The sequence below is a fragment of the Helicoverpa zea genome, chromosome 20, assembly GCF_022581195.2.
Source record: "Helicoverpa zea isolate HzStark_Cry1AcR chromosome 20, ilHelZeax1.1, whole genome shotgun sequence".
Classification (NCBI taxonomy): domain Eukaryota; kingdom Metazoa; phylum Arthropoda; class Insecta; order Lepidoptera; family Noctuidae; genus Helicoverpa; species Helicoverpa zea.
Genome location: NC_061471.1, coordinates 3,583,741 through 3,644,861, shown reverse-complemented (window position 1 = coordinate 3,644,861; position 61,121 = coordinate 3,583,741). Strand labels below are relative to the sequence as shown.

The 61,121-nt window shown below is 36.9% G+C and overlaps 3 protein-coding genes and 1 long non-coding RNA gene across 6 annotated transcripts; 2 read left to right on the top strand and 2 right to left on the bottom strand.

Moving 5' to 3' along the window:
- Window positions 1–30,613: 30,613 nt before the first annotated feature.
- On the bottom strand, window positions 30,614–32,572 carry LOC124640306. The gene has a single exon (XM_047178020.1). It carries the CDS (start codon window positions 32,570–32,572, stop codon window positions 30,614–30,616), a length of 1,959 nt encoding a protein of 652 aa, XP_047033976.1.
- Window positions 32,573–33,561: 989 nt separating this feature from the next.
- Window positions 33,562–37,097, top strand: LOC124640481. 2 transcript variants are annotated; one of them, XM_047178267.1, is made up of 4 exons: window positions 33,562–33,890; window positions 34,466–34,605; window positions 35,230–35,350; window positions 36,982–37,097. In XM_047178267.1, exons 1-3 carry the CDS (start codon window positions 33,710–33,712, stop codon window positions 35,326–35,328), a joined length of 420 nt encoding a protein of 139 aa, XP_047034223.1. In that variant the 5' UTR covers window positions 33,562–33,709; the 3' UTR covers window positions 35,329–35,350; window positions 36,982–37,097. The 2 variants fall into 2 exon arrangements, with proteins under 2 accessions (XP_047034223.1, XP_047034222.1); XM_047178266.1 differs by having other exon boundaries at window positions 33,568–33,890; window positions 34,463–34,605.
- A 1,576-nt stretch (window positions 37,098–38,673) lies between these two features.
- LOC124640203 lies at window positions 38,674–39,356 on the bottom strand. Its single transcript, XR_006985540.1, has 2 exons — window positions 39,165–39,356; window positions 38,674–38,901 (listed from the first exon to the last, which is right to left on the bottom strand). It is a non-coding gene; the product is annotated as an uncharacterized LOC124640203 (long non-coding RNA).
- A 524-nt stretch (window positions 39,357–39,880) lies between these two features.
- On the top strand, window positions 39,881–42,593 carry LOC124640402 (lipopolysaccharide-induced tumor necrosis factor-alpha factor homolog). 2 transcript variants are annotated; one of them, XM_047178163.1, is made up of 3 exons: window positions 39,881–40,076; window positions 41,003–41,357; window positions 41,805–42,593. In XM_047178163.1, exons 1-3 carry the CDS (start codon window positions 40,037–40,039, stop codon window positions 41,908–41,910), a joined length of 501 nt encoding a protein of 166 aa, XP_047034119.1. In that variant the 5' UTR covers window positions 39,881–40,036; the 3' UTR covers window positions 41,911–42,593. The 2 variants fall into 2 exon arrangements, with proteins under 2 accessions (XP_047034119.1, XP_047034120.1); XM_047178164.1 differs by lacking the exon at window positions 39,881–40,076 and adding an exon at window positions 40,582–40,799.
- The last annotated feature ends 18,528 nt before the right edge of the window (window positions 42,594–61,121 follow it).

Here is a 61,121-nt window from a genome sequence, read left to right as displayed (position 1 = left end):
GCCGACAGGTAGGTAGGTAGGGGTCCAAATAAAGTACACAATTTGGTAGAAATTGAGACTTTATTTAAGCCAACTTCTGTTGCCCTAACCACGAATAGATCTTGAGGTAGAAGGTACACTGGGAACACTGGCCTGAACCGTGGTGTAGCTCCGACGGCGGCCCAGCTCCTTCCCAGGTTGCACTTTCAGGTCTCCAGCAGGACCCAGGTAGTTCCAGACAGGATCAGGTCTGGTCTTTCACTCGCCGCCAGGTAGAAGGTTGCGTAGCGAGGGTTTAAAGTGGAACGTGCATGGAAACTTACCCCAGCGGGATTTCCGATTATAATTTGTCTAGCACAAATAAGTAGAAATTAGGCAGGTACGCAATAATTGAAGGTCAACTAAAAAAAACATGTGACACAGCCGTCACGTCTGATGCAATTTGGTCGTCTGCCTGCGTCTCCGGCCCGAATGCACTCGAGGCACCACCGTCGCGCGCGGCGAAACCAGTTCACCCGTTTAGAGATGTGATTTGTGAAAATAATTAATTTTGGGTTCCGTATATGAATTACGTAAATTTGAATATATTATAATGAATTTTTGAATTAAAAGTGATTAGTTGTATTTATTTTAGTTTAATTTAGGTGTTTTATTATTAATTTTAGAATAATTCTATTGTAATTATTTGTACTTTATTTAATTTCTAACCTATTCTTAGAGCAAAGTACAACGTTACAAGGTTACTTAACTGTTATCCCTTCTCTTTGTAGTTGAATATCTGTAACGTATCATAAACTGTATTCACAGATAAGCGCGGTATCTTGGGTTTCCTTATCCGTGTGTGTCCCGGGGGCGCCATACACTAACACAGCACATGTGCCGAATACCACAACGTGGTACATACATTATTGAGAGCTTTAGATATATTTGAAGTAACTCAGTCATATAGTAGAATTGTTTAAGTACCTACTACCTACGTTAACGCTCCAGGAAAAGTTTAGTTAAGTTCAGTAATCTTGAAACCAAAAAATTAAATAGTTTTTATCAACAGACACATACAAATACTCCTATCATAAAAAGTAAAATTTTAATGCTGAAAACTGTACTGGGATTCTATAAAACTCGATCAACAACTCGCATTTCACTTCGATTCGTAATGTCATTTCATACTTTAGGGGAGGTAGGGGAGGGATGGGCACTTTTTCACAATTTATTGCATAAAAAATCAGATTTTTAACCGACTTCAAAAAAGGAGGTTCTCAATTCGAACGTATTTTTTTTTTTTTTTTTTTTTTTTTGTATGTTTGTTACGCGATTACTCCGCCAGTTATTAATCGATTTTGATGATTCTTTTTTTGTTTGATAGGATATACTCCCGAGGTGGTCCCATAGACATCAGGTCAGGATCTGATGATGGGAACCCTGAGAAATCGAGGGCAACTTTCGAAAGTTGTAGGCATAATAGGGTAAAAACTTGACACTCAGGTGTACGCCTAAAAGCACTATTCAACTGTGAAGATTTGGAGCTGATCTGATGATGGAAACCAGAGAGGGTCGAGGGAACTCGACAACTGAATATATAAACTACCTCGTGTTTGGGCTTAAATTATTTGTATTGACAAGACCTTTGCAACAGTGAAGGTTTGGAGCTGACCTGATGATGGAGACCAGAGAAAGTAAGTCGAGGGAACTCGACAACTGAATATGTAAAATACCTCGTATTTGGACTTATATTCTTTGTATTGATGAGAACTTCTCACTTGTATGGATAGTGACAACTATTCGTATCACTGAAAAGCTTTAAATAAAAAACTTTTTTACAAAAAAATTAAACCGACTTCCCAAAACACTAAAAAGCAAAAAAAAAAACTATTTTTAGGTGCATCGGCCTAGAAGTCGGTGGCAAAATTAACTTAGTAACATCCATTAGACACCGACTTCTAGGCCGATGCACCTAAAAATAGTTTTTTTTTTTGCTTTTTAGTGTTTTGGGAAGTCGGTTTAATTTTTTTGTAAAAAAGTTTTTTTACAGATCATTATCAACTTTTATTGCCATTTCTTATATTCGGCTAGATATAATGAAAGAGCTTTCCTAAAAATTACAATCAGTTTCAACATTACGAGATATTTAAACGGTTTTATTTAGCTCACCCCGTTTGTTTTATTATTTATTCTTGGATCAAATTTAGTAATTCAAATTTCACCCTCTTCCTGTCAACCGATTGGTCTGAAATTTTGTATACACCTTTAATTAAATCCAATATGGCCGCCGGCACAAAATGGCACAGCCCCCTCAATATGGGTATCAAATGAAAGGGCTACACAAGTAGAATACTGTCAGCAACCCCAGCGGGGCGCAACAGGGCCAAGGCCTGCCTGCACGTCGATTCTATAAAATTCGAACAACAACTCGCATTTCACTTCGCTATTCACTCTCACTTCGCATTCGATTCAGAACGACCTTGATTTTGCATTCTGTAAACATCACCTAATCACTTGCGAAGTGAAGTGAGCTCGACATCGACCAATGCTGTGCTAGTGACTTCCCCACTCGACAAAATGTCAACCGAGATTAATCAGTTTTTAATTTTATCAGTTTTGACACAGAATTTTAGCTAAATATGATGTTTTAGTTATAATTTGTTATTGTAAGGAATTTGAGGCAGCTTTTAAGTATAAAATAAACAGAAATCTCTAAATTCGTGCTGTGAATATAATCTATGCTTACCCTACGAAAAAAAATACTGACAGCGCCAATACCATTATTAATCTGTGGACAATATTTTCTTCTCTTCTGTCATAGAGGAAAGTAATATATCGGGTATCTTCTGTCTTCATATTGTGTTTAAGCTTGTTTGTTTTCGCCGGTTTTCGCCGTAATTGTGATAAAATCATGAAGTAATTTTATATTTCTTGTTATAAAGTTAAAAATAATATTAATTAAAGAAGTGTTTATTTTATTAATCCAACAATAATTTCAGTCCAAATGACAGGTCGTCTCACCCTTCGTCGGCTCAGGTTGAAACTCTGGTTGAGTTTATGGAGCAAACCCTGGCCTGGCGAAGGATGAACACCGTTACCAGTCGGTAACGTAAACTACCCAATTAAAAAAAAACAAAACTATGATCAGAAATCAGAATAAAAGGACCCCCCTTTTATTCTGATTTGATCATGTCTCCCAACTGCCCATCTCTCCCCTACCTCCCCTATAGATAGACAGATTTTGACAAATCTGTCAAAATCTCGACTTTGATTTAGTTCAACTTGTCAACACGCTCGATAGTGAAGCGCTAGTGTAGTTTGACAATGTCAATCACGAAACTTTAAGGTAGAATTCCGTGGGTCGCGATTGTCGCAGCCGCGCGCGACAAAAGTCAACCTATGAAAATGTATGGCACCGCTGCCGAGGGCTGCGACAGTCGCGCGCGGACGACGAATTTCGTGAGCCGCTCGCGGCCGTACGCTTCTCAACATGGTCTAGCGCTTAATAACATCTATAGAATTTTAGTAAAACCAGAATTAAATTTTTGACAATGCCGCGAGCAGCTTACGAAATTCGTCGGCCGCGCGCGACTGTCACGGGCCTCGACAACGGTGCCATACATTTTCAAAGGTTGACTATTGTCGCGTCCACGGAATTCTACCTTTAGATCGAAGTCGAAGTGAGAGTGATGTCGAAGTGAGTTGTGATATTTTATAGAATCGACATGCTGCACCAAATCTAATATAATTTCTGCCCACGACTTTAGGTCATTTTCTGAAAATCTCTTCTGACACAAAGGGCTATTCAAAACATTTGATGTCAGATGCTTATCGTCGTGGAACGGAACGATGCCTTCAACTGACCCTTTTCTCAGTAATGTGAGCTAGTTCAATGGTTTCACACAAAAGCTTCGGAAAATATTGTAGGAATATAATTATAACGGATAAACACTCGCGTTATCGTTGAGATAATTTTGGGCTTTTGAAATTTTCGTTGGATAATACCTACCTACTGACGTGCGACAATAAGTAGTTTAATTTGAATTCACACAGAAGTAAGATTATTTAATGAACATGATAATATACGGCTGGTATCAGATCGACAAAAAATTTGATTAAATTCGCGATTTCGTACTTTTAAAATAATCTGTTAGAAAACCATCGGGTCAGCTATCAACAGACAATTAAGTTAGCAGTGTTCTCATATTCAAATTCGTAGATGACAGATGTGCAAATTCTGTGGTTTGCTACAAATTGTAGTTTTTTACTAATTGTAGTTTTTTAACTTTAGGCGCAAGTAGCGCCTAAAGTTGTGCGTCTATCTAGTTCACTGTACCGACTCTAGTAGGTAACAACATTTACATGTAATGTGTCTGTATAATTATATTAAAAAATTAATGAACTATGTGCATTTATGCAGAAAGCTTTAATAACAAAGCTTGTGACTAACATAGACTACTGAAAAAAACTGATTAGGCAAGTTCCTCGTTACGAACAAAATGGTGTGCGCACCGCGCGCACTGGACAAGTTTGGTTTCTAAATAAATACATGATCAGATCATACTACCTACCAGAGGCAGCACAGGTTTAGACTAGGTGCCCAAACTAGTGCCGCCTCTTGCACATGTTAAGCCTTTCAAAGAAATAACAACCTTATGTGCTTAATGTTAAGGTTCATGTTCTACCTTAAGAAACTAGACTTATGTCATTCCTAAAATGTGGTTCACATTTTTTTCTCTTTCTTCTCACATATATTTATCTCCTTCATTTCGTGCGTGACGTCATTGACATGTCTTTTGTTTTGGTTTAAACATTTGTTTACTCTTTCTGACATAATCTACCTTTCTCTTTCATTTCGTGTATGACGTCATTGACGTGTCATTTGTTTTGTATTTTTTTTTATCATTTATTCAAATTATGAACGATGATTGGTTTTTCTTTTTTTGCAGAATTTAAATTTCGAACCATATTTAGCGAGCTGTCGACAGCAACTGGAGTGCGGTAAGCTGCATCTAGGAATAGTGTTTCACAACAACAGAGCGATCCAACTTTGTAGTTTTGGTTTGGCAACGATAAATGTTGTGGGGACTACGAACGTAGGTAGGTTTTATTGCAATGTATGGGCTAGTTCAGCGCCTGCCAACTACTGACCACTGACTAGTTTCACAAGCTATAACTCCCTCAACATTAACATCGGGTTTAGCTTGAATTCTTCAAACATTAGGTAATACAGTGTCCGTCACCCGGGACTGCTCCCGAGGCTTGATAAACATTCTTCTTTCTAACACTTCGATCTTGAATCTCGCTTGTGCCGTAAGTAGGTATTTTACAAAATGCGCCCCTATTTTGTCTAAGTAACGTGATTCTTGAATTTTTCACGAGATTTCCCTTCCTTTGCAAAGTAAATAAGCTTATTTACTTCAGAGCTTCCTTAAGCGGAGATGCTCGAAATGTTTGAGTCTGTAATTATAAGTCCAACATGAATACGGGGTTGTCCTTCTAACACAGATACAAAGCATTACGAGGATACACGTTTGGGTCACTATATAGAAAACGTTTGGAAACGCTTCAGTAGGTACCTACTACCATCAAAGTATTTAAACATAACCTATATTTTCATACGTGTATTTGAATGCAATAAAATTACCTAACTTATACATAAGCATCAAACTAGTTATCTGGCTTAGTGGACAGGATAACACTATGCCATACATTACGGTAGTTTTGTGGTACAAAGCTAATTTACATAACTGGCAGCTTTACAACAAATATCTAATTATTGTTAAAAGTTTATCTGAACGCCAATTTTACTCACAATGTCATATTTTCACGGTATTCACCATGGGAGTAGCCAGCTTTGGGCTCAGGGTGGGGCAGCAGTCAACCTATCCCCGGGGGAGGGCGGGAGCTCTCCGATTTTTTGTATCTTGAGCCGTTAATCTCTTAATTTGAGAAGTTTATGACAAAAGCCAAAGTAAGGGCATATAGTTTCTGAATACGCGAGCGAAGCGAGCGCGAAATTTTTATCGGACTTAAACCAAATATTACGTAAAACTTAGCCCAAACGTACTTAACTTTTTGTTTGTTGACAAATGCAAAAATAAGGGTACATAGTTTCTGAATACGCGAGCGAAGCGAGCGCGTAATTTTTATCGGACTTAAACCAAATATTACGTAAAATTTTGCCCAAACGTACCTACTTAACTTTTTGTTTGTTGACAAATGCTAAAATAAGGGTATATAGTTTCTGAATACGCGAGCGAAGCGAGCGTGAAATTTTTATCGGACTTGAACCAAATATTTGTTGCGTTCTGTTGCTTGATGCATTGCAACATTCATAGGCATCTCCAGCTCTTTAGTTACTTGGTCAGACCACCGTATGGGACTTCGGCCTCTCGGTCTCCTAAACAACACGCAATAAATGGCGACATCTAGTGGACAAGATCAGAAGGAGTCACGATCCTCAGCAGTGAGGGAAACGACTAAGAAGAGAGAGAGAACCAAATATTACGTAAAATTTTGCCCAGACGTACTTAACTTTTTGTTTCTTGACAAATACAAGTATATAGTTTTTGAATATGCGAGCGAAGCGAGCGCGAAATTTTAATTATTTTTTAAGACTCAAAACCAAAAACTACGTAAAATGTCGCCCAAATATACATTTTCATGAATACGTATACGTCCATGCGAAAACCTCCTCGCTAGCATAGATAAGTCGATAAAAATAAAGTTAGATAACGTATAGCAACGTCGCGCAGCTAAGCTTCGCGGACCACTTGGAATGCCTCCAGGGACCACCAGTGGTCCGCGGACCACCGGTTAAGAACCACTGTGCTAAACGATCGTTCTATTGTACAGGTCGTACATGGCTGGGCAAGCAAAATAGCGAGCGCGGTTTTTACACTAGGATAAAATTGCATTTCCGAAATTTTGATCACATCTACCAGTTCTTTCCATCTCCTTCAATGCATTATTTTTTGGATTAGATGGACGGCTCGGCTCGCTACGCCACATAGCACCTATTATTTTAGGGAATACGGCTCGCTTTCAAATAACGCGCGCACCGCGTTCGGGAACTCGATTTTTGTTTTGATCGCGCTCTTTTCAAAGTCGACATTTTTTTTTGTGTAATAACTTAAGGATAGTACATAATATATGATTGTTGATGTTGTTAGTTAGAGTTAGTAAAAAAAACAATGTTTAATCAGACACCAGGGCCCAGGGTGGGGCAAGTGCCCCAGCTTGCCCCAGTGTGGCTACGCCCATGGTATTCACGTTTGTTTGCAAAATTAACTCAAATCAAAATGGAATGGTAGGTACTTAGCTACAAATGATCAATATTTCTACTGAGTTGGAAAACATTTTAGTTAACAATAACCTAAATTCGTTTACAAAACCATTTCGTCCATTTAATACCTACAATAAAAATGATAAAAATAAAAGCGATGATTTTTCATCTGAATAACTTCAACGTTTATCTCGGTAAAACTTTGATCACTTCACATTGACTTAAAACACAACTCTATTTTCAGATAATGTCGCGCTATACATCAACTTTCATTTGTTCAAGTATTTTAAAAGCCTTTAATCTGTTCCTGAAAAATTGTGCCTGAAAACAGTTTTATCTTTGTTCCGAAGTTGTGTCGTTCTCATAAATCAAGTTTGTTGAAAAAAGTATTAAGTTTTCGTCTCGGTCTAATTAGATTACAGAATTATTAAGTACTGGTACCAAACTTTTTGTAATTGGAGGATTAACTGTGTCTTGCTATTAACCCATTTTTTTATTTAATTTTTTGGAACAGTTTACGTCGCACGTAATAAACATTTTTGCGTTTGTTCGTTTGCCTCGTGCCGCAAACAAACTGATCTAAACTACTTACACATCCGCAGCAATAGGGGCGAAACTAACTAACTACGCAGTTGCTGTAATAACTACGAGGACCTAGATAATGTTTTGTGAAATATCTACATCATTATAACTTTAGTTTCAAATACATGAAGTTGTAGAAAGTTGTAAACTGCCAGTACTGACGTTAATTTGTAAAGTTGTCATCATTCTCAACTTAATTGAGGAACTCGTTATATGAATTTTGCTTACACAATAGGTATTACTATGTTTTTGTTTTGTGTTCAGTAAAGTTGATATATTTTCTCTATCTATGTTTCAAAACGAAATACATAGACAATGTGAGAAAAACTATAGTTTACAGTTTTGTGGATCTAAATGACTCAAAACTTTGTATGCTCAAACTCGTGCTCGATGTTCCGCCGAACACAAATGAATACAGAACTTGTACGTACCTACTGCAGAACACAACCTACGAGTAAGTTTGAAGCGCTCACTTTTGTTATTGCCAAACTGCAATTGCAAAGTTCAAGCCAATGTCAACATGTCAAAAGAATTTAGAGGTTTCAGTAGATGCTACATCCAGATAAAAAAGCATCTCTCAGTCCATCCAATCTACGGGATTTCGATCTTTAAATAGAATTAAGGATTCTATTATCAAGTAGATACAAAACATTGCTTTCAATAAATAAATTTTAACTCTTAAACTTTCATTGAAAGTCTGCTCACAAGAAGACGTTTTAAATAGAGTCTAATAGATCGAGGCCCGGAGCTATACTTGGGACTTAATTACACAGTTCAGAATTAAGTTGCAGTACGATTGCCTGATGTAGGTACTTACCTACCCTACTTTGTAAGAAGGACAAACTCTACGCTGGTTTTCTTTGAGTTTATCAATATTATTGAATTTTGCTTTATTTCTGTGCTTAGGATACACTGTAGAATCAGTTTTGATGTACAATGTAATGGTTAAATATTTTTATAAAAAGTACACACTTATTACTAACTATACTTATATTTACTAAATATGTAAGTAGGTGCACAGTGACTAAACACTGATGTTACAAATAAAACTGTCTGGCACAATACACTTAGATCTCTGGCACTATTGTCTGTGGTGGGTATCGCGCGACACGCACGACACACAATGGCGATACGCGTGTGTATCTGTGCCTGTCTTATTATTTGTTTGGTAGGTATTGTCGCGCGACACATTATGTGCGCTAGTTCCTTTGTTTCTTTCAGCTTCATTGAACTCACTCACTTTACCAGCTACTTAGTTGTCACTATTGTGCAGAGCTTTGCAGGCATGTATATCTTTACATTGCAGGTAAGTTAACCCAAAATAACCTCTCTTTGGATATAGATACTTACCTAAAATAGTTTAAATAAGTAATTGACTTTCAAAAGTGAAGTTAATTTCAAAAGTAAATTTCGATTGAGTTTTCCCAGGGCAGATGACAGGCGTGGTCAGCTGTAATCCCTACAATATATAGTTAAAACTTCCTGTAGAGACCCGGACGGTAATCTTTACAAATAAAGGCCGTACCCACTTGTGACCAATGACGGTCATAACGGTAAGAAGCGGAGGGTTGTGAGGGTTGAAAGTTTCTTTGAATAAGGTTTTTTTTTACTCTGCAAAGGAAGGTTTCGTTATTTTAAGTTTTTTTTTTTTATAGGTAATATGATTTGGGTACTTTTAATGCCAAAAAATACTGTTTGTTATTGATAATGTATAAATAATAATTTAGTATAAATAAAAATTTATTTAGCTTGAAATACGATTTACGCCAGTTTGTACCAGCTATCTCATCAAATCACTCTTTCACTCTAAAGTTGGCTGGAAGAGAACCCAACACCGGTTTAAGCTCGCCATTGTACATTATCTCTCTGTTTTCAGTGTGTCAAATGTAGGTATTTATGTGTGCTGTAAAGAAAGAATAGTAGTATCTCTAACTCCAATGTTAACTCGTAGCTATAATAAATCGTTGACATTAACGTGCAGATAACAAATTCACAAGTCACGCGCTTATCTCGCGACAGTTGAGTGCAGTTCGCAGTGAGCACTCTCTACATCATCCTCCTAACTCTCGTCTCCGATTAGTTCACGTACCTGTTACTGAGCAAGAACAAACCGACTCACCGACTTACTGCAGATTTCTATAACCTATCTATCCAGTATTTTACGATTAGAGATTCAATTTATATGAAGCTAATTTCAAAATTCAATCTCTTACCACATAACAAATGATGCGAACGTCGTGGTGGCCTAGTGGGTAAAGGGCCAACCTCAAGTATGAGGGCGCAGGTTCGATCCCAGGTCAGGCAAGTACCAATGCAACTTTTCTAAGTTTGTATGTACTTTCTAAGTATATCTTAGACACCAATGACTGTGTTTCGGATGGCACGTTAAACTGTAGGTCCCGGCTGTCATTGAACATCCTTGGCAGTCGTTACGGGTAGTCGGAAGCCAGTAAGTCTGACACCAGTCTAACCAAGGGGTATCGGGTTGCCCGAGTAACTGGGTTGAGGAGGTCAGATAGGCAGTCGCTTTTTGTAAAGCACTGGTACTCAGCTGAATCCGGTTAGACTGGAAGCCGACCCCAACATAGTTGGGAAAAAAAGCTCGGAGGATGATGACCACATAACAAATGATATATAGTGAAACCACAGATATTATGTAGGAGAACTTGACCGGAGTCCAGCTAACTTGAGACATTTCATACATATTTGATAAGTTAACTGCAGGCAGGTATAACGTCTAGATACATCACGAACTGAGCTGGAACTACAAGATTAGATGCTCTGTAACTTTGTGTGCATGGAGTTAGGAAATATTACCTATATGTGTCCGTAGAATATTGATAACTAGTACCTAGCTGTCGAAATTCCGATAGGTACCTACTTTTCATACCTACCTGGTCAAAGATCAGGACATGAGTGAGAGTAACATAGGTATACCTAGCCAACCATTTACTCTTGTGTGCAAAGTTGTTCCCAGTTTTACATACACTATTAACTCAACATGTTGCAACTTAGTAAATACTTAATTAAAAAATCTTACTCTAATTTAATGATAATCCCTTTTAAAGTTTTACATGGCGGTGAGGTTTGTGTCAAACAAACAACATCTCATTACCATAATGAGGTTCTATTTGTACAAACGTATTAACATCAATTATAAACTTAACAACAAACATTAATATTTAATTTATACAAACCATTACCCGCTATTATTTTACACAAATGTAGGGTTCAATTTGATCTAATTGCTTATTTATAGTAGGTTTAAGTTTACCACACATGTAATACCGTACAGTATGTATTTCGTTCACATATAAAAACTTAAAACAAACCCAGAGAAAGCCAATGAACTGGAGAATTATTAACATTTGACATCTTAAATATTGAAAAGTCCCGATTGGTTATGGGTACTAGGTACCTATCATTAATCGTATTCTACACAGCATTAAGTAGGTATATTATTATGGGCACCAAAACCTTCCGAAGCCAGAAACACCAGATATTAATCTTTAATACCGAATCAAGAAACGATTAATTCAATTAATTCAGGAACCTATTACAGTGTATAATTGGTTAAACAATATACAATCAGTTTGAGCAGTGATTGTCTAATCAAATTGAAGACAATAACTGTATTACGATCTACGTAAGTAATTACATCTGATTGAATCAAGTGTAGGTATGTTTGGCTGAAATACTGTAAACTATGTTAAAGCGCTTTCTAGTAGTCAATTAAATTGCGGAATGATTTTTAGCAACAAACATGTTAATTGCACAATATGTATTTTTATTGTAATATGCATCGGTTATTGTAAGTATACCTTCCTTATTAATTACCTAACCTATAGAAACCTTTTTAATTAAGCAAAAAAACAAAATATATTACGTAGCTGAAAAATCTAAAAGTAACGTATAAAGCGGTTAACGCCGAAACCCGTATACCACGGGGTTTACAAATGACTTTCGCAAAAACTTTTCCATTTAACTTTTACCGAAAACGGCTTTTTGGATACTGAATTCTGCAAACCGCTGCAACCGCTAAGTACGTTGTCACGCACATTGTCCGCAGCTCTGCACAAAGAATGAGGGTGTTGTCGAACAATTGTTTTAAATTCCTTTTTAATAAAGAGAATATCAAATTATCTCCGTTTCCACATCTGTCGCGTATCGCGCACAATTGCCTAATTTAATAGAGCAGGATCGACCCTTATTTGAATAATTTCCATTAGCTAAGGTTCAGTTTAATATCCACGTGATTTACATAATATACAGCTCCGTATGTTTACGTATTCTCAACTGAAAAACGTCCATTACTGGACAAAGGCCTCTGCTAAGGATCACATTGCTCGGTCTTCAGCAACCCGCATCCACCGCTTCCCGACGAAATTAGCTTCATCATCCGTCCATCCAGTGAGGGACGACGACTTACGTATTGTGAAATATCTTTTTGTGACCGAGTGAAACCGCTGGACACAACTGCACAGTTATTTCTTAATGAAGCACTCCACACCATCACCGCCAGTTAATGAACCACAAATAATTTAATGTAGAGAGCGGTCACCTACATAAAATACAATAAATTATTTAATTCACCATTTTGCTGATAAAAATTAACGAGTAGGTATCTAATATTCTGAACGTTAAAAGCCAACAACTGAAATATTAAATAATAGTGTTTCGGTTCTCATCATCAGATTAGGAATACACGCATCTTTTATATTATCATTATTGCTACCATTGTTTAGTCACTGTAACACCACACACGATTTAACTAATTAAGTGTACACATTATCATAATGAGGTTTAGTTACATAATATATTAATACCAAATTTCTGTTGTGGTGAACAAACAGTTCGCTACAACTAGTGTAGTCGCGACAACTGAAGCCAGCTGACAGCTGTACACACAGAACTACATAGAAACTGAACAAAACATGTTGTAGTCTAACTATAGAACCGAGACAAAACAAATGATGAACGGTTACAAAATTCCTAGCAGTGAAAATTAATGTTGATGATATCAGAAATACGGCGGCACATACTTACTTATAATTAACCAATATTATAAACCTTTCGTTCTTGTAATAAAATCATAATAGGAGTAAAAATACTTAGTTTTAAATCTTCCTAAACGGTCAGTTAGGGAAGGTCTGATTAATTATAGATTCATCCGCAGTAGGTATTAATAAAGGTCCATCCGCGCGGTCTAGCTTGTGTTTGTGTATAATCTCCGGTTCGGCTAATTGTCTACAAGTTGCGGGAACTCGTTAAATACGAGAGTGATTCATGGCGCATTAAATGTTGTGGCAGTTTCGGCTTACTATCAGACTTGGTGGCTAGTATCTACTGATTAAATCCGGAACTTCAGTATCATAAAAGCTAATTCTGCGGTTAAGATGACGAAAATATGCCACCTCTTACCTCTGTTCCTGATAATCGAGATAAAATCAATGCTGTGTTGCGGTGTGGTGTAATCAATTTTACTGGTCGGTATATCTCGCTTCACATGTAAAGCCAAATTGATCGCCGTCCTTTTAACATTTTTAACTCGCTGTTGATGAGTTTTATTTTTTTACTATGGACCACGTTGACTGGGTACTTGAAAAACATGAACTAAAATATTATACCTCTACCAATGTAGTTGCGGAAGCAAACTTTTCGTTCAGAGGCATATTGCTGCTGAAAATACAAAGAACCTCTACGCGTGTGTCGCTCTCGAAAATATAGATAATAAGTGACAGAAATGTTACTCCATACATATAAATTCCAAGACATCCACGATTCGCATGAAGGTGCCAATTGCCAACCATCGAGTAAGTACTTACATCAAAAGCAGGCGGTACAATGTACATACAACAAATAATATTTCTACATAAATCACTCTCAGCATAATTTCCTTCAGCGAATGTGTCTCATTTCCATACTTTACATAAACCTCTTTGCCTCAGGACAGACATTTCATATTAAGATAGACACCAATCAGCATCTCAAGAGTACAATACAAACACAGGGCTCTGTTTGGAAAGAGCTGATAATACCGTCTCCTCACAGTGTGTGAGACACGGGACGTGTGACGTCATACAGCAATATACCACATCGCTGTACTCACAAGTGGCAATAACAACTCTGTGCAGTCGGTTAGCGCGGGGGAAAGTTTCAGCACACGAGTACTGTACGCTGGAGATGTGTTCACAACTTGTTCAAACATTTAAGTTTTAGATGTTTGGTAATGAATTCTATTACAACTATTTTGTAGTTGTTTTTGCGAGTGTTATAGCTAGATAACAAGTACCTACCGGAAACTATGTGGGTCATTATTAATAGGTGAATACAACGTAAGCTTTTATAAAAGTGTACTCAAATAAAACCTACATAAGTACCTACTTACTTACCTAACTTTCTTTGCTATAATAATTTAACAAAATGTTTACATAATATCGATTCCTATCTAAAAGTTGAGATCTTGTTATCCCGGCGGGAAATCAGTGTAACCGATAACATCAGACAATTTATTCTAAAGTCTTTCCCAAGATAATTAAATTGGTAAGATTCAGTCAGTCAATTGAGAAAATCCTGCACGTAAAATCGCTTGTGGGTTTGACATATAAATCGGTTTACAACTCACATGCTTTGCTTAAGTGGAGCTTTGACTCATGTTGTGATTCCCTCACAAGTTCACATCTTGCTCGACTTCACTTCACTCTTGACGAACTAATTACAGAAACTAAGTTGTTTGTAGGTACCTACTGTAAACAAGAGCCAAGCCTCAGTGTGAGTAATGCAGTTCATGACAACAATGCAGAGCAAAGCAACAATGCAGTCTTGTTAGAACGCTTCGAACTACGAGTAGGTTCCAACTCTGAGAAACATGTTAAAGGAAAAAACACAAATATGGTGCTATTCATGGAATTGTAATACTCAGTTCAGTAAAATCTGATGAAATTAGTATGAACACCGTCGATGTATGGTGGAACATTCTCAAAGCAGTGTCACGTGCAGCGCATTGCGTATTGTTTGCTGAGTCGCTTCAAGCGATGTTACGCAGCGCTGCAGCCGCTGATTGTACTAATTCAGTGCTTTGTGGCGTTACTGGTAATCGCATGAAGTATGATCTCATTAGCGTATACAAAGCTAATATTTGAAGCATTGTTTCAAACAGTTGAAATAGAGAATACGTGCCACAATTATTCGCAATCATATATTGATAATTTTGCATTATAAATATTATCAACACAATATTGTGTTTAGATGTGACACTAACACTAATAGTGTAATACAGTCGCGTACAGTTGCGTATAGTCGCGACCACTGCATGTAGACACGGAGTATGTGTTGTGTATATGTAAATAGGGTCATTACCAAGTACGATACAATTTTGCTATTGTCAATGGAAACTTAGCTTGTGAGTTTTCAATTAGTTCCAGTCTACCTATCTTTCCCTGCTGCATGGTAACAGAAAATGATTTCAGTATACACTATTTAGAAATGTTTGAGTTAAAATATAAATTGAAATTTCATATTCGAATCTATCTATTTATTTAATTAACTCAGTCAATTGCTAAAATCAAAATTAATTGAAAGCTCAATCAGTGCAAATAGAACTATTCATCATATCATCAGTATACTTCATTAAATTCACCATTTCCGTACCGTAAATAAATAGGTACCGAATTTATAAGTTTACATGTCAATAATTACAAAAATAGTCCCCGAATAATAAGTCACATTTTATTATAGTTTAATAGTTTTTTCTTCCGTGGTTATGTAGTAGAAGAACATTAATGATAATTCTCGCAGCAGTTTGAGGAGATCCTCGTGTTGTCGGACAAGATAGATCGCCGTGACTCAGATATATTTACACCACGGACGCGCATGCCCATCCCATACGTCAATTTACATTCATAAGCTACAAGGATAAGAAAAATTATAAAAATAAAATCAGCTCTCAGAAGTCGGTGGCAAAATGAGCACAGTGTTTCTGACTTTTTGAAATTACATGTCATAGAGAAAATGCTGTTCAGTGTCTTGGTAAATTTCAGTAAATGTCTCATTAACTCTATGAATGCTGATTATTAATATCAGTCCATCTCTGCGTATTAAAATTAGCTCATGAAGGTCCTTTACCAGAATATTGTCAGTAGTTATATATAATATTCTATTGATTAACAATTACAACTTTAACGCCTTTAATTGAAGATATCTTTTGTATTCATATGATATCTGTAAAAGGTCTTCTTGTCTGTTTTTAATTACCAACATAACCGTGTATTAATATAAATACGACTTTAATTAAATTAGGTATGTTAGTTAATTATTACCAGGAATTCTATTCAGCAAAAATGTTGCCATTAGAGGCTTCGTAACTTTGTTACAGGTGGTTATTAATTAATCTTTTGGTCGCGGTATTGTTCGTTATTTGTAATTACATGCAAAACACAATTTGAACCTCATGGGCTTCGTATTGGTGCTTTAATTAGGTCCCACTCTGGTTTATCTGCTAATTAAAGCTATATTATCTACATACAGTTTTGTTAATCAGTATGAATCACATAAATTACTTTTCTAGCACTGTTACAAATGCTTGGTTTTTGATTAGAAATGCTAACAATATTAGTGCTTCAGTAGTATCTCATAACATGTGACATGCTCCGTGGTGCACGCACACAGAGACAGCGGCGCGTGCGACGGATATCGCAAGTTTCCGCACACATGCATATGTCATTCTAATTACTGCTTATTGCCTGATAGACTTACAGACTGCTGCGTGACTGGTGTCTTCATGCTTATTCATTGTTATACGCAGGTACCATTGTAGAGAAATTATTACAGCTTCTATGCAGTATTGAGTAAAAGCTCATACTACGCAAGCATTTTCATATTTTTTTCGCAACTTATACTTACCAACTTCAGATAAGTATGAACAATATGTGACGGAGCTTGCCGCAGGCATATTCGTCAGTTTTATTAACGTAAAGAAATATATGGTATAGGCATATGTGTATGTAATGCTAGTAAATTCTTATTTTTGAAGCGGCTTTTTGCCAGAATGCTCAGGTTTTTCTTTTGTGTTTGGCGGAAAGGCTCATCGCAGTAACCTGCAGGCGGATGTTCATTGTGATGCATCCTGTTCAGCCTCATGCGCCAAGTTAAGAATATACAATATGAAAATGTATTTTATTTTCCATTTTTTCTAGAGAAGTCGTAGGCCTTTATTTTTCGTACGAGAATAATATTTTATATTGGTTTAATTTTTATTCCAATTCAAGATAATTTCATCGTATCTTATCTTAGAATTCAGTTAGCTGGTAACAAAGGCAACCATTGTGGACGAGTTAAATCAATAGGACGCGAGCCTTGGTTTTTTATTGAAATTCTCCTCGGGGTTTTATAACAAGGCTACTTATGTATATCAGCCTACAATTTTATTTCACAGTGAAAATGTAAGTTTTGTATTGTTGTGAATATAATAGAAGTACTAAATCCTCTATAACAAGGATTGTACTACATTTTTTATTGTTACCTTTTATACACTTATGAAAACAAGATTTAAAAATATTCTTATGTAGGTACCTACTAAATTCCACGACAATATAAAATCACGGAGAAAAATCATTTTATTCTATCTACCTATAGGTTCTTGGAATTGATAATTGTAATCATAACGATATAATTTTCTGCCTACTATACTTATAATTGTAAGTATACCTTAATAATGAAAAATATTAAGTAAGCTTGCAAATATTCTAACTTATAAACCCAAACACAAAACTGGTCATTGACCTCATGCTGAACATCTACAATATTCGACATTCAAAATTCGAGCTGGCGTTCCAATTTTAAAATTTATTAAAAGACATTTCACTGATTTAACGCTATAATAGGTACTTAACTTACTGGAATTAAAATAATATTTGTTAAATATTTAGTAAATAAAAATGAATAATAAAATATTTAAAAATTCGACAGACTCAAAATGTTAAGAGATTTTTGCAAAACATGGTACTAATCAAATGTTTAAATCGAAACAAAACACACGCCAATGACGTCATGCACGATATGAAAAAGATAGCTTGATTATGTAAGAAAGAGTAAGCAAATGTTTAATGAAACAAATGACACGTCAATGACGTCACGCACGAAATGAGCGGGATAGATATATACATGAGACAGAGATAAATAGATATTTAAAGCGATTTTCAAGAAAGGCATAAGTTCAGTTCCTTTTGATGCGAAAGGAATTCTAATTTTGAAGTGTATAAGGTCGATAATTCCTAGAAAGGCTGTTAAAGGCGGCATTAGTTTGGATAGTGTAAGTCTAAGCTAATGCTGCCTCTGGTATGCTCATTAAGTTTAGTATTTTAGAATTCTAGATTTAGAAACTAGCGAGCTAGATGAGGCGCGGGAAGTTTCTCCTTGCGTGTGTGTCTTTGAATTTATTTTCCCAGGATTTTTTTTGCATTTGATGGAATTGTTTTTGTTTTTAAGTAGGGTAAACTCGTTAGAGATGGCCATAGTTTTATCTAGACATAATAAAAAAAGAAAAAGTGTTGTTATAATCATTATTTTATTCTTATCATAATTAACAGTTATTACTCTTGTAAAAATCAACGAAAAATATTTTTTTACAATTCAGAAACATATTAAAAAACAATTTCTAAAAAAAAATAGAATTGGCCATCTCTCCCGGGGCTTCAGGGTAAGTTGGCCATAGCTATACGGGATAGATGACCAGTACTTGACTTCCCTTTTCCCTTTCCCTTCCCCTGAAATTCGGCTCGTGTAGCTTCTTTTTTCTTCTTCTGTCCACATTTGGAGCACATATCATCAAACTCGGTACAGTTTTCATGCACCTGTCACAAATAGGTAAGACACTGGAGCCACTCTTCCACAAGACGAGTCTTATGATAATTTTCTCCGGATCCAGCGCAGTTTTCTTTATCTTCTTCGTCAGATCGTAAAAGTCGTGATGGCCTAGTGGGTAAAGTACCAACCTCTCAAATATGAGGGCGCGGGTTCAATCCCAGGTCAGGCAAGTACCAATGCAACTTTTCTAAGTTTTTATGTACTTTCTAAGTACATCTTAGACACCAATGACTGTGTTTCAGATGGCACGTTAAACTGTAGGCCCCGGCTGCCATTGAACATCCTTGGCAGTCGTTACGGGTAGTCAGAAGCCAGTAAGTCTGACACCAGTCTAACCAAGGGGTATCGGGTTGCCCGTGTAACTGGGTTGAGGAGTTCAGATAGGCAGTCGCTTCTTGTAAAGCACTGGTACTCAGCTGAATCCGGTTAGACTGGAAGCCGACCCCAACATGATTGGGAAAAGGCTTGGAGGATGATGATCTTCTTCGTCAGATGTATCACACTGGTTCACTGAGATCAGAACTGCTTTCGCTATTACGCTTTACAGCTTTCCGTTTTCTATTCTTATTGGTATCAGTCTTCTTATCTTGGGATTTTTAGTGAATCTTCATTCCAACAACCACGAGTGGCTATGGCTTTTCTCTGATACTTATTTGGCATCTGTAACAAAACATTAAACGCATTAATATCACTTCAAATAACAAAAAATAATATGGCTATCTCAACCTGAATTTATGTGGCCATCTCTCCTTTTTGTGCGGGTGAGATGGCCATATCAAATTTTTGATTTAGTTAAACATTAGCAGGCGCCATTTTGAGGTTAGAATAGACGTTAACATTTGATAAACATAATAAACTAAGCAAACATTTAAAAAATGCAATAAGAAGTGGTACTACATGATAATATATGACCACACTATACAATTTTTGCAATACCCTGTAAAATAAAAGTTTATTTACTTACTTTTTAACATAAATACGCGCAGCAGCGTCGTCGCACTGTGTTCCCGAGCGTGGCTTGCGGTGTACTGACTGCATTGTAGCGTCATCTAGCTATGCACGCCAAAAATAATTCGATTGGCCATCTCTCCCGTATGGCCATCTCTAACGAGTTTACCCTAATACAAACCGCAAAAAATACATAAAATGCGTACGGTATATAGATGTTTCTGATACGGTATGGTAATGATCTAATGTAAATTATTTGATCATTTATCAATAGCAATAATAACATTATAATGTCAGTTGCAAATAGTCGTGTAGGAGTCACGTCTCATTAACATGTTCACTCATCGCTGATGATATCAACACGCGTGCAACTGACAGATATGCTCACAGCTTTCAACATGTTTTTGATTTCACATTTTCCGCAGCAAGGTTAGGTACCCTACATTAGAAATACTCTTTGATGCTTTGAAGTCCTGGTAGAATGGGCGTTCAAAGGTAGATTCGCGAAAAGGAAGCTCTAAAACGTTATTTACTTTTACCAGGAATGTCAGCAAATATGCGAACGATTGATATATTGATTACATTAAAAGAATATCAGCTATCGTCCAATTACGTTGTACCTAATTATAAACAACCCTTCAAATAAACTGACTCAATTGACAGTTTCTTATAAAACGCCTAATATCTTGTTCCAGTTCTCGTTTCACCGGCTCTCTCGTCACGTCTTATTGAACAGCTGAGTGACGTGACGTCACGAGCGCACCCTGCGGCACATCGGCGGATATTGTGTAATTTACATGATATTGAGGAGGCTTTCACCTTGAACAATATTTAAATAATTGAATATGTCATGTGCTAGGTAAGGGAATAATAACGCTTAGTAACGATTGTTATTACCATAAAGTTATTTATTACCGACCTGTATACCTAAAACCATTTGAACTTATGACCTTGAGAGGCAATTTAAATTTTAAAATGCTAGCAATGTAATTTACTCCACATACATACCCAGCGGGTCCCCCATTCATTACAGGGTTTTCCCACATTTGTTTGCAAGTTTCATGAAGACACGTTATTTATTGCGCGCCGTCACGACATTCTGCGGCAAACCTTTATCTTCTCACTTCAGCTACAATTTAGGAGGATTTGAATCCACCAAGTCCTAGTTATTCATACTGCACCATTTATCCTGAGGTAGTTCTGTCTCTTTGGAACTTAACTAGTTAAATATAACTATTTCAGTGGTGCACTCTTGCACGGTTTTCATACAAATTGAGAAACCTAATTTATATACTTACTTACATAGATATACATAACACCGCAAAATGCTTGTGTGTGTGTGTACATGCTTCAAACTAACTCCATTTCCAAATGTTTGTATCCGAATGTTTTAGAGAATATACGCAAGTTTCAAATTATGCAAACAAAGAAACAACGTGCTCAGTCCCTGCCGTACAATTTACTTCAAAGTTTAATTTTAACAACTTTCAGAACAAATCCGTACAAATACAGCTGCTGATGGTGCGTTCTGTCGTGTAAACAGATTTCTGAAAAGTCTCAAGTTTATTTGTCCCTGACACAAATGTTCTCAAGTTTCCACATCAAATTCTTTGTGACTGGAGCTTTCTTATTTGGGAACTGGCTTGGAATGTTGAGAAAAAGCTAATCAAAAGGTTACAAGGATTTATTGCTGGTCGTTTTTTCCTCGATTTTTTATGTCTATTTGAAGATCCAGAATTCACAAACATCTTTAGTCGGAAAAGCTCAAAAATATACTAGCACAAGATCTGTATTTGAGATTGCCAAAAGGTACCTACGGAATATCAATGACATCGAACTGTGTGAGCTGAGTGCGAGGCAAGAGGAATACATAACATGCTGGAGAGTGGAGTATGTTCGTCATGCGATACATACCTACTGTCAGAACTGCTGCTGCATTCAGTATATTGGATCAACAAACACACCTTACGCATACGATACGTACCTAATAAAGCCTTGTTTGAAATAACCACAAGGACACACATTTTTTTTCTTAAAAATGATGTGTCATTTAAGAGAAATAGTGGTACATTTTTATTATACAGGGATTAAAGGGAAACAGTAGCAGTAGTCACATTACTGTAGTTGTTCTGCGTAACGAGATTGTCGACTGTACCGCGACTGCAATGAGACAATAATGTTGTTGCCTTTTCGATTTGTTTGAAATAATAATAAAGGAAGAGCTTGGTTTCATTTTTTCTTGAGTATCTTGCAGTAAAATAGTTTACATTTTGATACATAGACATATTGGAAATCACACAGTGGAATACTCAATTATAGTGTATTTCATACTTGACATTTAGACTAATTGAATTTGTACTCGAAACCTGAAATCCGCAGCAACCAGCAGCTGTGAGCGCGAGTTGTGACGTCACGCTATTAACATACACGACCGATAATATTGAGCATTCTACAGAAGCAATCGCCGTGATTGATACTGAAGTGTTGCTTTATGGAGGCCACACAGATTTTATTGATTAATCGATTCATGTGGTTTCCCGAGGGAACTACTTACATTCATACATTAATGGCCTATTTGTAAAATAATTCCCATTTCACTGGCATAGCAAAACCAGAAATGATTATCTACCATAGCCTACAGCTTCACAAACTATTTGTAAACAAAAGCTTGAGTCCGGAACACGATGGAGCAGGTTTACCTGTTTCGTTCGGTTATTTCACGGCTTTTAATATCGACTTCACTTGGTCTTATTGCCTTGTTTATACAGGAACTGCTGAATATTTTCTTTATCGTAAGCTTTTGCAGAATATTCGCCTAGATATTATAAAAAAATTGCAATTTCATTAAAATTCTTATTCATTATCACGTTTGGAAATTCTGATGAAAACTTTATGATACAAACGAAAATTAAAATCACCTCAACGTTTATTTTACAGAGGTCTGTAATACACGAGATGTACAGAGATAATTCTGTGTAATCTGTGTGTACCTACATGTGTGTGTGTGTGTGTACTCCATGTGTGTGTAGGTATGTGTACAGTCGCGTGCTGAAGTTGTGTAAACATAGGTGCGCACGTGACGCGGGTAGAATTTCAACCGCGTGATATATTGTGAGAATTTACTAATCGGCTTTTGTTATTTATGGTGTTTTAGCTGTTAACGTTTCTAACTGCGTATCTACCTATTTATTCCCTAGCGATGGTTCACGTAGCTGCCTATAGTATTAGTTAACATAGGTAACTGAGGTAACGGACCGTGACATCGGCACATAGCTGTTGTTGATGATACAGGTGTCGTGATGGATACTCAGAATATAGGTGTTCATTAAACCAGCGACGGCGAGTGATGCATTGTGTATCTTTCTATCCTGTACCTACCTACTAGTAGGTACTTAGTTCGTAAAAGTATTCTACAGAATGGCAAGGAAGTTGATATCATCGGATACTATGATAGCATGATACCCAATTTTATTTCTATACCTCATCTCAACATAATGCTTATGGAGTTCTGAAAGAATTAGAAAAAAAATAATTGGACTTATACAATCTAGCCAGGGTTACAGAGAAGCAATTGAATGCTGGTACTGAAAAGCGCGAAAACCTTGTCCAACGGTTGACATCTTTCAGCCAAAACGACGAGAAATGTAGTCATGGAAAGCCTAGTCGTTTATGGTATTATCATCAATTAAAGCTCATCTACTTTCGGAATCCTGTGAAATATTGTCCTGTATTCCAAATGAAGCTGTTTTGTATCACTTGTCACATGCACACATACATAACCTGGTGATAAGCAGCTCTCTGCGTGACGAGGGTGCGCCGATATAAATGTTATTCTTATTGTTTGACATATTGACACATTTGAATAAAATTGTTGTTTCAAATACCTATGTAGGTACCTATCAGTCTTGGTTATGTCTTCTGATGTACCTAAATAACGTGGTGGTAACGAGGAACGTTTGTATGTAATGAAATGGAATATAAATACATTATCTTTGTGCCTACTATCGCGGGCACTTTCACCTGGTCACCATGTCTTCCAAGCAATCAGTGGGTAAAGACCTCGATAGAATTTATATTGTTGTGTGTGCGTCATGTCCTAACATAAATTCCTCCAAGTTGTGTTCACAAAGTTCGTTCAATCTGACATTGAAACCTTCATTACGCTGGAAGTTTGAACTACTTGCTATAAAGTACAAACTTACACAAACTCATTCAAAGGCGAATGGTAATCTGCAATATTCCTTATTAGCTATTTGTTCCGGATGTGACCCTTCTCGGGTTCAAGTCAATTATGCATTACTAATGAATTGGATATTGCGTGGTTTCGACATCCTGGAAAGACGATTTCAAGCATTGCGTCATGTTCTAATAAAAGGAACCCCATCGTCGGATTTCTGGATATTTAGATATTTCTGGATATATATCAACGGCAAAAAAAAATAAAAACCTCGTAACATCAACACGGTTTCATATTTTGTGTTCATTTACATTAAAGTTCTTATAAACACATTTGGTGCTGAATCAAAACCATACTGAGTCAATTCACAAGCCCATGATAATCCGCCTCACGCTATCCTCCTCAGATTAGATGGTTATTTATCAAATAAGCTTGATTTTCTATGTTTAGCGACAGATGTTAAGCAGCTTACAATAATCCGCTCTAATGAACGTGCTATACCTACATAGTTGTATATATTTAGAGTTTAATTACCTCTCGAGTTACAATCCGACCAGTCCTGAATGCAATGAGCATGTACACATACTAACTGCTAACTCATCAGACAGCTAAATACGTTATTCACCTGAAAGATCGTGACGTCTAATTCCAGTCTAATCAATTTGTCTAATTCACTGAAGATGGAAAGTGCAATTAAACATCAAAAACTATTGACCACAATATAATGGATGATAGATTGGCTTAGCTTAGATACGTATGTGAAATGTCTGCTACTTATAAAGAAATTGTCTTTGAAGATGAATACTTAATGTCTTTTGAGATAAATAATGGCTCTCGTGGGACTCACAGGTTTCTTTGGTAAAAAAATTCGGTATTGATCATAAAAGAAGGAAATAAATAATAAGAGAAATAATGAGATTTCAATGTGTACGTAGTAAACTTATCTAATAATACAACACAGGCACCTACATCCTAATTGATAAACCCCGTCTTTTTGTAAATTAGCCTAAAAATTCAGAGAAAAATATCTCGTCAGTCCACAAGATGTCACCTTCTCCTTCCCACTTGTCGCACTCAGAAATACGTCGTCAATAGGATATACAAATACAGGGCAGAAGGATGACCAGACAACACTGTCGCTCGTGTGCTCGCTCCATCAGTCGAGCCAATGTGAATCAGCGTAGCTAGTTCAAGTGCTACGAATTACTACGCTACGAGCGCTACGCCCAGCTACGTAGCTGTCGGTAAGCAGTCATGAGGAATAAACTCCAATGTTAAAATACTAAAGTCATCATCACGCAGGTATGCGTTATTTCGGTACGAATCTATACAGTAATGGACGTAAATAATTGAAACCGTACCATAGGTTTCAATAATTATTTTTTGTAATAACAAGAACTCAGGCTGGCTCATATTGACACAGGGCTCCATATTTTCAATTCGTTTTATTAACATTCGTCAATTCCTCGATTGCTTCGGTTTTATGTCAGCTGTCTCCCTGGGTTTATTTTTAGAAATTAAACTGTAATGAAGTCAAGATCTTTTATTATATTTTTGATAAATTTTCTTCCAATGGAATATTTTCTGCAATCTCGTCGTTTTAAAGGTCTAATTGATTTTGCTCATACTAAGCAAAGAAACTACTTTCAATAATTCATTCGAGTTCAGCCAATCTAGTTTCACTCAATGAACATCAAATTAATTGCACGACTCAGGAGCTTACAATCACAAACAGCTGTTGAGACAAACAGACAAACAGACCGCGGCTCGCGATCTCTAATCTGAATGTCACAACAGTAATATCGAGTGCAACACGCGAGATGAGGACACGGATCGAGTCGCAAACGATTATCTGCTGAATGCGAGAGTGGATTTTAATCGAGAGCAAAAAGAGCGCGGTAATTGGGATTTTAATTCAGCTACGGTCGGAATTCGACCGTTTATCTCTTGACCGACAGGCACTAGGTAGGGCTTAATTAGAATCATGAAAAAGTTAATTTGTTTGTTAATATATAAAGAGTTTATGAACGTTAAATTTGTCTTTAGGTATCGTTTCACAATATTCACGGTCAATATTATTGAGCAGAAAATTGTTATTTTAACAACCCACACAAAACTACGTGGGTAGATCCTATCTCTCAGGTATTGAAGTTTGTTTATTTATCCTTAAAATAGTCTTGTATTACCTTCCAAACAAGAATGTGAAAATACACAGAAAATATATTCTACTAGATGTAGTCAAAACTATGATTCAAATATTCAGATAATCACTAACGTCATCCCATTTATAAACATGACCTATCAGGTACTTTATCTGATTTTGAATAGAACAATAATTATGACATGCCGCAAATAGTTCTTACTACATCAACTTCTATAAAACAATGTAACTAAAGCAGAACACGCAATAGCACAAACTTGTGGACACAACAGAGATATAGAGAGCAGCCGCGAGTTGAATGAGAATATTCGCGTGAGTAAACTGATGCACAGCTGTGGGAGATAAGTACCCTCCACGGGGCTGACAAAGGTACCTACACGATAACTGATTATAGTATTTTTACTGAGAGTAGTTTGCGAAAATTAATTTGCTAAATAATCTTCAAAAATAATGAAAAATGTGCCATGAGTTAAAAAATAACAAGTAGGTATAATCAACTATAACGATATAGGAATATTGCACCGCAATAGCTAATAGCACACAAAAATCTTGTTATACATTCAAAGATACACTTAGATCTTTATTTTTTTTTTATGTAACTGAGCCTAAGCTCTTATAAAAAAAATACTATAACAGGTAATATACAAACTCAAATGGTAGGTAGGTAATGTCATACTGAAAATTTTGATGCAGTTATTTAATGACCTTTCAGTACAAACCTCTCCATTTACTGAGCTCCTAGTAGTCTGCGGTCTGATCTCTGCGGTCTGTGAAAATGTTCCCGAAGGCCTAAATGTTACATTTGATTTATTGGATACGCTTTCGTTATCAAAGCTTAGGGTTTATTTTTTTGGACCACTATAGGTAGGTACTCATTGATAATAACTGAAACTTTTATTTGCATAATTCAGCTAATGTTTTACAATTAAGGAGGTCGTAAAAATATGCTAAAGTACTTAATAACCATCAAATACGTAGAAGAATGATGAAATAATAAACCTTCACGTTGACCAAAGTTAAACCACTTTCGTTGTATTACCCAACGACTATGTATTGTACGCGCGTCCCCCGCGGCGTGAGTCGTGTACCCTCGTCACGGCAGACACAGCCCACACTTAGTTGTGCTGTAATTGAGGAGGACAGCTCCACATTATATGATTACCTGATTGAATACCTAGTGGAAATTAATGTCATTTTACTTGTATCACGTATGGTCGGACTTCTTTTCAATATAGGTAATAAGAAATAAGCTAAAAGTTAGTCCACTATTTAACATTTTCACTTTCATTACTAATAACAGTGTAATAAAGTGGCACCTTTTCTGTAAAGAAATATGTTTTTACTTATTCATTATGTTTTTCATAACATTAAAGTTAATCAGAAAAAATCTCTGTCGTGTAATTTGTCTCTCACGGCCCACGCAGTATCTAGACACACGGCAGTGTGTCCGCCAAGTTCGAGCAAAAAAGCGACACACCGGCCGTGGGTTATATTACACGAACCATTTCGGGCCAAATTCGACCCCCCTGTAACTCAAAATCTATTTTATTTACGCATATCAAATTTCTAGTATCTGTTGAGACCCCCTCACTTATCTAAAATACAAAATTTCATTAATATGCCTATTGTAGGTCTTGAGATATTGACGTCAGAAAATCGCTATTTTTACTATACACTTATTCACTTATTCACTGACTCACTCATCAAAAACCTAGCTAGACCACTTCCAATGGTCGTATTGACTTGAAATTTGGCATGGAGGTAGGTCTTTATGTCAAGTTAAAGGGAAAAATCTGAAAATGGCCAAGTGTGAGTCGGTTTCAAAATAATGAAGGTGTTTTATACCCGGTGTAAATTTATTCCCCTAAGGAACTAAAACGAACTAAATTTATCTATATTTATATAATATATCTTCGAATGGTACAAAGGTTTGTATTTAGTCAAAAATAAAGTAAAAATCTGAAAACGGCCAAGTGTGAATTACTTTCGAAAATAACGAATGTGTAACTTTGATCCACGAACATAATATATGATAACATGTCATGTCAGTCAGTTGGTAAATCTAGTCCATTTAGTTAATCTAGTTCATTTCTTTGTAAGAAACATAGTGCATATTAAAAAATCTAAAAAATAGTATAAATGAGACATTTCTTTAACTAACTTCATCATAAGAAAAAAATAAAATAAACAACCTTACAAAAATAAATGAAATCCCACCCAAAACAAAAATGTGAAAGACTGCCAAGTTCGATAATATGGGAATGCTTCGCCTATAAAAGAAGTGAGATCTGAATAAGTACCAAGTTCCATACACATACCTCAGTTAAAAATAGTTACTTTTTAATGATGATTACTTGGCAAGTTTTAATAGAAAATTAAATACTTGATTCATTGCGTTTAGTAGGTTTATAACAAGGTGTATGAAAACTTGCCAAGTAACATCATTAAAAAGTAACTATTTTTAACTGAGGTATGTGTATGGAACTTGGTACTTATTCAGATCTCACTTCTTTTATAGGCGAAGCATTCCCATATTATCGAACTTGGCAGTCTTTCACATTTTTGTTTTGGGTGGGATACAGAGTAACGAAAATGTAATATTTCCTTATTCTCTAATTAGCTGACTTGTGATTAGGTACTATTACCTACAGTTTTATAGAATTAAATTATAAACAGACACGTAGAACAGTCCCTATACTATTAGTAGGTATCAACAGTATATCACAACACTAAACTTCAGCTCTAATCAATATTAATAAAGTCACAAAATAACTCTCTAAAAGTAACTTTATCAAGTTGACAATAGACGTCTAAACTTTTGACATATCGTTACAATTTCTTATGAATATTACCAGGAATTAAGACGACGGCTAAATAATTCTGAATAAAACATGAACATTAAAAGTTGTCATGTTAAAACGCCAGATACCTAATCAAGGTTATAAAACAAAGAGTCAACAGTAACAAAACATTTAAAAAATCTTTTCACATCGAAAACCCAGAATTTCTTTTCATATTTTCCTATAATATAGGTTGAGCGGTGAACTCGCTATGATTTTATTATTTTGATCTTCCTCTGCGGAGCTGTATCTCATTATGACCGCGGCGCCGGCATATTTACCGAGCTAGTTGAGGATCCTAAACTAATAGACTTCGGGCACGTCTGCACGTAGGTATGTGCACTTAACTTATATATCGACATAGACCGTTACGTAATGGCGCGTTTTCCTTACAAGTTAAGAAGCAAGTCTAGACCAACTTTGTTACTATACCACAAAGTTGTTTAATCAAAAAGAACCACGAAACTGCATGTAAGTTTTTAAATTTCAGCAGCTGCTGTTACGGTCACGTTAAATGACGTTAAAAACTTCATTTCCTATGTATTAACATTTCAGCAGTTGTCGGCCGGCGGTCATAACAATGAATCGCACGCGAGTTTCACTTTCATTGCTCTGAAGTGGCACGTCGAGGACGCGGACACAATATATGTGAGATTTATTTAAGAGGGCGCCACTGCTGCAACTAAGTTTAGCAATGTTTTGTACCAAGTTCATGTGTAGACTTTGTATGTAAATATGTACTTACTGCAGTTACTGCAAAACAAAGTAAGTGGGTCTTTTAGCAAAGTACCTAAACATTTTGTCGGTCTATAAATTGGACAGGGTTGTAAAGCAGTATGATGATTATTGGGTGTATAACAAAAAGCACATAATATATGTGTAACGTATAGTTAAATATGTATAACGATCACTTAAAAATGTTATTGGCTTACGATACTTACGAGTATGTACCTACCTTCAAACTTAACTGTATGTCTACTATCGTCCTACAGATAGCCGACTGGTTATACAGTCTGCACTCTGCGGAGTCTGTGACTTTGAATCTCAGTACCTACCTTCTCCAAAATATTCATTGTGTATGCCGCAAGCATTTTCAGTTATATTTCCGACACGTACGCAAAATGCACGACTTTCAGTCACAATAAAGGCAAACTACATTAAAACGTTTTATTCGCCATGAAACGTTCGTGTTTATTGTTTCAGCTTTTATTGGTTTGTTCATTTATTATCATCTGACAAGCATTGAGATGTCCTGACCGTCCCTCAATCACGTAGGGGAGATGTTCCTAAAACGGGTAAGCTAAGGAAAGATGTTAAATAAAACAATCAAGAACATTACATGCGACTTGTATTAGTACTAATAGGAATGTTTATACAATAAACTTTGGAAAAAACGAAACAGCCTTAGTTATCTTCTTCAATATTTAGAAAAAAAAAACAAGAAAACAAAACCCTTCGAAATACCCGCTTTGCCCGCAGGGGTGTCCTAAAACGGGTAACGCCTTTGGGCAAAGCAGGTAATGAATGAATATGTGTAATAAATGAAATAAAAAACATTTTTAAAAGTATCTTAGCCTTAATCATTCTACTTAATTATGTTAATCAGTCTTTTAATTGCAATCAGTCTAGAAAAATCACTCTTTTACTTAATTATAATTAAAAAAAAAATACTTAATCAAAAACTACACTCGAAATTAGAATGCTACCAGCAAATCAATTAGTCAAAAATCAAAGAAAAAATATAAAATCAAAACAAAACAATAAAAAAAACAATCAAATATACGAATTTGAAATTATTCTTGACAAGAATCACAGTAGTATGAGCCTCTACCCGAGTATGTCGTGCATGCTTCGTGAGCCCACATATAACAGTCATCACACCTGATCCAATCTTCTATGGGTGGATGTGTATATAACTCAGAGCAAATTAAACATCTATATTCAACATCCGCATTTTTATATTTTGGACCACGTTTGGGTCTTGCCTGTGTTTTCGTGCTAGTAGAAGCTTTGGGTTGTTTAATTTTCTTCTCTTTGCTGTTCGTTCGAGTAGTTGCACTTGCACCCTTTCTTTTCATTTCTTTTTCACGCTGTTCTTGTTTTACTGGCGTGCTCGTCAATACTTCAGCTCTCTGTGGCTTCCTTCTTCCTCTATTAGTTTTCTGTGGGACCAATTGAGGGAGTGGTCTTATTTCTATAGGTGTTTTATGAAGATCCTGAGTTTGAAGGTCTGTACTTCGTGATGGAGTGTTGCATGGTGTTAATAAATCGTTAAACATTTGTCCTCCTGCCGTTATATTTTTGCTTGGTGTTAAAGGTTCTTCAATAAACTGGCCTACTGGTGTTGGAGTATGAGATGGACTTACAGCTTTGTCAAGAGGTTGCGGTACAGTTTCATATTCTTCCATAAGTGCAAGATCAAGGTTAGATAACTGACTGTCCATGTATAAATCCAGAACAGACGGTGACACGGTGCGGTTGGAATCCAAAGATGATCGAATGTTTGCATTACAGGGGAGAGACATTTCAATATGTTCGTTATCTACAACAGATATGTCCGGCTGATTAGTAACTAACTCAGGGTCATTATCAGTTAACGGTGCTGGTCTGTCGGTCATACTAGATGCCATATAATCACTGTCGTCAAATATGTGGCGATTGGTTGGCCATATACCAGTAGAAGCAAATCCTTTTATGGCATTATGTGCACTAGCTGCTTTTATGTAGGCCTCTCCAAACAATTTTGCTACGTCATATTGTGATATGATGCGCCCGACATGTGTTCTTTGGAACAGTGAAATGGCCTGCTCAAAATAATTTTTAAACGGTCCGTACACACAAGTATCAAGTGGCTGCAGGCGGTGTGTTGTGTGTGGTGGTAAAGATACAAAAATTATGTTATTTTTTGAGGCAAAGTCTAGAGCTTCAAGATACTTATGCGACTCATGATTGTCCATCACCAAAACTATTTTGTTTTCAGGTGTTGGTCGAGTCATGCTCACAAAATGCCGTACCCATTCCAAAAATATCGGCCCATTAATCCATCCATTGTCCGTGCAGCTTGCAACACATCCAGGAGGTGCTCCGTCTAAAAGCCGAGGCACCATTCTCTTTCGGCCAAAAATTAAAAATGGGGGAACAAACGAGCCTGCTGCATTACAGCAGCAAACCACAGTCGTGAGTTTACCACGCTCTACACTAGAAATCACTCCGACTTGTTTTTTCCCCGTCTTGCTAAGGACTCTTGGAGGTCTGTTGCTGCTGGTTTGGATACCAGTTTCGTCCATGTTGTAAATGCGCGTGGCGTCGATGTTATGTTTTACAATCTGTTCCTCGAGTAAGTCAAAGAATCTCAGTACCTGTGGTTTGTTGAAACCTCTAGCACGTGCTATTGAAGTTGGTTCTGGACAGCGTAGACTTAAGTCAGGGTGTCGACTCCTAAACCCCGCATACCAACCTTCACCGGCAGTTTCGTTTTTGAATGTGTGTGGGATGTTATTAATCTCAGCATACTGGAACACAAGCTTTAAAAATTCTGACTTAGTAAGACCAAAATACAAACTGTCCATATGGAATACATATTCGAGGAGTTCATCTTCTTGGCTTTTTGTAAATACAGTTGTATATCTCCCAAGTTTCTTTTCCGCGCTACCTTTTTGGATATGCCGCTGTAACGTTGATAGATTTATTCCATACTTCTTGGCTGCTGCATTCACTGAACCTTTGCCAGCTTCTTCCATAGCACGTTTCATGACCTCCACATCACATTTGATGTTTTCCTTGTATATTTATTCACCATCTTAATTAAAAAGCAAAAAATAAAAACAAATTAGGTATATTTTTTACATTTTAGTCAGCTAAATAACGGCACTGGCCAGATAAATAACATAAATTATTCCAGGGCAAATCGGGTAGTCACCCGTTTTGCCCCTACCCGTTTTGCCCAAAAGCACGTTTTAAATTTCAACCACCATAACCTTAAAATAGTAAACACGGAGACCACTTAGTATTCACAATTAATAAGCATATAACATGCAAAATGATAATACAAAACTACGAAAACTATATCTTGCACCATATTTGAGTAGTCAGCACTAGCATAATTCGATTTTTTTTAGTAAATTGAGCAAAAAATTTTGTTTGCGTCTTACCTTGAACGCGCTCGCTCCACGCTCGCGAGCCGACTGACCGTGATCGGCGGGGGGGCACTGCGCCGCGCTACACTCACACGTTCACACTAAGATCTATAATATACAAATGGCAAAGCCTACACTGAAAAAAGTATTTTACAAAACTAGTTGAGTTAATTCACAAATAACCAAACCTTGATAAAAGACAAACGAATTTCATTTACGTATTGATCAACTGCTTCTGTTACATTTTACAAAAATATTTTTGTTATTTGAGTTGGTTATAAGCTACAAAATTTTATGTTATCCAATACAAAATTCGGTTTCGGCACTTTGCAACATAATATGTTTTGCTATACTCTACACATTTGTGACTTTACAGTTGACCCAACTAAAACTATTTTTTTAACGAATAGTTGCTGTTTTTCAAGTCTGCTATATTAGTTTGTTACCAGCTAAATAGTATTGTTGAGATTTGTTTTGCAAAGTTACTAAAAATAAACAAAAAATTTGGCTGTGATCAACTAATATTGATTATGTTGGTTTTAGAATATTTTTGGCTATCAATAATACAGCAATATAATAGGTGGTGAATAAAGTTATGCTGCGCATAACAAAACGTTTTGGTTGCATCAAACACGGTCACGGAAGTAACCTGTAGAAACCTGTTCTTCTCGTGTTGCGTTGCGAGTAGGTACTTGCGAGGCGAGTGTAGGTCTAGGTAGTGGATGTGTGTCTGTTGTGCAATGTGCATCGTCTATGGCGAGCGGGAAAGCCGGCGTTTTCGATTTTATGCATGAATCATATATCATCAAGCAACGTCAAGAAGATTTCAAGAATGGAGCCGCCGCCGCGCCGCCGGTAGACGAGGCGGCAGAGAAAACGATCTCGGACTATCTGCGGTCTTGGGGATTGGAAGCTTACATTCCAAAATTTTTGGGTGAGTGTTTTTCACTTCTATTTCTTACATAATTAGGACAATAGGTAGTGTTTCATTCGTTAAATCACTATTTTAAACAGGGCATTTCCCGTTTGATGCACTTTTGCATTCTTCTGATGCGTAGTGCTACTTTGCCGAAAAGTAGAAAAGCAAGCACCATACTACTACACATCAGGGTGTCGCACAAGGCGACTGATGTCAAGGTTTACCGCCTAATAGGTACCTTCGTAGGCCAGGAAACGGCAGGGTAGCAGCGTTTTCTTCCAAACATGGAGATTATGACAGTACTCTGCAGTATTGGAGAACGCATATATGTTCAGCAATGGACTGTTATGAGCTATTGTTTGACTATTTATGCAGGTCTTTTGCTTTCCTAGTGTATGATATTATTAACTGCCTACCTACCACACCCGAAGATGATCCACTGACCCCCGCACCTACATAACCTAGGGCCTGTCCTCTCCCAACCAACTCTTATTTTTATTAAGAAAAGTCCCGTGGTACTAGTAAACAAGCTGACTAACTGACTTAGTGCGGAGATAAAAAGACTAAACTTATCCATATTATTTCAGAAGAATCCATTGATGTGGAGACTCTCCAAATGTTGTCAGAGGCTGACTTGAAAGACTTAGTGCCAATTATTGGACACCGGGCTAAGCTGACGACACAAATCAAACTTTTGACCAATATAATGTCAAATGCTTTTGAGAACACTGTAAGTAATAATAACAATAATTAATACTTAATTAGTCATTTAAATCTACACTAATATTATAAAGCGAAAAGATTTGTATTTCTGTGTGTGTGTGTGTGTATGTTTGTAATGAATAAACTCAAAAACTACTGCACCAATTTCAAAAATCCTTTTATAATTAGAAAGCTACATTTACCGTGAGTAACATAGGCTATAGTTTATCTCCATAGTACGGGAACGGGAACTACACGGGTGAAATCACGTGACATTTGCTAGTTAACATTAAAATATTTAATAAAAACATTTATATATGTTATAATTCATGTATGTATGTTAGTAATGATTACTTTTTAATTTCATTACTGTCTCTGTGGTCTAGTGGTTTGGGGCTTTGGCACCTGATCCAAAGGTTGTGGAATTGAATCCCATGGAAAATACTTAGAGCATGAAAGTCATTTTGTGAAGTTGTTCCCAATTTGATTAGGATAATGCAGGCAGAACCAAATCCAGGGTTGTTGTCTGTCCAATAGGTTATCCTGTGCTTTGGAAGGCATGTTCAGCCATCAGTCCCTGTCACTGTCTCGGACAGTGGTCGTCATATAAAACCATGTTAGAGTTTGATCAGGATATTATTTTATATTTCAGTGTTCTAATACTACTCCGGACTCAAACAACCAAATAATGCTGTATACAGTGGAAGATTTGCCAGTTGTACAGACATTACCTGATGAAAAATGGAAATGATCGAATTTTAAATACTATTATAGTGTATGTCAGTGGCGAAGGGTGGTTTAATGAAATAGGGAAGCCGCAGCAAAAAAAAAACTGGGGGGGGGAGTACTCAGGGATGGGGGGGGAGAGGTAATGGAGGTAATTTCTCAGTCCACCTTTTAGCACTGACTGAGAGACTGATAGTTTGAACATGTTTTCTCGAGGAATTCGGCAGATTATTAATATCTATAAAACTTTATTATCTTTAGTTAGGTATATTAACTAGGTACTAGAATCTGAGAAAACTTGGCACTAGAAACAATATAATAATATAATGTCGGGACACCTTTTTCACACACGGTCGGCTAGCCCCATGGTAAGTTATTAATTAACTTGTGTTATGGGTGCTAACACAACTGATAAACTACATATAGCTACATATATACATATTTATAAATACATATTGTAACACCCAGACCACGGCCAACAAGCATGCTCATCACACAAATGTCGACCGAACCGGGAATCGAACCCGGGACCTCAGGTTCGGCGGTCCGGCATGATGACCATTGGGCCATCGAGAAGTATTTAATTTACAACGGCCTGTTAGCCATTGATATTTATCGTAGGTATTTATCCGTCAGGACGTTTAATATAGACGTAATATTGGTAGGTAATTCACCCGAGCGGCGTGCCCGAGTTTTATAACACGTTTTTATTCTCAAAACTTAACCTTGAAAAATAAGTTCCTTCCTAAAGTAAACAATCTGTCGGATCGGAAAACAGTCTAATGCGATAAATGCTATAGGTACATTAAAAAGAAACCTAATGCCAACTGTCTACGTATCAAAATACATCATTTCAACGTAGATATCTCTATTTTCACTAGGTACACACACTGTAGTACTGTACTTGTACTGAGTACCAGGTCACACAGTGCGATCGCGGGAATTGGTAGGGAGTAATGATACTGCCAACTATTTAATCAAAATTATATACTTAGTGAATTCATAAAATTAAATAAATTCCCAACTAGGGTCATTAAATCGCGGAGAATCTTAACACCGCGATTCAGGATTTGCATAAAAATGCACAACGCCATCTATGTTGACATAATGTAACTAAAACACACACACGAACTATGTTATTTCCAAATGATACACACACTAATAAATTCAATTAAGTAATACAAAGAACAAATTGTTAATGGTATTATCTAAAACAAAATAAGAACAATGAGAGTGAATTTGTCTGATTTGTTTGTTTACATATTTGAGAAAGCGCTGTCACTCGCGCGTAGACAGATATAGCTACTCTACTCTTGACGCGTTCTTTCTCGTTCACTCGCGAGTTTTGATTGGTGGAAGCCGCTCCGTGAGCCGGCTTACCGCTCGCCCTTATTTTGCGAACATCGCGCGGCGCGGCGTGGATGACGTCACGCAAGCGTAGTTTTGTATGGAGGAGGAAGCCGCGGCTTATTTAGTAGGAGCAAAATGTTTCAAGTAATTTATAGACAATTTTTTTACGGTGGTAGGCGTTTTGTTATACCTACATATTTAAATTGTGTGGTTTAAATGATTATATTAATTATACCTATACCTATATTATAACTTATACCTATGCTTCTTTCTTGAAATTCGAAAGGGAAGCCGATGGGAATCGGCTTATAAGGACGCCTCGCCACTGGTGTATGTAGCTAGGTTTGGCTAGTATAGTGTGCTAGCTCTTTGTCTGAATTAATTATAAGTTCCTACTAAAATGAATTGATTTGATACTTAATAAATAAATATAATTGTAAAAAACAAATTTGTTTTTCTTATTCTATCTCAAGTTTGTAACCGAAATGAATACCATAGTAGGTAAGATTTGGGGAAGGATATATCTTGCTAAAACTTCTTATAGGTAGGTAAATGAAAATCTACAAGAAAAAAAAAACACTTCAGGCTGATGCTACAGGGTAGCCCGCGAAATTCAAATTTTCTTACGTTTTTTGCAATTTGCTGGCCAGTGCTAGGTTGTATGTTGATTAAAATATTGTTCATGATTGTAAGACGTATGTAGTTACAGAACTAATAATCATCAAAAGCATCAGTACAATCCTCCAAGTTCTAAAAGGTCTAGCAAAAAAGATTTTTTCAAGGTCAAAGTCATTGCTAGACCTTTTAGAACTTGGAGGATTGTACTGATGCTTTTGATGATTATTAGTTCTGTAACTACATACGTCTTACAATCGTGAACAATATTTTAATCAACATACAACCTAGCACTGGCCAGCAAATTTCAAAAAAACGTAAGAAAATTTGAATTTCGCGGGCTGATCGGAGCAGTCACTCTAACTAAAAAGTTATGTTACTTTTAACCGAAAAGTTCAGTTACAAATAACAAAATAGTTTGGTTACAATAATATTATAGTGATGTTACTAATAACTGAACTATACCAAACCCATGATCAAGTTTTAACCAAACGGATTTGTACGCGCTAACAATAAAACGTGGCTATTTTTACATAACACTTTTGTTTTATAATACACATATTAAGTTATTTATTCTAGAACACTTTGGTACAACGTGAATAATAAATTTGTTAAGAAGTTATCATTTTTGTCGAGCTACTATAGTTCGGCCATTCAGAGAATGCGTTCCTGACACGTCGCGATTGAACTGACGACGTAACTTTGCAATGGCGTTGCAGTTACGATAAAAATATTTTTGCTGGTTGTTTACCGTTTTAACAATTGAGGAGCATTAAAACAACATTATTATATCAATAATCAATGAATGTAGTTACGTCGTCAGTTCAATCGCGACGTGTCAGGAACGCATTCTCTGAATGGCCGAACTATAATAACAGATCTCTAATAACAAAACTGAATTTGTCTAATAAGAACTATAGTTATGTAGTCACTATTTTTATGTAACAGGTTACTCAATTGTTTGTTATTTGTTACTCAAAACTTTTTTCAGTGTACCCGTTTTAGGAGGGGTACCCGTTTTAGGAACATCTCCCCTAAAACCTTTTTGTGGACACAGTAAGTATATCGGCTTGATTGTTTTTCTTTATTAATTTACCTACAGAAATATACCTACCTATCTATCTTATTCGCCTACTGTATCTATCTATTAATCATGCTTTGTAGGGTAGACTGGGTACAGTTGTGCCAATTTTCGTTTGATCACCAATAATTTTGATATTTGACTAATTAGCTCGCAGAAAAGGAACTTGTATCGCAATTTGTACATTTGTGTACGTAAAAACACTCATATATTGTTCCTTAATACAATGTATTACTCATAAGATCAATTTAAAAAAAAATGGGAAAGTGTCACAACCGGCCACATACCAAGGGCGGTTGTGACATGCATAAACATATATCAAAATGGTCTATAATATCTTTTATTGTAGAAATGTTTAACATAATAAGCTTACAAACATAGTTTTAACAATCAACAAAACAACATTTGCTCTGTTCAAACTTGTAGCTGTAGAAAGGCTTGTAGCTTGAGCTACACGTACGAAATCCCTTGTTTCACTTCTTCATCGGCATCTTTTTATTTTTTGATATCACACTGCGCTCTTTCGGTCTTCCGCAAACGTATCCTGGACATCTAAAAGCAAAAAACAATAATATGAGATTTATTATATGTAAAGATATTCGTCACAACCGTACCCAAAAAAATTGACACAACCGTACCCAACGCATCATTTTGAAAACAAAAAATCGCCATGATTTTGCCAAATACTTTACGTAAAAAGAAATCACTTGTAATTAAATATTAATATTCAACTTTTATAGAAAAAAATAACAAGATATAACTATCTGTATAAAAATAACAGTAATTAGGAAACGAAATCGAACAAAAATACTTACTTTTGATTGTTGAAAAGCAATGTGGGCTCCTGCTTACGTCAACGTCGTGCGCCGGCTAACGCAATACTGGGGAACGTGTTTAGGCTTGTGAGCCACGTCTTTCTCCCTCACAACCTCCCCCGTTTTACGTATAGTTTCGTTACAACTGCGACTGTCACTACCGTACCCTGGCACAACCGTACCCAGTTTACCCTATTAAAAGAGAATATTAATAGAAAAGATATTGCGTGTTTGATACTAAGACAGAAATTAATATTCACTTTAATATGATAATACCCTGTACATAATTGGTGCTAATAATATTACTTCCACGTTAATACCGCATCGTACATTTCCCGGTATTTAGAAAAGCTTTTTCCTTGTTTGCTCGAAATAATTTCCATTAATTACGCTTTCACTTAACGCCCCTTTCAGGAATAAATTAGACACGAAATAAAATTAACGTTAATTGGCCAAACGTAATTGTTATTTACGTCACACAAACACGTGGAGGACAAGTCATCAACCCGCGCGCTGTCAAGTTACCTAAATAAATTAGCTTTTTTACACAACACAACAAAAACTTATTTTTTTACATTTTTTTATGAAGGGCCATAATAGGGAATAGACCACATGGTTCCCCTGATAGTGAACGATTATATTATCGCCATCAATAGTTAGTCACGCGACGAGCATTCTACCAGACATTGTTATGTCAGCTTCGTACAGAATTCACGTAAACTCAGATAGTGCTTATCTATACATGAATATATCGATTTTGACGTATATATTGACAGTATTTGTTGAGCAGTCTGTAGTGCAACTTGTTCCTGAGTTTAGTTAGTTATTGTGTTCAGTGAATTAAGTGTAAATAAGGAAAATTATTAGGTGATATGACTTACGACGGTTCAGATTATGAGGATCATGATGATCGTAAGTATTAAAAAGTTCCTAAATAATGATTATAGTGAGTATTAGTGAGTGAATAAGTGTTTGCTAGCGGTAGTCTTAATTCTTCAATTTTGTTAAACGTGTTATTGATAGAATGTTTTGATAGATGGATTGATATGCTAATCGTTATTTTTTGTGATACACGATCAGTTTCCGTGTAGATATTTTTCTTAGAATCGTAAAATGTCGCCGCCTCCTGCTTTGACTCGCCTTATAAATAAATAATAATTATTAACATAGTGTGAGCGTCACTCGTACATCATTATCTGAATGATTAGATAAGGTACTGATTCCTGATAAGAGATAAGGTTATTTACCGAACCCTTACCTACCTTTTTTATCGGAGTAGTAAGCAGTTGCTGTAGCAGAATACGTCAGTGAGGCTATAAATAGATACCTACCTCTTTAAAGGCAATATGTTATTTAGATTATATTCTATCTAATCTGTTATAGGTACCTAGGTATAATTACTGAAGTTACTATCGTAAATGCAGTTCTGTGATAATTTTTGGTTGTAAAAGTTGTAAATAGTTATGTGAATTAATCCGATATTATTATATTTATACCTAAGTGCACAGCACACATTATTATTAAACTACTTATTGCCTGCATGGAGATTCGCATTTTACTCGCAAAGAATATTTATGAAATCTATGCTTATTCATTGCTCAGAAATAATTGACAGTTAAACATTTTACATAAACGGTAGGTACCTACTTAGATGTTGGATGTAAGTAGGTATAATATTTACCTAAAATTAAACGACTTAATTATCTTTTCTTCTTATTTGGATTCAGCGCACTTTCTTGTCTTGTTCCAAAGTTCTTTTCAATAATAGAGGAGGTCGGGGGTTCAAATCCCTCAAGAGCTGCATGAAAGATGTCTTAACACAGTCGGTTTATTTCCAGCCAAAGGTCAGGGGCAGCCACCACCATACTCCGAGAGTGCATCAGACATGCCCCCCACTGAGAGAGCTGCCACTACCACCACCATGCACTCCTCCACGTCAACAGCAGTGGGCTTCGGCGCAGCGGTGACCGTCGTGACTGCCCAACCGACCTACCCTGCCTACCCCACAGCAGTCATGTACCAGGGGAACATGAACTATGTACCGGCCGGCGTCAACGTGGGACAGGGACCCTTCATAGGCCCCAAGGAGTCGCCAGTGACCTGCCCCTCCTGTCAGCAGAGGATTACCACTAAAGTTGAATACAAGGCTACGATGAGAACTCACGTTTGTGCTCTCATGTTTTGTATGGTTGGGTCAGTGCCTATTTATTTATTATTCCATGCCTGTTTTATTTGTTTAAGGACTTTAACCTCCCCACTCAGACGTAAAACGTATGTACCTACCTACAATAACAACAGAATTAATAACGAAAGAAAAACCTATAGGTACATAATAATGTAGATCCAATCAATAAGGAGAAATACCTCTAACTCCATTTGAAGTCCATTAATAATGACCAAATAATTTCTGAACTAACTGCTTACTACCCAGTAGCATTGTAGCATATTTAACATTAGGTATTCTCTCTAGTTTGTTGTCCGTATTTTGCAAAGGACGATGACTTATGTACTCTCACAGCTGTTATTCTCTAGTTATAGGTACCTACCTATTGGAAAATCCGGCTGTGTGCTCTATGTGTAGGTAGTCATTTTGATGACAAATTCTAATTTGTATAATGTTATTTGTTTGTATATTTGCAGGCTTCTACCGTGCATGATCATCCCGTACTGCGTGAAGGGTTGTCGGAACGCCGACCACTACTGTCCCGAGTGCAACGCCTTCCTCGGCACATACATACGAGTCTGATGATATTACTGTGATAAATACGGATGTAAGAATGTTCCTTAACCCAGTCCTATAATATAGGAATATCTAGTCAACATGCCTGCACTATGCATTTAGAAACGGCATGAACTAAACACCACAACAAACAACACATGTGACCACGGTCAGTGGATTTCGGCAGAAATGTCGGATACGGAAAAGGTATTGATTTTGATTGATTTGATTTGACTTTATCCAAAAATTCAGATAGGTACCTAGGCAAGATTTTGTTTATTTTCGTATGTAAATAAATTCTCATTATGACAATTACTGGTATCTAAGTAGGTATCTGTAGAGCGAAACTCACGCGTAATTTTGAGAATAAGATAATAAGAGTAAGTACCTCACATAGGTACTAGTTGAAAATGATGTAGTACCTAATATAGGTGATTGAGTTTAGCGTCCAGCCTATGAGATAGAAAGGCTTAAGCTATTTACTTCCTTACGGGATGGGGAGCGGAAACAAGGGGATCACCACACCATATCACTTTTCGCTTATCACCGCGCGCGCTGTTATTGATGCCGGCCGGCGATTGCTGAGGGTCTCTAAGACAGGTGACGTAGAATAGGGAGGATAATATTGGGAATAGGCAAATATCCCAAAGCCTGTTCAATAGGTTAATATTTATATTTAATGATTTTGTAAATAAACAATTAATAATAAAGTATCATTGTTTTATTTTATTTATAACTTCAATTTAAATGACGATGGCAGAGTATGATGTTGGTAGGTACTATGTATTTGCAGTGTAGCAGTGCTACATTATTACTCTAGGTTACTACCTATAGGTGTACAATGTTTAAACAACTTATTTCGATAATAGAGATTTTCTATTTATTCATGTGTCTTAAAATATACTTCAATAAATGGGCTTATCCAAAGTTTCGCAGCTTTGTTGTAAATATCTTGGCTGCACAGTAGCAGATACCTTCGACATTCCTAAGACAGAAGCTCTGTAATACCTTTCTCGACGTACCGACAGACATTCACACGTTGTCTACGAACTGATAGTTTGTAATGTGGGCTCAAGGAAGATTCAAAATATTTATGGAATTATGAAAAATATGTCATTCAACGTTTTGGACCGATTTAACTAGGAAAATTCTCGAATTCACTTTGAAACAAAGAAAAAATATGTCAAAATCGTTTCTTAAATGTTTATTAAGTTCAGAGCTCAATATCCTGCATGTGTACAAATACAGAAACTCTGGATAAACCACTCCACATGGGCCATTAATTTCAATGATTATCTGTGTGTAACGCATGGCCGAGCTCTCCGCTCAGTCGGCTTCAAGCTATTATTTTATTATTTTAACTTATGCTTTTTATTAAAGAAAGGAAATTATATTTGTGATAAAATTATTGAATATTTTGTAATTACCTACTTAAAAATTCAGTTTAAAATACTGTAATTAAAATAACTTAATAAATTGGATCTTTATTTTAAGCAGTTTTTATTTGTTTTATATGTAAGTATTTATGTATAAAGTTCTATCAAGATTTTTTACCTTTACAAATGGAGCAAAACGTCAAATATTTCAGTGACAGCAGTAGAAACGTTTGACGATCGAGCTTTATCATTCGCGTGCGATCGACAGTCCCCGAGCTGAGTGAATTATTGAGTCTGAACAATGCAATAGTCAGCATATGACAATGAGGGTTTTCTAAAATGGCGTCCACGAGGTGGCAGCACCGAGTCGTCAGGTCCAGGTAACTGTCAAAGTGCTTATCTTTACTATGAATAGTGAACGATTTTAGTGTTTTTTTTTTATTTTATAATTAAAGCACTGCATTATTGTTTTACTATTGAGGTTGAGTAAATAAAAAAAACTAAATCATATTGTGTTAACAAATTTTTCAACAAGCTTTTCCTTAGTACCAGTGACTTTTGCACCCTCTCTCTTAGCTCAATTTTTAGTTCGGAAACCTTATTCTGACCGTAGTCCATAATAAAATCAATAACACTTCCAATATAACAGAATTTCAATAAACAATAAGTTCGGACTCTACAATTCCATACTATTTGACAGCTGTTTGGACCAGACGCATACGAAGCGCCGCCTGGCGGCAGAAAAAGTATCGAAAACCCTCATTGCATATGAGTCTGGTTTTTAGAGCAGAAAAGTCAATTCAATAGAAGCCAAAAATCCATTTTCTTAACAGTCAGTTATGTAGCGTCAGCTAAACTTATTGAAGATGATTGAAGATTGAAGAAATTATATGTTAGGTATGGGTAAATTGTTTGTTGCGCTACAGTTGCAAGACTGTTGCTCCACTAGACAGCAGACGTGAACGTCGTTTAGCTAAACTAAACCACTGATGCGTTTAAGCGAACTTTAACTTGTTAAGTCAACAAACTAGACGTGGAACTAATAAATTGCGGCTTCCATGCAAACTGGTAATTAAAGTCAATATGTGGAGAGTGGTCACCGACATACCTACGTAAATTAACTAAGTAATTTTAGTTATTACGGAGTAGAGTGGTCATCATCATCATCATCATCATCTCAGCCATAGGACGTCCACTGCTGAACATAGGCCTCCCCCTTTGATCTCCACAGATACCTGTTGGAAGCGACCTGCATCCAGCGTCTTCCGGCGACCTTTATAAGGTCGTCTGTCCACCTCGTTGGTGGACGTCCTACGCTGCGCTTGCTAGTCCGTGGACTCCACTCCAGCACTTTTCGGCCCCATCTGCCATCTGCTCTGCGAGCAATATGGCCTGCCCATTGCCACTTCAACTTGCTAATCCGGTGGGCTATATCGGTGACTTTGGTTCGTCTACGGATCTCCTCGTTTCGGATTCGATCACGTAGAGAAACTCCGAGCATAGCCCTCTCCATAGCTCGTTGAGCGACTTTGAGCTTTGAGATGAGGCCGATAGTGAGAGACCACGTTTCGGTGCCGTAAGTCATCACTGGTAACACACATTGGTTGAAGACTTTCGTCTTGAGGCACTGAGGTATGTCGGACGAAAAGACATTGCGTAGTTTCCCGAACGCTGCCCAGCCGAGTTGGATTCGGCGGTTGACCTCTTTCTCGAAGTTGGACCTACCTAATTGGACTACTTGTCCTAGGTAGATATATGAGTCAACAACTTCGAGTACCGAGCTTCCAACAGAGACTGGGGTGGGCTGAACATGGACATTTGACATAATTTTCGTCTTGTCCATGTTCATTTTCAGGCCCACCCGTTGTGAAACTCGGTCGAGGCCCTCGAGCATCATACTGAGTTCCTCCATCGACTTTGCCATGACTACGATGTCGTCGGCAAACCGAAGGTGAGTGATGTATTCGCCGTTGATGTTGATGCCAAGTCCTTGCCATTCCAGGAGCTTGAAGGCGTCTTCCATTGCGGCAGTAAACAGTTTCGGGGAGATTACGTCCCCCTGTCTTACGCCTCTTCTCAATGGAATCGGCTTCGTGCTATGCTCCTGTACTCGGACCGACATGGTGGCGTTATTATACAAACACTTCAACACCTCGATGTACCGATAGTCAATATGGCATCGTTGGAGTGACTCAAGTACCGCCCATGTTTCCACCGAATCAAAGGCTTTCTCATAGTCCACAAACGCTAAGCATAATGGCAAGTTATACTCCTCGGTCTTCTGTATAACTTGCCGCAGCGTATGGATGTGGTCTATGGTACTAAAGCCTCTTCGGAAACCGGCTTGTTCGGGAGGCTGGAAGTCATCAAGCCTGTGCTCGAGACGGTTCGTGATAACCCTTGAAAACAGCTTATAAACATGGCTTAGAAGTGTGATGGGTCTGTAGTTCTTCAATAGGCTGTTGTCACCTTTTTTGAAGAACAACACCACCACACCCCTGCTCCATGCTTCAGGCGTTTTGCCCTCGGACAGGACGCAGTTAAAGAGCTTCTGGAGGACTTTAAGTGCCGGTGTTCCACCCGCTCTCAGAAGCTCTGAAGTGATTCCGTCCTCACCCGGCGCCTTGACTTGCCTTGCCTTGAGTAGAGTGGTAAGGTGACCTAACTTTACAGTTTGAATATTGGTTCAGCGGCAGTTAATTTATATTCGACCTAAATTAAAATTGACGTTTTCCCTGAAACTTACCCAAATTGCAATATAGGTATTTTTTTCATTATCCCGCCCTATAGGAATAAGATAAAACCACAGATGTTCACATCATTGAACACACCTTTACTAACGACATATTTTTGCTGGGTTTGCGTAACTTTTTTGCGACAATTTTCATAGGTAACATAACCTGTGATTATTTCTTAGAAAAGACGCTTAAGCTTACATTAAATTGATGAAATAAGCGAAGTTCCATTTAAACTATTTCCATACCAGGATATCGTGAGCGTTTTCGATATTCTATCAGTAACGACCGATTAGTGGCGACAACCATTATGCTATCAATGCAGTTCTGCACGCAGAGAGCAAGTTAACTTTGAAAGCAATTTATCGAGTCAAAGCGGTCAGCCGCTCCATAGCTAAGTAAACTGTGTTTCAGGTGACATATAGCAAGATACTAGGCGCTTGAGGGAACGCAGGTACCTTCGTTTGAGACATAGGATTTCGTATTCGCTTAACTATAATCGCCGATATATCCTACAGTAAAATATCACCCAATATCCTACTCTTTTCAGTAATTTGAGTCGCAAAAACTAAATCCATTTCATTCAGCAATCTTTTATCTACAGGTACCCTAAACTATTCCGGAACATCATCACCGAAAAATAGAAAAAGGTTTTATCTAAAATAAAAATAGGTAAAAAAGGTTCTATACCAAAATACATCTGGCAGCATAGTGGCTGAGGTTCGAATTTCAAATGCCAACACAAAACGTTCACAGATTTAAATAGCGAACGAAATAAATCCCGCCGAGCGTAAAATTAATCTACAGCCAGTTTGCAAACACGCAGAATCGATGAAATAGAACACAATTTCAAATAAACAACGAATGAATGAATTTTCGATAGATTTTGCGGTTAGTATATCTTTTTCAATCGGATAGTTCCATATCGAAGATAGATTTTCTGTGCGCTAAAATGATCCAAATTGAATATATAATTTATCGCAAAGTCCTTTACTTACTCGGATCAAACTGATTCAATCGCTTCGGGTAAATTGATAGCTTCGCTCGTTCAAACTCCATTTACCTCGTCGATTTGGCAATAGAGTTATTTAAACCCTTAGGTATCAATGATTTCTACCTACACTTTCCTACTTCAAATGATATAAACAGCGGCTTTATTGTGGAAATTTCAGATCTACGCCTATAGTTAAATGATGAGCTATTGATTAGCCGCAAAAACCAATTGGACCGATATTCACCTGATTACACATGACTGGGCAAAGTCAATTTCTGCCTCCACATAGATCAATGTTTGCGTTGACCCATAATAATGAATTCCGGGATACCGCACTTCCTACACTTGAAGTGGAATGATGTATATCCTCACATCTTAGAGTATTTAACCAACCGGATATGTCATTGCTATGAGAGTTCCGCTCAAACTCATACGTACCTACACATCTGCGTCTAGGCTATGCTTGTGTTAAACAAATTAGTCGTATGCGTGCGAAATGATATGTTCTTAAATGCATGAGTGAGCTCACTATTTATTGTGTTCCCCCAACTCAGCCTATAATTAGGCGGAATTTTCCGTTAAATGCTCTAAGCTTCTCCCCCTTACACGTGTCTCCGTGAAGCTCAGACACAAACAGTTGATTCCACGAAACTGACGAGTTAACGATATTGCGATACGTGCGGTGTGTGCTGAGTTATGATATCGTCGGTATAAGAGAAACTGAACGTACTTAATGTTTTCTTCTTTGGAAAAATAAACAATTTGTGGAACTGCAGACGTTTATTCTTAGATGTAACTGCTATTGCACACTAATTACGACATCGCTATCCTTGTTATGTATATCCAACAATAACCCACAAAACCCTTCTATTTGTGGCATATATTTGTATGTAGGTAACAAAGTTTAGGCCAATTAGCAAACGCTCTGTTGAACCGAATGCAAACAATTTGGCATTTGTATAAAGATTGAACTCTGAGGAAGGGAATAGAATGCCCAATTTTAGACAGATTCAATAAAATCCGGGAATAGCTTGTTTTAAGTAAAGGTACAAAATCGAACGTTATAGCAGAAAGGAAATGTTGCCGAATTTTTCTCACGTTAAAAGTTTTGCAACGATCCGCCCACGAAATTACCTACTAACGCCGAATTTTGGCACAGATGTTTGAGAAGTACGTGAAATGTATGGGGAAGCAGTTACCTATGTATGTCATAATCATTACGAAAATAAAATATGCACACACGCTCCCATAGATAGAACGTTATCTTGTGCCAATCCCGAACAAATAGATCTTTCTGGAGAAAACCCGTCAATGAGCGTTCTTACTTTTAGCTGAAGGGACTTTTAGAAATGCTATAGGTACTCAAATTGTTTGTTCTCATAAACGTAAAGTACGAGAATAAGCTATGTTAGTCATTTATTAGAAAACTCCGCGCTGCCAGCTTCCGAGAAAAATAGCAATATTATAGAAGGAAACAGCGAAACAATTTCCCTTTCTGTAGATGAAATCAAATCCACAATTGGTGGGTTCGTGTTCCTATTAGCAGTCACCTGTTCGTTCTGTTATTTCATGAACTGTATAAGACTGTCGCGAGGCGTTTAAATGAATAAGTAATATATTTATGAGTTGACACCGCGACGTCTCTCCGAGTTACTTTGACTGTTATGTTTTTATTCGTTTATTTTCCGCATTTATTTCCTGCTGCGAATGATGTCAGCTTTCAACTTTATGTCTTGCATAATTTAATATTAATATTTGAGTTTCATTTTCGCGTTTCTGGTTTGTCATTTTTGTTATTTAGGTAGGTATCATAGGTATGTCAGGATTTTGTACGAAGAATTTGGTCGATGTTTTGCAAAAGATCTAAAATAGAATTAATTATTTAACCTTTTTACCTGCCTTATTTAAAATAACTTGGATCGCCTTTAGAATACCTTATTATTTGAGACCAATGAGATCTGTAATGATACCTATAGGTAAACTAGCCAGCGAGAGCAGTATTCAGTAGTCAGTAGTCCAGAGCCCAATGTTTACACTTATTATAAAAGAATTGAAAAAAGATACTTAACAGTGCAATAATTAAAAGCCGTCAAAAATATTTTTTATTCGTTTCTCGTTAATTTAAATAAACTACAAACATTGGAAATATACATACATATACTGCAAATATTTATTTAGAACTTTACTGTACATTGCACATTTTAATTTGAAAAAAATATTTTATAAGTAGCAAACTTCGTAATTGATCAGTCCTTTAAAAGTCCACCAAACATCGCAATAAGTTTAGCCACCAATTTCCTGCTTGAACGCAGACCGAGATAAAACTGCTTCACTAAGAAAACTGTATCGAGTGATGAAGTTAAAGTTTCTGGTGGGATGCTGGATATAAGGCAGTATATCTGGCTCGCCGCCAACTGACGACACACAGCTCACTTGCATACCACCGCTGGCTTTTCTAATGAACCATATCTATATCTTATAAATGTATAAAAAGTTCTTAAAAATTGAATATTCACCCTAATTTGCCGCCCTTAAAATCTTCTCGAATAGTCGTAATTCCACGACATCCGTATCTAAAATAATACCGGCAAGTCGTTGATATTCGTGACTTAATAAACTGACCATCTGCCGAAATACCTGCAGCTCCAACAATAAGCAGTTGTCGACTAAATAGGAATTCCATTAGCGACCCCTCAGAACATGTAATAAGGTTCGGGTCACCTCTAACGTAATTAAATACCCTCACAGCACTTATCTTTAATTACCTGTTTGTAATTTGATTTATGAAGGTAATGACGGAGCGTTTGGCTTTCGCTTGTTAGGAAAATAACAAAAATGCGGAAATTATTGCCGAATTTTATTTGTTAAAACTATTTCATCGGAATTGTTTATGCCGCCTACAACAAGTAAGGGCAAGGATAAAGGAGTGAACTCTTTCGAGAATAACGTTCTATGAACACGTTATACCGTCGTACGTTATAACGTCTTTCTTTCATGCCTATTTCTACTGAAATGGAATAGTACTGAAATAGCGAATACTATTAAGTGTAACTGAACCACGCAAGAAAGCTTTTAGGTATAGAAAAAAATACAAGATTTATTTATCTTTACTATGAAAATTGCGCTTATCAAAAACGAACTATAATAATTAAAGATGATGTAAAAGTACATAGTTTAAGTGAGTATATCGGCAACATCGTCGGTTCCATATAAACATCGACACAAAATGTCACATTTCCACAAGATAACGTTATTCGTGGCATTTCTAAGAAGGTACCTACTCAAATTAGAAACCAATAGGCATGATGACAGTAATCAAAAATCATTAAAATAATATATTTATTAAATTAAACTTGAAGCTTGGTATATAAAACGCGCATTGTTTTCTTTATTAATAATGTGATTAATATGTATTTTTATAAAATAAAATTACGAAATAAGGCAATCCGCCATGATATCTTGAACACCAATCAGAGCTCGTGACGTCATTTCTCAAAACAACTCGCGTGAAAGCGCGCGAACGTCACATTTCGTTATTGTGAACTTCCACTGCGATCTTTGTTTTTAATTAATTAGTTGTTTATAACACGAGTTATGGAGCCCGGATTTATCAATGCAAACAGCGCTAATTTGCCTAGAATTGATATCATAATGCTGGGAAAGTTTTTGGCATCAAATAAAGATTTTTGTTCAGCTGAATTTAGAAATCTTAAAACTTCCATGTAAGTATACTAGTTTAATTAAAAAACAATGAGAGATGAAACCTAACCTCGAAATAGTTATTTACATTATAAACTATGCTAGAATCTAGAGAACTACGTAATAACTTACATCAAAGTGATCTTCACAAAAATAAAGTTGTACCCTGGGCAATATTGCTTTTGAATCTTGCCTTGCAAGTTTAAGCCGCTTGTTTCGTATTTTTGTAGGTATTGTGAGGAACGTACACAAATAACTTATCAGGAGTTATTTTGGATGTGTTCTTACACTGGGGGACCCCACAACACCTATGCCCTTTCGAATTCATATGTAATAACACAAAAAACTTAATTATTACACGAGCGTTGTTTACTTGCGTCTTGTAATTTCAGTCGTGACGTCACAAGTGACACCATGACGCTGACAAGCGTTTTCGCGCCGGATTCAAAGTGGACAGAGAAAAATGCAATTATTTGATAAAAAATCTTCGCATTTTCTTAAAATTAATAATTTTTCATATAAAATAGACGTATACCTACATTATACAAAGGAATTTAAAAATTTGTCATCATGCCTATTACCAAATGACCTTTCGAGTGTGACTAGCAGCTATTACGACGATAGTCTTCAGGAGTTTCTCGTAATAGCTGGTCATAAACTCGTTACTTTATCGAAGGTTTTGCTCACGTGGGAGTGAACCACTCTAAACGGTAACAGCCATCAGCCAATGAGATTAATCAGTTTAAGAGGCGATTACTCCAAAATAACATTGAATGAATACCTAAGCTCTTGCTATAATACTTTGAAAGCGGAAATAGGTTTCAAGAACCTTTAGAACGACTTAAGTATTTATTGTAAACGACTAATTCATAACGTTCAGAACTACATAACAGCTGTGTTTTTAAAAGAGCAATATGAATTCCACATGTAAAGTCTAACTTCAAACACGAGTAGAGCGTGAGTGCGGTCACCGAGCGCTACTTGTTGCGGCCCGCGCCCTGCAGCCCGGGGCCCCTGCAGCCCGGGGCCCGCAATATCACACCAGCTTTATATCAAGAGGTTTCTGCCCCAATTGCATCAAACTGCATATTGGGCTTTACCGCATTCAAAACCTATATTTTGGTGACGCATGATCTAAAAGTGCAAAACTTTGAAATAGTCGTGCAAATATGTACCTATGTGTATAGCTATCCTATCGTTCAATAGATTTCCTCGCTTACTAACATCAGGATAAGTACTAATTTAATTTAATTTAATTTAATTTAATTTAATTTAATTTATTTATTTAATCAGATAACATAGATCCATAATGGTTAGTAACAATAGACTTATAAACTATGTTAGTAGGTACTTTAAACATGTCAATTTATTTTACTGTCCCAACTACTATTTTCACCCAGAGCGAGTGTATCGGACACTGATATTTACTTGCCACTATTTTCAAGATGTCGTTGCTACTACCGCGCACTCTGACCAGCATCGATGCCACACGCTTGCGTCTTAATGCATAGAAATCATCTATGCGTGCTTCGGCAAACATCGAGGACGCACTACAGAACCGCGGCAATCTCAACAACATCCTGAGTACATTATTATATTGTACGCGCAGAGCGCTGTATGCCCTTTGAGTATAATTGACCCACAGGCTGCTGGTGTAAAACGATTGACAATAAGCTTTAAATAGCGCTAACTTGACTTGCACCGTACAACGAGCAAACCTGCGAGCCAACATGTTCCCCCGGACAGCCAGCGCCCTGCGCTCACGTTCGATATCTTCATTGTCCTTAAGGTCATCGGTGACAATATGCCCAAGATATTTAAATTTGTTCACTCGAGTAAGAGGAGAACCATTGAGACAAATAGGTGGAGGTTCATGCAAGGTTTTATCACCTAGGCCGAAAAATATACACTCACTCTTGGTCACATTGTACATGAGGCCATGACACTCGGCATACCGCTCACAGACTTTTAATAGGTTGCGGAGAGCCCCAATTGATGGGCTCAGCAGCACCATGTCATCGGCATAACTTATATTATTTACAGCCACACCATCAATGTGACAGCCCGCATGCATGCTGCTGAGCTCACCAATCAGGTCGTCCATGTAAATATTGAAAAGAGTGGGTGAGGAAATCCCCCCTTGCCTCACACCACACTCCAGTCTGTACTCTTCAGATAAGCAATTTGCCCATTTCACAGCATTTAATTGATTACCATACCAGAATTTTAATATCTCCACAAGTTCTGTAGGTACATTTTGTTCACGCAGTTTATCCCACAGGACCCCATAACAAACTAGATCAAACGCTTTGGACAAATCTAAAAAGCAAGCGTAAACTGGTGTCCTACGATCCAAATAATACCTAACCGTGTGCTTCAAGCAAAGAATGGCACTCTCAGTTGATAAGCCCGGTTGGAAGCCGAATTGCGCGTGATGTAGATTTATCGTCTTTCTTAAATGTATATTAATAATATTATCCAGTACTTTAGCTAGGATCGTAGCCAGAGAGATGGGACGATAATTACTCTTATCACCTATATCTGCGGTTTTACATTTAACTATAGGTACCACTATTGTTCTCATGAGGTCCCGTGGAAGATACCTGTGACTAACACATAGGGAGAAAAACATGGCTAAAACCCTTGGCAAATGGCATCCCGCATGCCGAAGATGTTCAACACTCAGGCTGTCATGCCCAGGCGATTTACCTCGAGTCATGTTGTCAATAATACTCTTAACATCTTTTGTTTTTACTTGCATAATGGTATCAGTATCTATATCTGGCTGATAGCGTTTTGTCAATTCCAGAGAGTCAGGAGACACACGAGAGCTTACCTTAAAGTGATCTTTAAATATATTAGCTATCTTATTAGGATCTCTTTCAGCGTTAACACATTCAGCGAGATTCTGTTTTAAATTCATTTTATTTGTACACTGCCAGAATTTTTTGAAATCATGTTCTTTACAATGTGATGCTAATATGTCCATTTTAATTTGCTCGGCATGGTCTTGACACCACTTAAGGCGAGATTTAAAAATTTTCCTACTTATACACATGGCATCGTAAACACGGCCAGAAGACGGCTTACCATGCCACACCCAATTTAAATAACTAGTTTTAGCCTCTTCGTGTGCTTCCTTTACATGCTTGTTCCAGCCAGACACGGGTTTTTTACCATTATATTTACGATGCACAACAATATCATAACTTTCCATACTAGCCTCCTGCAGCGTTGTTATAATACTAGTATACATTTTATCTAAGATTTCATGGTGTTCTACATTATTACAATGTTTATCAGCGCACTGTTGGAATTCATTCGGAAAATCAATACTTTTAAAAACATTATTACAGATGTCATGGTACTTTTGGACCTGTGCTGGCGTCCTATATCCCCAAATTATTTTGTTTGTGATATAATTTGAAGTGACTTTTTTATGCCTTACAATATTATAATTACACTCTATTTCTACAGGAAAATGATCTGACCAGAAAACATCATAATGTATTTTTATGTTAGATATAATTTTATAACCCATTTCAGTACTAATGCAATGATCAAGCCACCTACAAGAACCATGAGCGTCACTTATAAAAGTATAGTCACCTGCACTAAGACCGAGGCGCTCCGTGTCCGCACACACCCATCTTTGCTCACTACAAAAGTTTGTTAGTTCACTGAAGAAAAGGCCACCCGATACTAAGTATCTACTATAGACCCTATTCTTAGATAGAAAGTACATTAGTAGCAGAAAGGAAATGTTGCCGAATTTTTCTCACGTTAAAAGTTTTGCAACGATCCGCCCACGAAATTACCTACTAACGCCGAATTTTGGCACAGATGTTTGAGAAGTACGTGAAATGTATGGGGAAGCAGTTACCTATGTATGTCATAATCATTACGAAAATAAAATATGCACACACGCTCCCATAGATAGAACGTTATCTTGTGCCAATCCCGAACAAATAGATCTTTCTGGAGAAAACCCGTCAATGAGCGTTCTTACTTTTAGCTGAAGGGACTTTTAGAAATGCTATAGGTACTCAAATTGTTTGTTCTCATAAACGTAAAGTACGAGAATAAGCTATGTTAGTCATTTATTAGAAAACTCCGCGCTGCCAGCTTCCGAGAAAAATAGCAATATTATAGAAGGAAACAGCGAAACAATTTCCCTTTCTGTAGATGAAATCAAATCCACAATTGGTGGGTTCGTGTTCCTATTAGCAGTCACCTGTTCGTTCTGTTATTTCATGAACTGTATAAGACTGTCGCGAGGCGTTTAAATGAATAAGTAATATATTTATGAGTTGACACCGCGACGTCTCTCCGAGTTACTTTGACTGTTATGTTTTTATTCGTTTATTTTCCGCATTTATTTCCTGCTGCGAATGATGTCAGCTTTCAACTTTATGTCTTGCATAATTTAATATTAATATTTGAGTTTCATTTTCGCGTTTCTGGTTTGTCATTTTTGTTATTTAGGTAGGTATCATAGGTATGTCAGGATTTTGTACGAAGAATTTGGTCGATGTTTTGCAAAAGATCTAAAATAGAATTAATTATTTAACCTTTTTACCTGCCTTATTTAAAATAACTTGGATCGCCTTTAGAATACCTTATTATTTGAGACCAATGAGATCTGTAATGATACCTATAGGTAAACTAGCCAGCGAGAGCAGTATTCAGTAGTCAGTAGTCCAGAGCCCAATGTTTACACTTATTATAAAAGAATTGAAAAAAGATACTTAACAGTGCAATAATTAAAAGCCGTCAAAAATATTTTTTATTCGTTTCTCGTTAATTTAAATAAACTACAAACATTGGAAATATACATACATATACTGCAAATATTTATTTAGAACTTTACTGTACATTGCACATTTTAATTTGAAAAAAATATTTTATAAGTAGCAAACTTCGTAATTGATCAGTCCTTTAAAAGTCCACCAAACATCGCAATAAGTTTAGCCACCAATTTCCTGCTTGAACGCAGACCGAGATAAAACTGCTTCACTAAGAAAACTGTATCGAGTGATGAAGTTAAAGTTTCTGGTGGGATGCTGGATATAAGGCAGTATATCTGGCTCGCCGCCAACTGACGACACACAGCTCACTTGCATACCACCGCTGGCTTTTCTAATGAACCATATCTATATCTTATAAATGTATAAAAAGTTCTTAAAAATTGAATATTCACCCTAATTTGCCGCCCTTAAAATCTTCTCGAATAGTCGTAATTCCACGACATCCGTATCTAAAATAATACCGGCAAGTCGTTGATATTCGTGACTTAATAAACTGACCATCTGCCGAAATACCTGCAGCTCCAACAATAAGCAGTTGTCGACTAAATAGGAATTCCATTAGCGACCCCTCAGAACATGTAATAAGGTTCGGGTCACCTCTAACGTAATTAAATACCCTCACAGCACTTATCTTTAATTACCTGTTTGTAATTTGATTTATGAAGGTAATGACGGAGCGTTTGGCTTTCGCTTGTTAGGAAAATAACAAAAATGCGGAAATTATTGCCGAATTTTATTTGTTAAAACTATTTCATCGGAATTGTTTATGCCGCCTACAACAAGTAAGGGCAAGGATAAAGGAGTGAACTCTTTCGAGAATAACGTTCTATGAACACGTTATACCGTCGTACGTTATAACGTCTTTCTTTCATGCCTATTTCTACTGAAATGGAATAGTACTGAAATAGCGAATACTATTAAGTGTAACTGAACCACGCAAGAAAGCTTTTAGGTATAGAAAAAAATACAAGATTTATTTATCTTTACTATGAAAATTGCGCTTATCAAAAACGAACTATAATAATTAAAGATGATGTAAAAGTACATAGTTTAAGTGAGTATATCGGCAACATCGTCGGTTCCATATAAACATCGACACAAAATGTCACATTTCCACAAGATAACGTTATTCGTGGCATTTCTAAGAAGGTACCTACTCAAATTAGAAACCAATAGGCATGATGACAGTAATCAAAAATCATTAAAATAATATATTTATTAAATTAAACTTGAAGCTTGGTATATAAAACGCGCATTGTTTTCTTTATTAATAATGTGATTAATATGTATTTTTATAAATAAAATTACGAAATAAGGCAATCCGCCATGATATCTTGAACACCAATCAGAGCTCGTGACGTCATTTCTCAAAACAACTCGCGTGAAAGCGCGCGAACGTCACATTTCGTTATTGTGAACTTCCACTGCGATCTTTGTTTTTAATTAATTAGTTGTTTATAACACGAGTTATGGAGCCCGGATTTATCAATGCAAACAGCGCTAATTTGCCTAGAATTGATATCATAATGCTGGGAAAGTTTTTGGCATCAAATAAAGATTTTTGTTCAGCTGAATTTAGAAATCTTAAAACTTCCATGTAAGTATACTAGTTTAATTAAAAAACAATGAGAGATGAAACCTAACCTCGAAATAGTTATTTACATTATAAACTATGCTAGAATCTAGAGAACTACGTAATAACTTACATCAAAGTGATCTTCACAAAAATAAAGTTGTACCCTGGGCAATATTGCTTTTGAATCTTGCCTTGCAAGTTTAAGCCGCTTGTTTCGTATTTTTGTAGGTATTGTGAGGAACGTACACAAATAACTTATCAGGAGTTATTTTGGATGTGTTCTTACACTGGGGGACCCCACAACACCTATGCCCTTTCGAATTCATATGTAATAACACAAAAAACTTAATTATTACACGAGCGTTGTTTACTTGCGTCTTGTAATTTCAGTCGTGACGTCACAAGTGACACCATGACGCTGACAAGCGTTTTCGCGCCGGATTCAAAGTGGACAGAGAAAAATGCAATTATTTGATAAAAAATCTTCGCATTTTCTTAAAATTAATAATTTTTCATATAAAATAGACGTATACCTACATTATACAAAGGAATTTAAAAATTTGTCATCATGCCTATTACCAAATGACCTTTCGAGTGTGACTAGCAGCTATTACGACGATAGTCTTCAGGAGTTTCTCGTAATAGCTGGTCATAAACTCGTTACTTTATCGAAGGTTTTGCTCACGTGGGAGTGAACCACTCTAAACGGTAACAGCCATCAGCCAATGAGATTAATCAGTTTAAGAGGCGATTACTCCAAAATAACATTGAATGAATACCTAAGCTCTTGCTATAATACTTTGAAAGCGGAAATAGGTTTCAAGAACCTTTAGAACGACTTAAGTATTTATTGTAAACGACTAATTCATAACGTTCAGAACTACATAACAGCTGTGTTTTTAAAAGAGCAATATGAATTCCACATGTAAAGTCTAACTTCAAACACGAGTAGAGCGTGAGTGCGGTCACCGAGCGCTACTTGTTGCGGCCCGCGCCCTGCAGCCCGGGGCCCCTGCAGCCCGGGGCCCGCAATATCACACCAGCTTTATATCAAGAGGTTTCTGCCCCAATTGCATCAAACTGCATATTGGGCTTTACCGCATTCAAAACCTATATTTTGGTGACGCATGATCTAAAAGTGCAAAACTTTGAAATAGTCGTGCAAATATGTACCTATGTGTATAGCTATCCTATCGTTCAATAGATTTCCTCGCTTACTAACATCAGGATAAGTACTAATTTAATTTAATTTAATTTAATTTAATTTAATTTAATTTATTTATTTAATCAGATAACATAGATCCATAATGGTTAGTAACAATAGACTTATAAACTATGTTAGTAGGTACTTTAAACATGTCAATTTATTTTACTGTCCCAACTACTATTTTCACCCAGAGCGAGTGTATCGGACACTGATATTTACTTGCCACTATTTTCAAGATGTCGTTGCTACTACCGCGCACTCTGACCAGCATCGATGCCACACGCTTGCGTCTTAATGCATAGAAATCATCTATGCGTGCTTCGGCAAACATCGAGGACGCACTACAGAACCGCGGCAATCTCAACAACATCCTGAGTACATTATTATATTGTACGCGCAGAGCGCTGTATGCCCTTTGAGTATAATTGACCCACAGGCTGCTGGTGTAAAACGATTGACAATAAGCTTTAAATAGCGCTAACTTGACTTGCACCGTACAACGAGCAAACCTGCGAGCCAACATGTTCCCCCGGACAGCCAGCGCCCTGCGCTCACGTTCGATATCTTCATTGTCCTTAAGGTCATCGGTGACAATATGCCCAAGATATTTAAATTTGTTCACTCGAGTAAGAGGAGAACCATTGAGACAAATAGGTGGAGGTTCATGCAAGGTTTTATCACCTAGGCCGAAAAATATACACTCACTCTTGGTCACATTGTACATGAGGCCATGACACTCGGCATACCGCTCACAGACTTTTAATAGGTTGCGGAGAGCCCCAATTGATGGGCTCAGCAGCACCATGTCATCGGCATAACTTATATTATTTACAGCCACACCATCAATGTGACAGCCCGCATGCATGCTGCTGAGCTCACCAATCAGGTCGTCCATGTAAATATTGAAAAGAGTGGGTGAGGAAATCCCCCCTTGCCTCACACCACACTCCAGTCTGTACTCTTCAGATAAGCAATTTGCCCATTTCACAGCATTTAATTGATTACCATACCAGAATTTTAATATCTCCACAAGTTCTGTAGGTACATTTTGTTCACGCAGTTTATCCCACAGGACCCCATAACAAACTAGATCAAACGCTTTGGACAAATCTAAAAAGCAAGCGTAAACTGGTGTCCTACGATCCAAATAATACCTAACCGTGTGCTTCAAGCAAAGAATGGCACTCTCAGTTGATAAGCCCGGTTGGAAGCCGAATTGCGCGTGATGTAGATTTATCGTCTTTCTTAAATGTATATTAATAATATTATCCAGTACTTTAGCTAGGATCGTAGCCAGAGAGATGGGACGATAATTACTCTTATCACCTATATCTGCGGTTTTACATTTAACTATAGGTACCACTATTGTTCTCATGAGGTCCCGTGGAAGATACCTGTGACTAACACATAGGGAGAAAAACATGGCTAAAACCCTTGGCAAATGGCATCCCGCATGCCGAAGATGTTCAACACTCAGGCTGTCATGCCCAGGCGATTTACCTCGAGTCATGTTGTCAATAATACTCTTAACATCTTTTGTTTTTACTTGCATAATGGTATCAGTATCTATATCTGGCTGATAGCGTTTTGTCAATTCCAGAGAGTCAGGAGACACACGAGAGCTTACCTTAAAGTGATCTTTAAATATATTAGCTATCTTATTAGGATCTCTTTCAGCGTTAACACATTCAGCGAGATTCTGTTTTAAATTCATTTTATTTGTACACTGCCAGAATTTTTTGAAATCATGTTCTTTACAATGTGATGCTAATATGTCCATTTTAATTTGCTCGGCATGGTCTTGACACCACTTAAGGCGAGATTTAAAAATTTTCCTACTTATACACATGGCATCGTAAACACGGCCAGAAGACGGCTTACCATGCCACACCCAATTTAAATAACTAGTTTTAGCCTCTTCGTGTGCTTCCTTTACATGCTTGTTCCAGCCAGACACGGGTTTTTTACCATTATATTTACGATGCACAACAATATCATAACTTTCCATACTAGCCTCCTGCAGCGTTGTTATAATACTAGTATACATTTTATCTAAGATTTCATGGTGTTCTACATTATTACAATGTTTATCAGCGCACTGTTGGAATTCATTCGGAAAATCAATACTTTTAAAAACATTATTACAGATGTCATGGTACTTTTGGACCTGTGCTGGCGTCCTATATCCCCAAATTATTTTGTTTGTGATATAATTTGAAGTGACTTTTTTATGCCTTACAATATTATAATTACACTCTATTTCTACAGGAAAATGATCTGACCAGAAAACATCATAATGTATTTTTATGTTAGATATAATTTTATAACCCATTTCAGTACTAATGCAATGATCAAGCCACCTACAAGAACCATGAGCGTCACTTATAAAAGTATAGTCACCTGCACTAAGACCGAGGCGCTCCGTGTCCGCACACACCCATCTTTGCTCACTACAAAAGTTTGTTAGTTCACTGAAGAAAAGGCCACCCGATACTAAGTATCTACTATAGACCCTATTCTTAGATAGAAAGTACATTAGTAGCAGAAAGGAAATGTTGCCGAATTTTTCTCACGTTAAAAGTTTTGCAACGATCCGCCCACGAAATTACCTACTAACGCCGAATTTTGGCACAGATGTTTGAGAAGTACGTGAAATGTATGGGGAAGCAGTTACCTATGTATGTCATAATCATTACGAAAATAAAATATGCACACACGCTCCCATAGATAGAACGTTATCTTGTGCCAATCCCGAACAAATAGATCTTTCTGGAGAAAACCCGTCAATGAGCGTTCTTACTTTTAGCTGAAGGGACTTTTAGAAATGCTATAGGTACTCAAAT

Coding starts and splice junctions, on each gene's coding strand:
- LOC124640481 (XM_047178266.1), top strand. CDS start 33,710: ATGGCGAGCGGGAAAGCCGGCGTTTTCGATTTTATGCATGAATCATAT. Junction 33,891..34,462: donor TTACATTCCAAAATTTTTGG/GTGAGTGTTTTT, acceptor ATATTATTTCAG/AAGAATCCATTGATGTGGAG. Junction 34,606..35,229: donor CAAATGCTTTTGAGAACACT/GTAAGTAATAAT, acceptor TTTATATTTCAG/TGTTCTAATACTACTCCGGA.
- LOC124640306 (XM_047178020.1), bottom strand. CDS start 32,572: ATGAAACGTGCTATGGAAGAAGCTGGCAAAGGTTCAGTGAATGCAGCA.
- LOC124640402 (XM_047178163.1), top strand. CDS start 40,037: ATGACTTACGACGGTTCAGATTATGAGGATCATGATGATC. Junction 40,077..41,002: donor TTATGAGGATCATGATGATC/GTAAGTATTAAA, acceptor GTTTATTTCCAG/CCAAAGGTCAGGGGCAGCCA. Junction 41,358..41,804: donor CTCATGTTTTGTATGGTTGG/GTCAGTGCCTAT, acceptor GTATATTTGCAG/GCTTCTACCGTGCATGATCA.